At 32.1% G+C, this 72,089-nt stretch overlaps 2 protein-coding genes, 2 long non-coding RNA genes and 1 other non-coding gene across 12 annotated transcripts; 4 read left to right on the top strand and 1 right to left on the bottom strand.

Annotated features, from left to right (window-relative positions):
• Positions 1-5,838: 5,838 nt before the first annotated feature.
• On the bottom strand, positions 5,839-5,910 carry TRNAE-UUC (transfer RNA glutamic acid (anticodon UUC)). Its single transcript has one exon. It is a non-coding gene; the product is annotated as a tRNA-Glu (tRNA).
• Positions 5,883-10,275, top strand: LOC146900853 (uncharacterized). Of its 2 annotated transcripts, XR_015022266.1 has the most exons (3): positions 5,883-6,314; positions 9,019-9,217; positions 9,768-9,907. XR_015022266.1 is itself a non-coding variant. In XM_085734290.1 (2 exons), the coding sequence occupies exons 1-2, from the start codon at positions 6,205-6,207 to the stop codon at positions 9,964-9,966; spliced, it is 309 nt and encodes a 102-aa protein (XP_085590416.1). In that variant the 5' UTR covers positions 5,947-6,204; the 3' UTR covers positions 9,967-10,275. The 2 variants fall into 2 exon arrangements, 1 of the variants encoding a protein (XP_085590416.1); XM_085734290.1 differs by lacking the exon at positions 9,019-9,217 and having other exon boundaries at positions 5,947-6,314; positions 9,768-10,275.
• Positions 10,276-17,750: 7,475 nt separating this feature from the next.
• LOC146900852 (cholesterol 22-monohydroxylase CYP90B51-like) lies at positions 17,751-29,623 on the top strand. The gene is made up of 8 exons (XM_085735184.1): positions 17,751-18,079; positions 18,180-18,504; positions 18,603-18,755; positions 19,030-19,281; positions 19,423-19,515; positions 19,610-19,688; positions 20,139-20,245; positions 29,168-29,623. The coding sequence occupies exons 1-8, from the start codon at positions 17,877-17,879 to the stop codon at positions 29,405-29,407; spliced, it is 1,452 nt and encodes a 483-aa protein (XP_085591310.1). The 5' UTR covers positions 17,751-17,876; the 3' UTR covers positions 29,408-29,623.
• A 2,904-nt stretch (positions 29,624-32,527) lies between these two features.
• LOC146900851 (uncharacterized) lies at positions 32,528-35,689 on the top strand. Of its 2 annotated transcripts, XR_015023597.1 has the most exons (4): positions 32,528-32,651; positions 32,742-33,027; positions 33,207-33,251; positions 33,436-35,689. It is a non-coding gene; the product is annotated as an uncharacterized LOC146900851 (long non-coding RNA). The 2 variants fall into 2 exon arrangements; XR_015023596.1 differs by having other exon boundaries at positions 33,207-35,689.
• A 19,329-nt stretch (positions 35,690-55,018) lies between these two features.
• Positions 55,019-62,614, top strand: LOC146900850 (uncharacterized). Of its 6 annotated transcripts, XR_015023594.1 has the most exons (5): positions 55,019-55,350; positions 55,441-55,920; positions 56,114-58,421; positions 58,694-58,739; positions 60,962-62,614. It is a non-coding gene; the product is annotated as an uncharacterized LOC146900850 (long non-coding RNA). The 6 variants fall into 6 exon arrangements; XR_015023595.1 differs by having other exon boundaries at positions 56,114-57,792; positions 57,979-62,614; XR_015023593.1 differs by lacking the exon at positions 58,694-58,739.
• The last annotated feature ends 9,475 nt before the right edge of the window (positions 62,615-72,089 follow it).

The raw sequence follows: 72,089 nt of genomic DNA, 5'->3' as shown, positions 1-72,089 counted from the left end.
CAAGATAAGCGCATTTGAAGAGGAGTTGGTAATGTGGTTAGGGTTTTGTTGAAGAGGACAAAAGTTTAAATAAATATTAAGCTTATATTAAGTGAATTTTAAGTGAAGAGGAGTTGGTAATGTGGTTAGGGTTTTGTTTGCAAACTAAGTTTAAATACAATATAATGACAAAAGTTGTAATATATATTAAGTGAATTCTTTTGAATCTTATTGCAAACTAATTACAATATATGTGTTGTGTTTGTTGTGATTTGTTTCAAGATATAAAAGCTTACAATTAAAACAAACCAATCAAGTCGATTGTTGAGTGCATAACACTTTCTTAAAGATTGTTCAATCTAAAATTTTGAGATACTGTAATGGAGAATTTCATTAGACTATGTATAGTTTTACATCTTAAAAAGTTTAAATAAATTACAAATTACTTCGCTTACTCTAAATTGGTACATAGAATTTTAATTCTAGTTTTAAATAGTTGCATTTATTTTATCTTTATGTTTTGTTAACGTAATTAATTCAACCACAACACATTGCAGAGATAACATATGTGTATCTTCCCCAAAATCAAGATGTTATCACGCCGTGTGTAAGTCATTAAATTTTTACATTATAATTGTTTGAGGGTTGATATGTGTTAAAGTTGAATTTTAAACCTGTATAACATTTTCTATTGTAAAATTATGATATCTTTATTTATCAGGAAAAAAGCTTATAAATTTGTTATTTAATGTATTAACTATTTCACATTGTTAACAGATATTACCAAAGGAAAAAATGAACTTTGTCGGTGATTATTTGTGTTTTTTACGTTTTGTCTTGCAAACAAATTACTCACTCAAAAAAATTAGGATGAACACAACCAAAACAATTAGGTGATTGTTTGTATTTTTTTAATTTGATTTGTTTTTCTCTTCCATAAAAACAATGACAACATTTTCTTCACATTCATTTCTCACGTCTACAATTCATAAACAAATAGTTTTGAGGGTATTCTAACTGATACAAGCGCTTTATTTCAAAAAAAAACTAATACAAGCGCTTAATCGTTACTTGAATTCAAGTTTCACGCAATGGTGATGTTTTAACACACAATAGATTATATATCACATCTCATTACAAACAAAAAGGATTAAAAAGTGATATCTCAAGGTTATTAGTATTTTAAACACATGCACGACGAAAATTGTGTCGTGCTATTTAGTATTTTCCATAAATAAAAAAAATAAAATAAAGAACATAATTTATACCATATCGTTTTAAAGCTTGTCTCTTTAACATACTCCCAGTTGTAAAATCAGACATGCTAGTTCCATTAGTTAAGGTACTATTAAGTTACTATGATCACACGAAAAACCTTTTCGAAATCAACGGCCATAAGTTTGCTGTTACGTTGGCAGATATTTTATATATAACTAATTTGCCCATTTGGGGTAAACCAATTATGAACGCTCTCAAAGACAAGGCGGGAAAATGCCTGATAATATTAAGAGGCTGAAGGACCTGGCGGGAAATACAAATCTTGAAACTGATATTAGGATGAAGGCAGTTTAAATGGTGTTAATTGCTTGCTTTGTGATCCCTACTGGTGACGAGCACAATATAAAGGGAGATTTTGGTCACCTATTTGTCATTTTCATTTAAGTAAATAATCTTAGATGCTATGAGAAGAACAGTGATGACTTATTGATGATGAGGGACTGTGTAGATCGAACTTGCGTTTGAATTGTGAGGTGTTTGGATTGTGAATCGGAACCGATGATTTGTTTGAGTTTAGAAAGTTGAATCTGGAAAAATGATATTTGAATGTTCTTGAGTGTTCATGTTTTTTTTGATTTTTTTCTTGTGTTTGATCTGGAATTGTGAAATGAAATGGGGAATTAGGATTTGTGAGTCTGTAGCCGCAGCTGTCAGAATACAATCATTGGATCTCTGAACAGTGTAATTAATGCAGATATTTATACTGAAAAAGTAGGGTTTTCTCTGGCACTGACCAATGACAAAAACGCCCCTGAGACCTCTGATACATAAATGGACAGCAAGGCACAGTGGATTGGGGAGCAAGTTTAGACTTTGGACAAATATGTGATTGACATGTGGACAAAGTGGGACCCAAAAGGACTTAAGGACTTAATTAAATAAAAAAGAAAATAAAATGGTATGTTAAGAGAAAAAACGTGACACTTTTGAAGAAAAGGAATGACATTTAAAAATAAAAATAAAATAAGATAACAACAAATAAATAATAATAATAATAAAACTAATAATAATAATTAATAAAATAAATAATAATAATAAAAATAAAATTGTCCCTTTCGGTAAATGAGGTATTTTAAAATACCTCTCTGTCGAAATTTCGACTTAAACGGCTAAAAAAACGCGGTGTTTTTAAAATGCAAGATAAAAGGTTTTAAATGACTAAACAACCATTAAAAGACTTTAAACGGTTAAAGCGAATAAAAGGTTTTTTAAATGACTAAACAACGTTCAAAAGACTTTAAACGGTTAAAGCGAATAAAAGGTTTGAAATGACTAAACAACGATTAAAAGACTTTAAGCAGTTAAAGCGAATAAAAGAGAGCTCGAGCCCTTTTAAAATACGGCTAAAAGTTTTTAACTGGTCCAAATTTGGGGTATGACAACGTATTAAGCTCATATTAAGTGAATATTAAGTGAATTTTAAGTGAAGAGGAGTTGGTGATGTAGTTATGGTTTTGGTTTGCAAACTAAATTTAAATGCAATATAATGACAAAAATTGTAATATATTGAATCTTATTGCAAACTAATTACAATATATGTGTTATGTTTGTTGTGATTTGTTTCAAAATATAAAAGTTTACAATCGAAACAAACCAATCAAGTTGATTGTTGAGTGCATAACACTTTCTTAAAGATTGTTCAATCTAAAGTTTGTGAGATACTGTAATGGAAAATTTCATTAGATTATGTATAGTTTTACATTTTAAAAAGTTTAAATAAATTACAAATTACTTCGCTTATGTTGTTGAAATTTTGGTATGTGTTTAGGGAATTTTGGCAAGATTACTCTGAATTGGTACGTAGAATTTTAATTCTAGTATGAAATAGTTGTATTTAATTTCATCTTTATATTTTGTTAACGTAATTAATTAAACGCCGTGTGAAAGTCATCAGATTTTTACATTGTAATTGTTTGAGGGTTGATATGTGTTAAATTTGAATTTCAAACCTGTATAACATTTTCTATTGTAAAAATATGATATCTTTATTTATTAGGAAAAAAGCTTATAAATTTGTTATTTAATGTATTAACTATTTTACAGTGTTAATGGATATTACCAAAGGAAAAAATGAATTTTGTCGGTGATTATTTGTGTTTTTTATTTTTTGTCTTACAAACAAGTTACTAACTCAAAAAATTAGGATGAACACAACCAATACAATTAGGTGTTGTTTGTGTTTTTTTAATTTGATTTGTTTTTTTATTCCATAAAAACAATGACAACATTTTCTTCACATTCATTTCTCACGTCTTCAATTCATAAACCATTAGTTTTGAGAGTATTCTAACTGATACAAGCGCTTTATTTCAACCAAAAAAAAACTAATACAAGTGCTTAATCATTACTTGAATTCAAGTTTCACTAAATGGTGTTGCTTTCACACACAATAGGTTATATATCACATCTCATTACAAACAAATAGGATTAAAGTGTTATATCTTCAGGTTATTAGTATTTTAAACACATGCACGACGAAAATTGTGTCGTGCTGTTTAGTATTTTCTATAAATAAATAAAGAAAGAAATAAAAAAAATAGTTTATACCAATCGTTTTAAAGCTTGTCTCTTTGACATACTTCCAGTTGTAAAATTAGACATGCTAGTTCCATTAGTGAAGGTATTATTAAGTTACTATGATCACATGAAAAACCTTTTCGAAATCAACGGGCATAAGTTTGTTGTTGCGTTGGAAGATATTTAGGGCAAACCAATTATGAACGCTCCCAAAGACAAGAGGGCGTTCAAACGTGTCTTCGACATCGACGACAAAAAGCCTAGTAGTATTAAGAGGCTGAAGGACCTAGCGGGAAATACAAATTTTGAAACTGATACTAGGGTGAAGACAACATTAATGGTGTTAATTGCCTGCTTTGTGATCCCTACTGGTGACGAGCACAATATAAAGGGTGATTTTAGTCACCTATTTGTTATTTTCATTTAAGTAAAGAAAATATCTTTGTTATTTTTTTCCTTTCTAAATTTTCTACATATTGTTGTATTCGTTGCAGATTATGTAACAATGACTGGAATATATTCTTTGCATCTTAAAATTGTTATTATGTGTTTTTGTTTGGTTTGTAAAATTTTTTAACTTTATCAGAAGTCAACAAATATTCTTACCAAAAAAAAAGAAAAGAAGTCAACAAATATTTATGAAGTTACTGGAAATGCCAAGCAACATGTATGCCAATTATGTAACAATGTATACCGTTGATGACCATAATTTGAACTTTGAAGTGCAATATATAACATTCCTAGTCCTTAGGATAGGACTTTTCATTCTCATGTACAATGAAAATGATGCTTTAACATAATAACGAGTAAGATTTAACATTGACGTGGAATTAAAAACATTTTACAGTTAATTACAAACTGATCTACTCAATCTAAATACCATTTTATTATTTTAGATATACTTGCATAACTCAAAGTTAGTCATAAATTGCTAATTTCAAAACATTCAAATTTACTTATGATTTTATACACCTGTATTTCAAATCCATTAAAATCAATAAGTAAACAAACATTATGGTAATTCAGATATGACATGTACAACTGACCAATAACAACTATGCAACCACATTTGTGCGAGCTTCTAGCAAGTAACATTATTATTCATGCCAACAACTCTTGGAATTTTGTGTTAGTTCAATCTAGTTTTAACGTAGTAGCAATGCTTAATATTCCTAGTCTCTAATTAGTAACAAGACAACCACATTTGGAGTTACCAAGCTAATGGATTATATTATGTCAAAACTGCATATAAATTATGTGTAATGGAATTTGTACCTAATCAAAATCTCCATGTTCAAGCAAACTGTAGTAGTAGAAGCATATGAAAAGGGATAAACGAATTAAATGTGGAAAAGAAACCATTTGAGGCTTGCTCCACTGTTTTATCGAGCATTGGATTGCCTCCATCAATGGCGGATTCGTTGGTCGCGTAACAGTGTTATCTCAGCTGGGAGATTGTATAGCTCAACTGTTTGAGCTAAGGAATAAAAAGTTCTACTATGTTCAAACACGGGCAAAGGAAAAAAAAAACTAATCTAACAATTAATTACTAATTGTTGCTTTTAAAAAAAGTGTTGTCTCGCTTGCTAGCTGCCACGAAACGAGATGATTGAAACTGCTAACCGGATTCATCATAGCCACCGTTGAAGCGGGGATTTTAGTCATTGCAATAATGCAATTATAGCAGATTTTGGTTTTATTTTCTGTAAGTTTCTTTTTTGTTTAGATTAAGTCTCAAATTTAACAATTGTTCTTAATTTTTGTAAGTCTTTCTTTTTCGTTTGGATTAAGTTTTGACAAATTTAAAGATTGTTGCATTTAATCTATGACTTCAACTTTTTGGGTCACATATGACGAAAAAGACTAATTTTTAAATTTACAAGGACTTTATCCAAATAAAAGAAAGATGTATGCACTAAAATCAAATTCAAAAATAACAAAAAAAATTGTATTTTACAGAATTTTGAATGTTAAATTTTAAATAAAAAAACGAAGCTAATTTTTTTTTCATAGTGTCACCAAAAACATAATACAAAAGTATAAAAAAAAAAAATAAGAAAAAGATTCCATTGCCGGGAATCGAACCCGGGTCTCCTGGGTGAAAGCCAGATATCCTAACCGCTGGACGACAATGGAAGATGTTTAATCTTTTCAACATTATAATTAACACCTAAAACTAACACACAAACGAACCAAATCGTAAAAAAACTGGGTTTTGATTTTTAGGGGTTTCTTTCCTCTTCTTCATTCATTCATTAATCCGCCAAATCGTAAAAATACAGTCTCAGATTTGCAAAAACCGTGAAATGGTTGTGTTTATGTTGAACAGTAACAATAGCATATATATGATCTGAGACAAACACGGTTTGGTTTATTTGTGTTAACGAGTGAAGAAGTTGTTAGTTAGTTAAAAAGGGTTATTGATTTGAGATGATAACCCGTTCTAAACTTGTTGAACAGCTCAGAGATTACCAGATCCGATCTCAGCATAAATATTCTCCTCTCACTTTCTTCTCTCCCAAACCTCATATCATTACTTGGTAATTTCATATCCTCTCACTTTTTTTTTTTTTTACTGTTTGTTGTATTTTGTGTTTATCATGACTGTCAAATTTGAATAGCATTGTGTTTTGTGACTACTATTTGAATAAGTTGTTTTGCAAAATTTTATTGAAAGCTATGAAGCACTGACACAGACGCGGACACCGACACAAGTAGTTGTTTTAGATAATAGAAGTAATTGAATGTATTCACATGTGTGAGGGTGTTGGACACCAGATAGTTTGACACGCCTTTGATCTGAAGTGACTACTTCATATATGTATTTTTTTAAAAAACTTGGTATCTGGTTCAATGACTGACTAATCCGAGGGGGCCCATTTAAATCTAGAGAGCAAAGCTCTGTAAGGACTAGCCTATTGGCACTGGAGGAATCGGACCTGAAACATTGAAATGGGCATACTCCAAGGTCCCAAGCCAACACCACGACGGAGTTGAATTGAAACCGAGACTTTGTTTGGGACTTACTTCGTATATTGAAAGTGATGGATAACAAGAGATTGTTAGTGTTTCCCTGTTTTTCTTTTAAAAATAGGTGAATTGATTTGCTTTTCTTTCTAGAAGAATTGCTAATGAAATGCCACCTGCTAAGGATGAATCTTACCAGCTGAAAGAATGAGAGATGTCTTAAAGTGTTTCACCTAGTGGGAAAAGTTTTGTTTGTTTAAAAGGGTATCCCCATAGGCATAATTTGTGACTATGCAAGACTAACCTTGAGACTGGGTAGTGGTTAGGATTTGATTGAACTCTTCATATTCAGGTTAAAGTTCTCCTAAGATCACGATCTACTTCCACTGCAATTAACTAGTGTTGGGTTATTTTGAACGTATTAAGTGCATTTTGCAGTGTTGTTAAATAGCCACAACAGCAGCGATGTAGCACTATATTGTAGCGGAATCTGAACAAATTGTTGTTGTGCTGCAATATGTTATTTAGTACAAAATGTCCTCAAATTACGGCTTTAGTGGTGCCATAGCACTGCGGTGTAGCAGAACTTAAAAACTGCTATTTTTTGCGATCTGCGACTGACAACGTGACACTTGTTGTAGTTCTCATCTTCAGTGTGTGTGTGTGTGTAGAAAAGATTGATAGTTTTTCGATTGGGTTATGGGATCATGCAATATAGCTATTGTATGATAATTCAATATCCCAGCTAGTTTTCGATACCCCCCAGAATTTGATGGTGGACTCCTTCCTTGTCCATGTAAATTCTTGACATTGAGGGACATAGCATTGAGATAAAATGACAGGAATTGTGTGTATTCATTCACTTTCAAACCCGGGCATCTGAATGCCATACTATGTTGAGTTTTCTGCTGGCAAATGAATAAGCCATAAGCATAACACCTACCTACACTATTTCGAGGATGTAGTCGAAATTATGCTGGAAATTGCAATTCATATCCCCATTTTGACATATTATATATATGTTTTTAGGCCTCTTGTGCTTTAAGGTTATGGAGTTATTCAGGTTGCATATAAATATGGACACCTGCTGTTAAATCTCAGGAAAATAATAAGTAAATGAAGAAAAAATACATCTGTTGTGAGCTTTATAGGTTTTCGTTATCTAATAGGTAATAAATGAGGCTGGTGTGACAGCTGCATTTTTAGGTTAGAAAGGTACATAATGCCCCCAATCCTAAATATATGGAATTCAATTTGCCGTCCTAGTTCCAGACTTTCCCATTTACCCTTTTGATTTAAGCCTTTGCAGTTTAACCATATGAAATTTTAAGGCAAAAAAAAGAAAATGAAATATTAGCCCAAAGGTTTTGCTACTGGAAAGTCTTTTACACCGCTTTCAAATTTTCAATACTATAAATCGAAACCCCCAAAAGCTAAGGAAAATGGTTTGTCTTTGAAATAAAATGGTTTATGCCATTTTTTTAAAAAATATTTGGGGAGTGAACAACTTACTCTAACACTTATTATTGTCACATTTTGCTATTCTTGATCAATGCACTTTGCCTTTATTGGGATCACGGATCTCCATTTTTCTTGAACAATCAAACCCGGGGAACTCAAGTCTTAATTTTTCTCCCTTCTTCCCTGTTAAATTAAATACAATGACACTGTCTCCTCAAATATGCTAACTTATAGTGCTTTTAAAAAGAATACCGTGAATCTGTTCATGTAAACTGAACATTTTCTTCCACTGATGCTATCACTATATCTTAGTTTTTACATGTTTAAAGTACAAAACCATTGATTGGACCACAGCTTAAGAGCCCGGCAGTACTGGAGCTATAAAATTGGCTAAGGGACTGCTAGATTTGTAGAATTTAGAAATGCAACCATTAGATATCTTTTGCGTTGTGGCTAGTTTGTAAAGTTGATATGCAATCAGGTAGGGTGTTCTGTATTCTATTGGGATGTAAAAATTTATGACTCGGGCATACTATACTATGTTTTCTGCTATCATTTTTTTGATTTGATCTGTTAATGATATTATTGCTCTGTATAAAATCCAGATTATGATGTTTCTCACTTGAGAAAGATGTTCCATGTTAGTTGACCAAGGTTCATAACCCTGGCAGGCTGGCTCCCTTGTGCAAGATCTTATTGCACTTACCAATGAATTCATACAAATATATAAAAGGAATAAATTATCAACACTGATGTAATTAGATTTGCTGTTAAAATGCAAAACTGGATTTCTGATTCCAGGCAGGATTTATGTAGGTCATGTGGCAAAGCTTCGATAGCTTAGACATGGATGTTGGAGACCATGTCATACCACAAGTCACATGGTTTAAATTTCTTAGGTCCATTGTACGAAATGATGGTAGAATGAGTGAGGATGTAAACCATCATATTCAAGCGGGGTGGTTGAAAATTGAAATGGAGGAGGCTCTTGGGTGTATTTTGATATGATAAAAAGGTACTCTCAAACTAAAGGAATTTTTTTACCTTACAACACTAAAGCCGATGGTATTTTATAGGACAGATTGTTGGGTGGTAAAAACCAACGTATGAATAAAACTAGTGCAGTAAAGATGAGAATGTTGCACTGAATGTGTAGAAATACTGGACGGGATGAGATTAGGTATGATTGCATTAGAGGGAGAGTTACCTATTGTAGAAAAGACAGATAAATCTTGATTTAGATGGTTTGTGCGTATGTGGAGGTGACCTATATATTCTATAGTAAGGAAAGTAGATCAGACGAAGGATGGCTTTATCGCTAGAAGCACAAGGAGCCAAATAAATTATAGAAGAAACTTTAAGAGAGAAGTAAAGAATTTAACTAGAGATATGATTTTTGATCAAATACTATGGTGTTGTTGATCCATGTAGACCTAGTGGAATAAGGCATGGGTTCTGTTGTTGTTGTGGGATAATTTTATCAGATTAACGTATAAAATACATTGAAGATGGTTAGGACATGACATGATGCCATTATCCTTGACAATTTCCTTAATTTCTTGCAGGGTTGATGTTGCTGTGGCAATTGCTTTTGCTCTAGTGTTCTGCATGCTTGTCGCCATATCCTGCTTGACCCTTTATTTTAGGCGTTTTTGGATTTTTCTTCTTGTTGTAAGCTTCAGTATAATTCTTCTCATACGCCTAAGAGCTTCTAGGCAAACCTTGGCAAGGAAGAGGGAAAGAAGATTGCCATTGTCCATATGAGCATTCTTTGTGGTGATATCTCACAGGATGTACACTGGCAGACAAAGGATAGATATATCTTACATAATTAATTTGGTCTTCCATGAATATTTGAGTGCTGTCATTACTAGTGTAGGACAAAAAAAACTTTTTCCTACGTTTTTGAGTGTTGATGGTATTCATCTTTTCAACCCATATGCACAAGCTAAGTGAATTTGTCATACCCTTATTTTACTTGTAACACTCGTAAAATTGGTCCTACAGAGAAGCATGAAATTTCTGTTTTTCTATTGTAGATTTTTACAATGAGGAATTTCCTTTTTCCCAGGATCTTCTGCTGTGACATTTCTAGCATAGGCTCTTCAGCCAAAGTAGTATAGAGATGTGATTTACAAATGTAGATATTTGCACTTGATGAGCAAATATTTGTGAACATTTATAAATTTACTTATAAGTATCCAATTGATCAAGAAAATTAGGTATAATTCACATACGGGTACTACCGAAAAAACATGAAAACAAAGCAAATGTATCCTTGTTGGAAATAATTCTCTACATGAGAGTCCCCTTAATTGTCAGCTCTTCATTAGGCAGAAGAGAGAGGGAAAACAATGGAAAAATTGGTTTAACTGTGTATTTCTCCACTGAAAAAACATGAGGAAAAAAAACTAGAGACAATCATTTACCATCCTCGTTCGCCACTGTTTTTCACAGTTCGCATTCAATGGTAAACATTCGACACAATTGAAAGCTTCCAGGGTGATCTTTGATAGATTTGACTGGACTTGGCCTATCTTATAAAGACAATAGGTCACTTGATTTTTTTTTTCCAACCCCACACTTTTAAGAGGTCTTTGGTTTGTCCGGATTTTAAAATCCAAACATGTGAAAAATGATGGATTATGCACTTTTTTACATGTTCGAATTTTAAAATTTGGACAAATCACGAGTATGAAAAAATAAACGGTCATAGATCACAACTATTTTATAAAAAGGTATATTTAGATAGGACAACGAGTAGAATTAGGATGGATGATATAGTATTAGTTTTCATATCAGCAAAATATATTTAGTCTTCACATTACCATACTGATTTTTTTTCTATTCTATTCTTGAAAACAGTTTTCTAAAATAGGTTTATAAAATGTACTGGTTCTACTCAATTGGAATGGAAATGTAAATGAGATTTCATTGATTCACTCAAATAAACATTACAACTTGGTAATTACAATCTTTATTGATAGGACACGGTATGTAAATAAGAAAATGGAGTAACAATAGGAAGATGAAGAATAGAACAAAGGGACTAGAGTATCAGCGGGAGAGAGAAAGAGAAGTTACATCACACATTTCATGCCTTATTTCTTTGGCCTTTTCTTATTTATAAGAGTCCATATTCATATTTCCTATATTGTCTTTTTAAGCTCTTTGACTCGTTACATAAAACAAACATGCCGAAATGTTGGAAAATGCTAATATGGTTACATGAAACCAAAGGATCCTATGAGAAGTCTGGGATCCAAGTCCCGGAAAGTTGACAAAGCAAACCAAAACCAACTCTGATGGGGTTGCCAAGGTAGCTAGCATCAACATTGACAATGATGCTAATTTGGATTTATTTTTATATTGCGATAACAAGGGATAGCTACGTTGGAGAAGCAATAAGAGTTACGGTTGCGCCATGATCACCAAATACTTGCAAAAAAATGTGTTGGAGTTGATTGAGCTTAATCTTTGCTTGAATCAAATTTAATACCACTATTAATTTAACTTTTCTTAAGTTTTTTATTCAACGAAATTTATTTAGAACGAATTAAGAGTTTGTAATTATGCTTTGACAATTTAATGAGGTGTAACCAAAAAAAATGAGGCTAGGCAACATGCACTCCTATGAGGCCATTAATTTTCGTGGTACCCTAGTGAGACACTTTTAATACAGTGTTTCCCTCTTGTCTGAACAGAGAACCATGCATGCTAAATGAATAAGATAAGGAGGATGATAAAATCAAATCAAATTCATTTTCAAAAGCATACTACTCCATAAAATTGGATGCCCTAGATTTTAGACTCACACGTTGCACACTTGCACGTATATAATGAGTGGAAGTGGTCAAAGTCAAAGATTGTTGTTTGTTGCAACTTAGAAAGAAGTGCCATGGGCTAAAGTCAAGTCAATATGATTTGTAGCTGACAATACTTGTAGGCTTGCAGCTACTTGCATGGTGCGGCCCCGTTTTCAGCCAAACCCGATAAGATACTTGTAGGCGTGAGCAATGATTGAGGTCCCCCCCTCCCCTGGTTTGCTCCACTTAAAACATCCTTGCGTTTATTTTGATTACTTGTGTATGAGATCAAACACTCAATTTTTTTTTGGATAATTAAAATTTTATCGATAAAGGTTCGAACCCATTATCAAAACAAGCGAAATTCTACACACCTTCTATGAAGGGTTGTCGAGAGCTCACACAATCATGTGCTCGTAAGTTAGACAAAACACCATACAAAAGTTTTGATACACCAAAAGTGTCGGAGGCCAAAGGGCTACACTTAGCCAACAAGATAAATAACAAGATCAAACTCCCAGATAATCTGGAAAACTATGATAAACCAGAAGTATTGATTTAGTGCATGTTTATACTAGCTAGTATTGCGGTAGCTTAGACACAATTACTAGGATATTGTGATTTTATCAAATTCATGTGCTTTCAAACAAACATTTAAACTTTTATAAAATTCTCTTGTGTTGATAAAGTTTTACTTCGGTTTTAATTATAAACAAAAAATTACTTTTTAGATTCATTGAATAATTAATATATTTGATATATAATATATATTAAATATACATGTTACTCAATTAACTTAAAAAGTGAAACATTACTTATAATATAAACCGAAAAGAGTAAAACACAAGGATGGTTGTTCCAAGTTCAGTCAAGCATACACAATACAATTACTTTTGTTGAAGTTGATGGAAATTAAACATGTGAGAACAAGTCTCACACACCCAATACGGTAAATGAGAGGAGGTCAAAACTATATATATTAACTCAAGTTTTGAGAGAGGTTTAAGAAGGAAAATTCTAGCAACAAATTTGTTGTTGCGGTGAGTTTCTAATCTAGTGTTACTGTTCTTAATTAGTTTTGTGAAAGAGGAGTACGACAAGACGAGCTCTTGATGATGCTCTTCTTTGGTATAAGAATTTCAAAGCGTTCTCGGTGCTATTTATATGTCTTGAAAACTGTTTTTTCTTTTAAATTTAAGATGATATTCAAATAAGTTAAAAATTTAACTTGAATTTTTAAATAAAGTATTTTTTTGATAAAATATTAATCTACATTTGACAGGGGCATCTCTTTCAAAACTCTGAAATCTAACTATCGTCATATTAATTCAACAAAAAACTTGTTAGTCAACTACAATAGTTTGACAAGGCCTTTGACAAGAGCGACCTTCAGAAATTGACATGGCTTTTGACACGGGTGAGCCCCTCATAAATTTTACAAAAATTCATACCCTCGCAAAACATTTGCGATGACCTCATTTGCAAGACATTGTGCCTCTCACAAAACCCGAGACAAATGTTTGTTTTCCAGGGTTTCCCCTTTATCAAAGAACAATTTTTTTTTGTACAGTGGTGTGAGAAAAATATTAGTAAGCAAAGCAAAAAAGTGGATTCACAGTATAAAATATGGCTTCCAATGTTAAAATCTGTAGTAAAAAAAAACATCAACAGAATTAACTATATTTTTACGTGTATTTAATCATATATTGTGGTGTAGGAAAAAGTGGTTGTTCATTAAACATTTAAGAAAATATAGTGGCAATATCTAACATCTTTTAAAGATAAAAAAAGCTCATTATACCCAATTTTTCTACTAAGTTGATGCTTGATTTTGCGAAAAAAAATTGATTTTAATTGAATTGATGCTGCAAAATTGATTCTAATTAAATGTGAATTGTAGGTAAAATAATTTATGTTTAGATACACTCGTATAAATATGAGTTGAACTATAAATTTGTGTGTACGAATCAATTCTAAAATAACAAATTATAAATTCTAGTTTAAAGTAACATCAATCATGAAAGCAAAATTAGTTTCACTCAGAGAATCAAACACATCAGAGTCAAAAAATTGATTTTAATTGAATTGATGCTGCAAAATTGATTCTAATTAAATGTGAATTGTAGGTAAAATAATTTATGTTTAGATACACTCGTATAAATATGAGTTGAACTATAAATTTGTGTGTACGAATCAATTCTAAAATAACAAATTATAAATTCTAGTTTAAAGTAACATCAATCATGAAAGCAAAATTAGTTTCACTCAGAGAATCAAACACGTCAGAGTCAATTTTACACCTATAGAATCAATTGATCATTATCGGAGAAACCAAAATATACGCACATAAACTTCACCCATCTGCCGTTCTTGGAAGTTTGAAACCTTGAAGCTTAATTTGTTTGAACTTTGAAGTTTCAATTGAAAAAAATAGTGGTCTTCTGGAATTATAACTCAGTCCTTTCATGTGTCAGTACAAAACACCTCGTTCATGTCAAAGAAATAAAAGACCGGTAGTTGGTCCGGACTACATAGCTGCTGTGAGTGTACTTACGTTACGTTGTGTAGTGTGGACCAGAACATATTTATTATTGAAACTTATTAATTGAATGAAATTTGGCAGGTGCATGCCTTTCTATCCTTTGCTATACATACGATACACGGGACATATCCCCTAAAATCCCCGCAGTTTAAATGAAAAGTGCAGAGAATCTTTATCCATTTATTGTAAGTTTGTAACCTCTTAATATACTTTTTCGTCTTTCAAGTTGTACGCACGGGTCAATTTCGTCTCTCCGTCTATTCTCACTGTTAATGGTGATGATGTGTGACGTTAAATGATGACGTGGATTGCCAATTCATATGTTATGTATTAAGAGACGAAATTGATCCAAATTTTTGAATTTTTTATGACTTCTTTTTTAAATGAAAGTCATTACAAATTATCACATTATCAAACCGATCCATGAATTATTCATTAAAAATCAAGATAGTTCATTTCCTTAAAAAAAAATCAAGATAATTCTTGAATTACGTCACTCCCTATCAAATCGATCATTGAATTATTTGTCTTAACTATCAAACTGATCCCTCAAATAAATGCTAAAAACTAAGAGAATGTGTTTAACTGTTATTTTGTCATTTAATGTCATTTGCATGTTTGAAATGAAGTTTCATCCACGTTCATCGTAGCCTGGTCATCATGCAAAAGTGTTGAAAACCATCAAAATCTTTCCGTTTCTACATCCATAAGCATATGCAATTATATATGTAATTTTGCGTATGAAAAATTCTCTGTGCTACCAAATCACTAACCGCCCATCAACCACCACGACTGACTTCTTTAAAGCTTTCATATGCAATGATTCACTTGTTCTTGACATTTTTTTTACGCTAGGTTGTGTTCAACTCTGGTAAATTATAATTTTCTGCAATACATTATCAAGAAAGAGACTCGAAGCCTGATATAACAACTAATCAAAATTGAATTTACACTATAAAGCATGATAGCAAGTTTTGAACATCACATATCACTCAAACTTCTCCTTCAAAAAAAATAAAAATATCACTCAAACTTCTCTCCTCACCCTGTCCAAAAGCACTAGCATTTCCCAATTTGAGTTCATGACAATTTTTTCGTTGGGACGTTAGCTTGAAAGAGCCAGCAGAAAGCTGACTATCATGTAATTCACTCGTGTTTCTGATGTTAACCATGTATATTACAGCTACAATACTATTGGGACCCACAAGCTGTACAAGTGAGAAGGTCTCACCAAGATATAGAAACCTGAAATACCAAATCGAAAATGTGTATACAAATCCTAAAAAAGAAACATAAACATGTAATTTGACAGAAAGAAAACACAGTTAATTTGCGAGAGGAAATGCCTTCAAATCCACAATCAATCAATTCATAATCATTATCTTGTCAATCCGGACAATGCATATAGAGCAATGATGTTTTGAAATACATTCAAGCACAATAATTAAATATGCACGCAGTTATGGATCACTAAGGTCTTTATTCAGTGTTGTATTGCAGCCGCAGATAGGCTACGAACAATTATTGTTTTTTGGGTTCAAGATGCCCTAAAAACAAGAAAGCCATTACTTATATACAACTATTTACAAGTTGCATACTCTTCCCATTCTTTACCACTTTGCTTCTATTCTTTTTGGTGATAATCTTATGTTTGGCAACTTTTCTCTTTGAGATTTATTTTTCTTGAATTTTTCTTTTTCCTTTAATTTGTGTTGTCAAGCAAAACATTTAATTTTTTATTTTTTTTATATTTACAATCACCAATTTCTAATTACTTTCCCCAATTGGTTTGTTGGGATTAAATTTCATTAACTAATTATCATCTAAAGTCCTTCCTTGATTGATTATATACTCCTCATATTTCAATTATCAAAAATGCTAAAGTTCCCGAAAAGAAACTTCCCGACATAATCCCGACAATGTAAAGCAAGCATGTGGGCCATCTCTTCCATTTACCATCAACCCATGTATTGTTATAAATAACCTAATCCAACGGTGCCAAAGTTTCGGGAATCTCTCTGGATGAAAAATTTCGGGACAAATAGCATTGCTGTTCAATTATACATTCACTCATCGGTCTCTATACAACTTGTTGTCTCAATATAACAAGAGATCCATTCTATTCTCTAACCAATGTTTCACTCAATTAGCTACTAGAATGGAATTACACTACAGTTGTGTGTGTAATTGCAAAACTAGCATGATGTTTTGCAACTAGCATCTACAAATGCCTTTCTCCATGTACCTTACAAAGGAAGTCTATGTCTATCACTTTTTAAGTCAAAAGATCAATTTCAAATTGCACATCGAAAAATCATTAAGTGTAGAAATAGAGACACCAATATAACAAAATATGATTTATATATCACCAACTAGATCAAGTATCTACATTAGAGTCATAACAAACTACACTTAATCCCAACGATTCTTGTCCTTCTAGAACACTCTCTCCTTCTATCTCTTGTTTTAGAACTTTAGAAAGTGCTAAAAATACTAAAAAAATGTGATTTTGATATCTATTTATAGAGTTTTGTCATCCCTACTTTGCCCAACGAAAAACTTGATTACCCGACCATTTCAGTTAAACGCCTTTCATGACCTCCAGAGAATAGTCTGGCAAAGGATCTGCTTGCCCAACGATTTTGAGAGGATTTCTCATATTTACATGAAATGGGGGATTTTGTGTAAGATTTCATGCAAAATAAGTTAACAAGTGCCCTTAAATATATAGGTAAAATGATGTCCTTTTGGCCCTTATCAACCATCATTTGACACCATATAACAGAAATATTGTATCTTGAGTCGATACACCACTTGGATCCCACATGAACAATGGATATTGCGTTGAAAATACTTCGCCACATATAGCTTGGATTATGCCCAATAGATGACGCCAAAAAATTGTTACGGGGTTAGTATTTGGATTTGAAAATTCGAGAGACTATAACAAGAATTAAAACTTGATAGTTACTACATCACCAAATTTTTAATTTAAAAATATAATTCTTGTTTAACAAAAAATTTCAAAATATGATTGACGCATCTGTCAAATTTTAAAATAAAAAAATTAAAATAGGAGAATCAAAATCACAATTAAATATTTATCGTTAGTAGAGCATGTTTTTCTAAAGTGTAAAGCCAATTTCTTTTCTACTTTGCGCTGTTTCTTTTCTACTTAATGACAGAAGGGAAGCTTATAAAAGCACACCCTATTTCCTTCACACTTTCATTAGCTAGCCCTGCTTCCATTCAAACACTTGCAAAACTTTTTCTCATCTTTTAGCAAAAATTTATATAGCAAAAGTTTATTAGCTAGCTAGCTCAATATGTCTAACTCATACTTAACTTGCTGTTTTCTTTCTTCCATCTTGGTTCTTTCTTTGATTTTCATTTTCATCAAAAGAAAGAAAACAAGGTATAATCTTCCACCTGGAAAAATGGGATGGCCATTTATAGGAGAAACCATTGGTTATTTGAAGCCTTACACTGCCACCACAATGGGAGAATTTATGGAAAATCACATTGCAAGGTAATTAACTAAGTACTCCTATCAGCACCCCCCTTTTCTGTTTCATGAAAAAACAAAAAGAAGGACTAAACTTTAATTAAAACCTGTCCTATATGTGCAGGTATGGTACAATTTACAAGTCAAATTTGTTTGGAGGACCAGCTATTGTATCAGCAGATGCAGAACTGAATAGGTTCATATTACAAAATGATGGAAAATTGTTTGAGTGTAGCTATCCTAGAAGCATTGGTGGAATACTTGGAAAATGGTCAATGTTGGTCTTAGTAGGTGACATGCATAGGGACATGAGAAATATATCACTAAACTTTATGAGCTATGCTAGGCTTAAAACACATTTTTTGAAAGATATGGAGAAGCATACCCTTTTTGTTTTAAGCTCTTGGAAAGAAAATTGTACATTTTCAGCTCAAGATGAAGCAAAAAAGGTAAGTTTTTTAATTTGTTGTCAATTTTTATATTTATTTTTTCTAGTAAAAAATAGAAACCAACTATTTTTTTTTTATTCTCTTTTAAATGCATGAAGTTCACCTTCAACTTGATGGCCAAACAAATCATGAGTTTGGATCCATGGAATCTTGAGACAGAACAGTTGAAAAAAGAGTATGTCTGTTTCATGAAAGGTGTTGTTTCTGCTCCTTTGAATTTGCCAGGAACTGCATACAGAAAAGCATTAAAGGTAATAATAAATAAAAATGTAGATAGTATTAAATATTTGTTTGAATTGACGGTAAATTTGACATAATTACAGCCACACGTAATTTTGTTTGATTAATATAGTTTTAACTACGAACATTGATTTTCCGTAATTCTGTCAAACTTATCGTCAACAAAACATATTGTCAAGTCAACACTCAAAAGTTCTCATAATTTCCTTTTATCTAGAAAAATGTGTCTAATTAATAATAATTCTTACTATAATTTTTTTTTTTCTCATTATATTTTTTTTACAGTCTAGGAAAACCATATTGAAGTTCATAGAGGGGAAAATGGAAGAAAGGATGAAGAGAAACCAAGAGGGAAAAAAAGGGATAGAGGAAAATGATCTTCTAAATTGGGTTTTAAAGCATTCAAATCTTTCCACTGAGCAAATTCTTGACTTGATTCTGAGTTTACTTTTTGCTGGCCATGAAACTTCATCTGTGGCTATATCTCTAGCTATTTACTTTTTACCTGGCTGTCCTCAAGCTATACAACAATTAAGGGTAAGCTAGTGACACAATGATACGTGCAATATTTTCTAAGTAACATGTGTTAATATTTTACTGTTCAACTTCAAACACATGTATGAAAACTACGTGGAATACTATACTAATTATTGTTTTTTATTTTTTGGAAAATAATAGGAAGAACATAGAGAAATAGCTAGATCCAAGAAGAAAGCAGGGGAGGTTGAATTAACTTGGGATGATTATAAAAGAATGGAATTTACTCATTGTGTAAGTCACATGATAATTATTGTTTTATATTTAAAGTACTAGTATTGAAAAATACTATACTAATAAGCAACTTATTTTGTTTTGTTTTTAAAAGGTTGTGAATGAGACACTAAGGTTGGGAAATGTTGTGAGGTTCCTTCATAGGAAGGCTATCAAAGATGTTCATTACAAAGGTAAGTATTTGAGGACAATATTACTATTTTTTTAGAAGATAAGTTTTTTCATGGAGCACCTTGATATGTGGTTCACCCAAGACGATACTTAAAAATTGCTCAAAACAACAACGATCGTGTGCAAATGTAAAAACTCACGTGTCGTTTTCCTCAACATAAATGAAAGGTGGCCTAATCAATGTTGATTTTACAAAACAAAGGAAAACAGTTACAAGGATCATGAACTTCTATTTTCAAATTAACACTGATCATATCACTTTCTCATACCTAGGATCATAGAACTTTCCTATTTATAATTATATGATATTTTTGGTTGGAAGGTATATATAAACTATTCTATCTATAATGGAAAGAGGAAAAAGAAAGAGGAAAGGTTGGTTTAGGTGTTATAGTAAAAGGGAAATTAGAAGGTATTTTTGAGTATTAAAAATGTATGTTTGTGTTTGAAAGGTTATGAGATTCCATGTGGATGGAAAGTCCTTCCGGTGATTTCAGCGGTACATTTGGATCCTTCAAATTTTGACCAACCTCAACACTTCAATCCTTGGAGATGGCAGGTCATTTCTACTTATAACCATTCTTGCACTTTTCTTTTTCTAATTAATGCCATTGTTTAAAGAATTTGTTCTAGATAAAAAGGAAAAATATTAATTAGCACTAACTAATTAAAGAATTGAATTGGTGTTTGAGTAGGTGTAACCCTGTTTTGTAAACAAAAATTAGTTGAGTTGAGGGGTTGAAATTTTACCAGAAGTTCCCAAGGGTATTACTATTTCCTTATACTTGTAGGTTAGAACAAATAAAGAAGGTGTATAATACCTATTAACTAGAAGAGAAATGACATTGGAACACAAATTATATGAACACCGTATAACATTTGTTTCTCAAATCATCAAATTGTGTACACAAAAAACAAGATTGAGCTAAAAAATATTAAACAACACAAAACATATCTCAATCGCATAGAAATACGGTGTCACTCAAGAACATCGGGATGAGATGGCGCGAGTTTTTCTAAGGTATTAGGTTTGAATCCAACCTTACAATAGCATTATAACTCTTAGAAAGAATTTACCTCTTACTCAAGATATTAGTGTCAACAGTCACGCAACAAAAAAATGATGTCCGATATCAACATTCATTTCTCTAGTAGAATATTCATTATGATTTCATTTTAAAAGAGATCATGTTACCATTTATTCATTGTCATAGTAATATATAGTACATGAGCACCTTGTTTATAAACAAACCTGTGGGTCTTGGTAAGTTGGGTGCTTGAGAATTAGACCCCTACCTGGGGTAGACACGCCGTACTGCTTTGACAAAGCTGAAAAGAAATGCTTGATCCTCTCCATCATTATTTTCTTGACTTAGTCAGATTTCATAAAGTATACAATATACATGCATATGTTTTTTGCTACAATAATGAACATGCATTGCATTATATACTCATATATATACTTTCCACTTTCCAGTACGAAAATAATAATTTATTAATTGAAAAGCTCTTCATAAAGAGTGACTGCTTCTGTAATGATTAATTATAATGCAAGACTGTTAATTTTTTTGGAGTATAAATTTTCGTGAACTTATTATTAGTGATATTGTTTATATTTGTTGACAAGCTTGCGTAAATATATTAAGAGGTGCAAATTTCTTTCTTTCAAAAAAAAAAAAAAGAGGTGCAAATTAACCACTTACTATGTGTTATGAAACTAGAAAAATAGAATCTTGTTATTACATTAATCAGAGAGTACAGGAGTATTTATAGTAAAATGCAGTTGCACCACAACATACAATGGTGCTGCAGTAGCTTATAATGCAAGATACTAAGCTAAACTAACTTGCTTGGATCCTAAGGTATCCTTATTATTATTATTATTATTATTATGTAATAGCCCCCCACAAGTTAGAGGTTGGTACAAATCTAACAACCCTAACTTGGATAATAGAAGAGTAAAAGGCTGAGGCAATAAGGACTTGGTGAAGAAATCAGCAAGTTGATTTTGAGAGGAAACTGGCAGAAGTTTCATGATCCCAGATTGAAGCTTCTCTCTAACAAGGTGGCAATCAATCTCCAAGTGTTTGGTGCGCTCATGAAAAACTGGATTGGCAGCAATATGGAGGGCACTCTGATTGTCACAGAACAACACAGGAAGCTTGGAGCATTGAATATGAAGATCCTTGAGAAGATAAAGAAGCCATTGAAGCTCACAGGTAGCTGATGCTAAAGCACGATACTCAGCTTCAGAAGAGGATCTGGAGACAATGGTTTGTTTCTTGGTTCTCCATGAAATCAAGGAGGAACCTATGAAGAAACATTGGCCAGAAATGGAACGTCTGCTATCCACGCAACCAGCCCAGTCAGCATCTGAAAAACCCTGAAGGTGAAGAGAAGAGTTCCTGGGAAAAAATAAACCTTTGCCTGGGCATCCCTTAAGGTATTTGAGAACTCTCAGAGCTGCATGATGATAAGATTGTGTAGGTTTAGATAGAAACTGGCTTAATTGCTGAGTTATGAAGGTAATGTCTGGCCTGGTGGAATTGAGATAGAGAAGTCTCCCAACTAATCTTCTATAGGATGGAATGTCTTCATATGGTGGAGAAGAATCATTATGAAGCTTCAATGAGGCATCAGAAGGTGTGGAGATTGGTTTGGAGCTGATTGTGTTTGAATCAGACAACAAATCTAAGCAATATTTCCTTTGACATAGTGAAATGCCTTGCTTAGAGTGAGCAACTTCAAGACCAAGAAAGTACTTCAGTTGTCCCAAATCTTTGATCTTGAAGGTAGAATGCAGAATGGACTTTATATGTTGAAACTCAACAAGAGAGTTGCCAGCCAATATGATATCATCTACATAAACTAATAAAACTGTGAAAGAAGAATCAGTCTTCTTGATAAACAATGAATGATCTGCAGATGCTTGAGTATAGTTTTGTTGAAGTAGTGGAGGTCAACTTTTCATACCACTTTCTACTGGCTTGCTTTAATCCATATAAGGATTTGAGCAATTTGCAAACTTGATTGGGCTTGGAAGATGTGACACCATGAGGAAGCATCATGTAAACATCCTCTTGTAACTCTCCATGAAGAAAAGCATTGTTAACATCTAATTGATGAAGATGCCAATTGTGTATGGAGGCCAGAACAATTACAAGCCTGATAGTGGTCATTTTGGCAACTGGAGAATAAGTATCAAAATAATCAAGGCCTTCAATTTGAGTTTAACCCTTTGCTACCAATCTAGCCTTGTATCTTTCAACTGAACCATCAGCATGATACTTAATTTTGTAAATCCATCTGCAACCAATAGGTTTGATGTGATCTGGTAAATCAACAATCTGCCATGTACCAGTTTGCTCAAGAGCTGACAGTTCAACTTGCATAGCTTTATTCCAACATTCATGCTTGCTTGCCTCAGCATAGGTTTTAGGTTCAGTGTGTGAATGTAAAGACATAACAAAATGAGAATGAGAGTTAGATAAATTTGCATGAGACAAATAGTTGGAAATAGGATATGGAGAAATATGCAAATGGTTACAGACATAATCTTGAAGATAGACAGGTGCATTTCTGGTTCTATTTGAGTGTCTGGGTGAAGGAGGAGGATCAGGAGAAACAACATTTGGAGAAGGTAGGTTAGGGGATGCATCAGGTGAAAAATGAGAAGGTGAAATAGGAGGAGATGATGAAGAATAATCATCATCATCAATAATGGGAGTTGGTGATGTATTTTCCACAGATTCAGAAGTGGGAATGGGAGATGCAGAAGTAGAAAAATACTCCCATTGAGTAGTGATGGAGTCTTTATTGGATGGATAAGGTAGATAATGTTCATGAAAAACAACATGTCTTGAGACAAAGACTTCCCTAGTATGAATATCAAGAAGAAGGAAGCCTTTATAACCTGACTTGTAACCCAAGAAAACTGTTTTCCTGGCTCTAGCTTGAAGTTTAGTTCTATGGGATTGAAGGGAAGATGCATGACAGAGACAACCAAAAACTTTAAAGGTATTGATATCAGGTAGTTTATGATAAAGCCTATAATATGGAGACTGACCTTGAAGTAGAGGTGTGGACACTCTATTGATAAGAAACACAGCATGCAATAAGGCATATGACCAATAAGAAGCAGGAAGTTTTGACTGATATAAAAGGGCTCTTCCTACATTCAAAATGTGCTGGTGTTTTCTCTCTACCCTACCATTCTGTTGAGGAGTCTCCACACAAGATCTTTGGTGTAGAATACCATGAGATTCATAGAATAAAGGAATAGAGAATTCTGGACCATTGTCAGATCTAATACATTTGGGGGTGATATTAAACTGATTCTGGACCATTGTAATGAATGATTTAACATGATGAGACACTTCAGATTTATTTTTGAGTAAGATTATCCACAAAAATCTACTATGATCATCAACAATAGTGAGAAAATATTTGTGACCATGTATGGATGAAACTGATAAGGGACCCCAAATGTCTAAGTGTAACAGTTCAAAATTAAAGGAAGCATTAGAAGTACTCAATGAAAAAGGTAAATGCTTTTGCTTAGCAAATTGACAAATATCACACACAGAGTTTTTATTATCTGAAACAATATCTGAATACAAAGAAGACATCATATTCAATCTTTGATGAGAAAGATGTCCAAGTCTAAAATGCCAAATGGCTTTATTAGGAATGATAGTACTAGGAGTACAAGAAACAGATAAAGCTAAACTAGCTTGCACTTTATTTGCAGAAACAGATGAGGCATGGAACTTGTATAATCCATCCTGCTGACTAGCCAAACCAATCATCTTCAGGGATTTGGAGTCCTGTATGATGCATTGGTCAGGTGAAAACTTAAAGAAACAAGACAATGATTCACACACTTTGGCTACAGACATGAGATTGAGTTTAAATGAAGAAGAATATAGAACATTATTAAGATAAAATTGAGGACTGAATTGAATATTGCCAGAGTGAGTGACAGTGACAACAGATCCATTAGGCAAAGTAACATTTGCAGGAGAAATAGCATGATATGAGCTAAACAAATTCAAATTACAACATATGTGCTCATTAGCACCAGAGTCAATTAACCAATATGATTCAGACAAAAAAGGAGAAGTGGCATTGATTATACCTGCAGAAGTACTTGAGGAAGGAACAACATAGCTGGAAGAGACTTGAGGAGAGGCACTGATATTGTTGGCAGTGCTAGAAGTGGAAGGTGAAGCTGAGGGAAGCAAGTTTGCCTGCTGCAATAAAGCTAGAAGTTGATCCACCTTATCTTGAGACAAACCAGATACACCAGCAGAAATATTGACTTCAGATACATCACCAGAAGAGGCATTGACCTGTGAATTTTGCTTATTCACATTGGGAAATCCATGCTTCTGATAACAATAATCAACAGTGTGATTAGTTTTGTTGCAGAAAGTACAATGTCTAGTAGGCTTATTGTATCCACCTTTACCACGCCCCTGAGACTTTCTGGCATCAAAAGCATTAATAGAGACACTGCTATCATCAAGAGTCACCATAGTAGGAGCAGAAGCATTATTGCTCTCTTCTTGAATAACCAAGGAAAACACTTTGTTCAGTGTAGGAAGAGGATCAAGCAAAAGAACTTGAGTCTTAACCACTGAAAATTGTTCATTGAGACCAGTGAGAAATTGAATAATCTGGTCTTCAACCCTATAGGTCTTAGGTAACTTCACAGCGTCACACTTGCAAGCATAAGGACAATGACATGCAGGAAGGGGCCTATGTGAGTGCAATTCTTCCCACAAAGCCTTCATCTCTGTGAAATAATCCAATACAGACTTGTTACCTTGCTTCAATGTGTGAAGTGAAGTTCTCAATTGAGCAATGCGAATTCTATCAACTTTGGAGAAACGTTCTTTCAAATCTTCCCAAACCTCAAAAGCATTATCATGAAAGACAAGTGTTTGTGCAATTGAATCTGAAACCGAATTGATAAGCCATGAATGAACGAGATGATTACAACGTTCCCACGCATTACGGTTCAGATCATCATGATCTGGTTCAGGTAAGGTTCCATTGATGAAAGGAAGCTTGTTTTTAGCTCCTAAAGCACGTTGCATAGAACGACTCCATGAAAGATAGTTTGATCCATTGAACTTTGGAGAAACAACTACAGAATTTGGTCCTTCACTTGGATGAACGAAATACGCAGATTCAGAATCAGACTGTGATTGTTGTTGATTGTTATTGCGCACCATAGCGAAAACAGAGTATAAGCAATTGAAAGAATGAGGAAGAAGGTGCAGTAATGGCGAAGATTAAAAAACGATAACAGAAACTCAAATTGAGTAAAATCAACTCAATAACGAAGAAGAACACAAAGCTTCTTCACAAAAACAACGAGAAATCAACGAGAATCGCTGCAAATGAAGCAACGTCAATGGCGGAAATCGAAGGAAGAAGATGAAGATTCAACAAACTTCATCCACAAGGCACAACGAAAAACGGTTACAGGATCGTAACAAACTTTCCCTTGAGGGAAAATCTGATACCATGTTATGAAACTAGAAAAATAGAATCTTGTTATTACATTAATCAGAGAGTACAGGAGTATTTATAGTAAAATGCAGTTGCACCACAACATACAATGGTGCTGCAGTAGCTTATAATGCAAGATACTAAGCTAAACTAACTTGCTTGGATCCTAAGGTATCCTTATTATTATTATTATGTAATACTATGTTTGTTTTTTATTCATCAATCATCATGTATTATCTTCATCAAAGATCCCTGATTGGATTGGTAGTAAAGCCATTCACGTGTGCAATTTTACTGAAACAATTTCTTATATGCAATCATATATCCAAAATCTCATTATGACAAAGTTGAAGTTTTTATTTTGTTGACATGATTGACCAACTTGAAGTTTAGATTAAATATTATTTTGGTATAAAGTTTAGTTTATACTTACAGTATATTTGAGACTTGAGATCGAAGAAGTATTTGTTTAGAAAAAATCCCTAGTACGCTAGATCGGATTATAGTATAGATTATAAGTCAAATCTCAATTTTTTTTACTTATTATTATGGTATTGATATGAAGTTTTCACCTCCTATTACAAGTGATTCATCTTCTTCGGATAACTTGTGGGATACATAAAATGGGTTCTCACCTTCCAACCAGGTTTATTCCATACGCATAAGTAAGAAATCAGATATTTGATCACATGTTTAAGGAGCTCAAGTCCCTTATCATTTAGATCAATTTATTGTTGGTGATTATAAGTTAAATCTACAATTTGTAGAGAAGATTAATATTTCACCATTCATAAGGTTATTTTACATTGGATGAATAAATTCTACATTTAAGTTAAATAAAATATTGTAAAATTTATTAATCTTGAACTTACTTAGGTTGGTCTGGTGGTATTGATTTGGACCTTGAAGTGTGGTTCTCTTTAAAGTGTTAGACTCGATTCTCTCTTATGTTATTTAAGGTGGATTAGTTTAGCTTCTTTAAAAACAAATTATTTATCCGAAGGTAGAAAATTGATTTGCTGTCAAAAAAACAAAGGTGGAAAATTGTTAAAAACAAATTATTGATCCTAAGGTAGAAAATTGATTTGCTGTCAAAAAAACAAAGGTGGAAAATTAATTTATGTATGGTACAAGAGTAATTTTATTGTGCATATTATATAAAACCTTTTTTTTTTTTCTTTAAGATATTATAAAACCTATATATCTATTTATACAACCTACATATATTATCGAGAAAAAATATATAGAAAAGCTTAGGGGTGAAGTGTCCTAATCGGCCTAGAGGGATATCGGAAAGAGTGGGTCCCACTTGATGCGATGATGATGCAAATGACCCATTTTTGTGCACGTGTGGGCAGGCCCCTTCGATTCCAGTACAAATAAATGTTGTCTAAATGTGGGCCTCTTAGTTGCACGTGCATTTGTGCCTGTCCTTTTCCTTTTCTCAGGTTTATTTAATTAATAATTTTATCAAAAGAAATGTGAAAAACTTTTGGAATTACTCCTATAATATTATAAAATACACAGATGCAAAAGTGAACGTAAATATTAAGCAAAATTTATTGATAGATAAATATTCTAAATCAGGATCTTGAAATTATATTATAGGATGTACTTTTTTTTGGTATCATATACTCCCTCCGTCCCAGAATATCTGGCCCAATTTGGTTTTTCACACAGATTAAGAAAAATGTATAAATAAAGTGGAAAGTGCAATATATTGTATTGAGAATGATGAAAGTAGTATTAATTAGAGTTATATTGTATTGGGAATGATGAAAGTTGTATTGAAAATTGAAATTGGTCAGTTATTTTGGGACACTTTTTTTTAGAAAATGGGTTAGATATTCCGGGACGGAGGTAGTACTATCTTTTAGGATGTACTTTATTCGATTATCATTCTCTATTCAAGAGTTACTTATTAAAATTATTGTCAGTGTAGATTCTTAGTTAAAAAAATATCTAGGTAGATAAATATTAAAGTTGAATCTTGTACCCAAAATAAATGAAAGAGTTAAATCTATGGATTTTACTTGGTGAATTCATTTAAGACAATGAAATAACTTACAATTTGTATAAAAAATTAAATATTTTCTACTATTTTGTATATTATTCAAAGATGCAAGGACATCAACTTTATTATGATATTGATTATTATTTACTGTTCAATTTATCAAATATAAACTTTTTCAATTCAATTGGTTTCACATATCCAAGTAAAACAAAATATTTTAGTGTAGTTTAGTTTACATGAGTTTAGTATTTGACTCCAGCCTCTTCAGAGCAAAGAGAATTTCTTGTAATTCAAGGTCATCCCATACTAAGGAATTGTTTTTCCTAGATGCAAACTATAATTTGAATGTAGATATCTAAAAAATGTACTTTTAGAAACATAGATTTTTCAGAAGTGAAACGGAGAAAAGTTGCAACCCATATTAATGAGGAAATTGCTCTTCTATTTTGTTTTTGTTCATTCACGTGCCTGCTTGAGTTAACTCATGTTGAAAAATATTCAACGTGAGTTTGAGTTAACTCACCTTAAAAAAGTCGAACGTGAGTTAACTCAAGTACAATATAATTAAGGGAATGAACAATTTTAGAAGGGAAAATAGCAATTTTCTACTAATTAATGACTTCTTTCTGGCCCAAAATATACCATTGCTCCTTTAGCCCATTATTGTTATCCAATTTATAATGCTATCAACCTTAAATGAAATTATTTTTTGACTCCGTTTTCCACCTTATTGATTTCTTGCGCACTCTATTTTGCTCGTATTATATAATCTGAATTGTATAAACACTCCATAAAAATCTTCAAAACACGTTAAAACATTTTAGATTCTATAAGGCGCGCTAGAACTCATGATGGAAAAAGTTATGACCTTTTTTCTTTGAATAATGCTATCAACACCTTTTCTAGTTCCTTTTGATATTTGGATTGATATTGATGTTGTACGTGCAGGGTAGTAGTAAAAGTGGAAATTGCACAAACATGAGCAATAACAACTTCATGCCATTTGGAGGAGGACCAAGGCTATGTGCAGGATTAGAATTAGCCAAACTTGAAATGGCTGTTTTCATCCACCATATCATCCTCAACTACAACTGGGAATTGGTTGATATTGATCAACCTACTGTATACCCTTTTGTTGATTTTCCCAAAGGTCTACCAATTAGAGTCCAAAGCCAAGCCACTCTTTAATATCAACAAAATCCATCTGAACCCCTCTTAGTACCAAAAATAATAAGAGTCCTTATCTTATAGTAGTAATTTTTTTTTATTTACATATCGAAGTAGATTTATTTATTTGAACAATTCTATGCTACTTTGATTTTATCTTCCTAAGCCATCCTTTAGTTTTATGGCAGCATAACATTGCTTTTTCAACGCTCACTGCGATTTACCTTTTGTAAATAATCCAATAATCTTTAGTGCATTATCTATTAAATTGTATCCTTCATAATTTTCAAGCATGGTGATTTTGGATTTTATTTTATTTTACACCAGCGCTATGGTTCAGTTTAGGATAAAAACATAACCGAACCTAGTTGGTATGAAGGTTCAGGGCGTCAGTCATGGTGGTTCTAAACTAAAACGAAACTACCTTCAAAGAAAATCATATAATACTTTTTCGAAGAGAGATGATTAGTGACAATTTCAGTATTGGTAAATGGCAGTCCGACAAAAAAAATTGGGATGGGTCGTGGCTTGAGACAGGGGATCTTTTGTCGCCATTTCTTTTCCTAATAGTTGTTGTTGGAACATTGGTGTGAAGTTGGAAGGAATTTGAAAGATTAAACACCAACTAATAAGATTTTGAACCAGTGTCAAGTGAATTGAAAAAATAGAGAGCAAAGATCCCACATAAAATTACAAAAAAACGGTTAATAATTTTCAAACGTTAGCGCAATAAAAAAAGAGCAGAAAGACGGGCTCGGGAGTGTCCGTCCTTTCACTAGTATAAATAGATGACTCTACTCAATTTAAAAATCACTCCAAAGAGTTCCATTAAGTTGTAGATAACTCTCTCTCTATCCAGTTTACTCAATCTCGAAATCTATTGGTTCCTTAACAAATTGTTTTTCTGTTGACTGCAATACTACTAGTGATGGTGAATCCACTACACATGTAAATGCTTCTAATTTACTTAAAACACAATAATTCATTTGTAAAATTATACTTCATGTCTTGAAAAAACATAGAATAAAAATCATTTGTAAATTTTATACTTTCAAACCTCCCATAAAAATTGAAACTAAACAGGTAAATGGTTCCACGTTGAATCAAAACATATATGTAACTAATTGGTTCAGATTTTAATACTATGAACATTTCTTCATTTCACAGCATCAAGTCTAGTACATAACCCATTGTTTTCCACTTTTTAAATAAAAAACTTCATGTATATAAACTTGAAAAAACTTATCAGATAACGATTTATCAAACTTATTAGCAAAGGAGGGCTGAAAATCAAATTTGCCAGTAAGTAGTGTAAAAAACACAAAACAAAAAATAAAAATATAGCACAAAAAATAAACACACACACAACAAGAAAACCATAAAAACAAACTCACAATAATCCAATAATAGTTGAATCAAATAGAAACCGAATTGGAAATTAAAGCACAAAATTACAACATGTAGAACAGATCTGAGGACCAAATCAATTTTCTCTCTAGCTCATTCAAGCAACAACGATATAATCCTTCCCTCAATCATGGCTTGCCTATCAACATAAGCTTTATGTGCCATAATCATCAAAATGTAAGAAGCCTTCTCTTGACATTCAGATGAATTTGAGAATGAAGATTTATCTGAGCAGTTCAACGAGATGAGAAATTGTTTCAACTATTGCAAACGAGCCTCTTCGCTTCGGAGATAGAAGAAGAAGAAGAAGAAGAAGAAGAAGAAGAAGGGATGATTCGAGCAATGAACAATGAGCGATAAAGGAGGTAAATGAATTACTTTCTCAAATTTTGGGTTTTATGATGGTGAGAGGAAGAAGAAAAAGAATAGAGAATATGGGCATGTAATTAAATAATGAAGGTGAAGAAGAGATAGAATAAGAAGAATCAAGCGATGAAGAGAGAGAGGATGAAAATGATTTTGCACTAAGAGATTTTGGGAAAATACTTCAGTGCCATAACAATGGTGCCATAGAACCAATCCTGGCCGTTGATGTGTATGGATGTGTGTGGGGATGTGTGTGTGATGTGTGTGTGTGGTGGAGATGCAATGGTATGGTGCCATTGGTGCCATTAATGGCACCAAAGTGGAGTCCGAGATTTTGGTGTTATATGGGAGGCACAAAAGTAATATCCACTGATACACTTAAAAAAAAAAATTTGTGTGAGACCATTGAACAATTTTTAATTTTATAAAACTTGTTATTGAAGGCCATTTTGAAGGGATCATGAGTGGACTTTTAAAATTAATGATCATGTTATAAACTTCTCAACTTTTGACCAAGTAAAATATTGATATTGTAACTTTCTATGTACATCATAACAAACATTGAATTTCTTAAGGGCCTGTTTGGTTTGGCTTCTGAGAAGCAATTCTAGCCCAAAATCAATTATTTACAGTGCCAAAAGCAATTCTAGCCAAAAACAACGTGTTTAGTTCAGCTTTTCAGAATTGCTTTTGTCCTCCAAAAGCAATTCTCCATGAAGCTACAAATTCTAGCTTCTAGCTTTTCTAGAATCAATTCTCCTTGAACAACGTGTATAGGTTTGTATATTTTATTATTACAACACGTTATTTTACTTTATTGCCCTTTATCAATTCTCATTCTTTATCAATTCTCCTTTGGCTATGTCTATTTTAGTAATTATACATTCAAAAGCAATTCTACATAATTGTATCCAAACATAAATCATTTTGTTTAATCAATTCTACATAATTGTATCCAAACATAAATCAATTCTCTCAGAATCAATTCTGTCAGAATCAATTCTATCAGAATCAATTCTCTCAGAATCAATTATATTCAAAGCTGAACCAAACGGGCACTAAGAAAAACAATGAATTTGTTATAGTATTAACTTTTAATTTTCTTATTTTATATTTTACTCATTTTAGTCAAAAGATTCCTAAGAACATTTATTCCATTCCCACATACATATGGTAAAAGCCAACAGGTAACAATCTGTACTTACCCATAACTAAGAGCAAATACAGCCACAATTTTATTTTATTTTTCCTTCCTTTTTTGCCAAAAAAAGGATAAGTACCACCGCCACATCATCAACGCGCCCATAGAAGGATCTAAACTCAACGTAACAACCTCTATATATAGCGTAAAACAAATGCTGAATTTTCACAACAACTTCATTTCTTTTATTCTTACCAATATCTACTTCTTCATCAATCTTGTTGTAGTCTTCTACAAACTCTTCCACATGGATCAGTTCATGATAAACACACCAATGGTTAATTTTCCATGGTATGATTAATCTTACCTTTGTTGATTATTTTTCTTTAATCACCTTCGTGATTGTTCTAATTTCATTTTCATATGCATCCTTTTTTGTAGGTCTGAAATTCGATTTCCCAGATCTATCATTTCAAGGAGCCGTGATCTTCTTATTTATATTGCTTTTGGAGTTTCTTCATGTTCATCAATCTAGTTGAAGTGTTCTCATTGCAGGTACAATTGGATCGTTGTGATGATCGTGAGTTTCGTCATGGATTGAAATTGAAGAGAAGATTATTGTAACAGAAGCGTTGCTATAAATTTAGTTACATGATGATGACTTGATGATGAAAATTTTGTGATTGTGAACCGAACCTTTGTCATGACAGACGCACTTGCATGGCAGGTAAAAAAAAATGAATAAAAATATATTTTCTTTTTTGAGGAAGATCGCACAGGAATTGCTCGGGATCTTCCTCTGGTGTGGTGGTGTGTGTGCGATCTTCTTCTTCTACTTCTCGTTATGCTTTCGATTATCTTTATTGATATACCGCTCATCAAAACAAATTATAACACTTATCACAGGATTTATCACTATCACTGGATTTTCTACGTTGCTGACTGAATAAGGTATCATTTATTACTTTACATTCGAAGCTTAATTAAGACAAGCTATGCGGAAATTGAGGAACTGTGATTGTTTCGATTAATTAATTTCGTGCTCATGTAAAATCAGGCTCTAGATTCAATTTATGTGATTTAGATTTACTCAATTAAATTAAGTTTTTATTTTGATGATATTCTTTATTGGCAGAGAGTGTGCTTAATGGAGTTCTTCGATAATTTAAGGTAATTGGTGTTTTGCTATTTACGCTAAAATTCAATTATCTTGAATAAGATTGTTGAGGAGATTGGATCTTCGATTAAATTCAGCTATGAGCCAATAAATTAACACTTCATTTGCATTTATATATTCTTTCTTTAATGTCTCCGACATGATTACAACAAATTAACACTTCAATTGCAGTTATATATTCTTTCAATTGCAGCTATATTACTACTCAATTCCTGATCATAAGCAAATTTAACAAATTTAGCAAATCTATTTCTTTAATGTCTTAGGCATGATTACCACAAATTAACACTTCAATTGGCATTATATATTCTTTCTTTAAACGAGTACGGTCCCAAAACGAGTACTTCAAGAGGGATTCTAGACAGCTTACATTAACTAGATTGTCTGGACAAGCATTGAATTGCCTCTCATAGGGTGTAATATTAATATTCACTTTTATACCAACCCAATCCATAAACAACAATGCAGCCATCTCACCTCCAGCGCTAAGGAATGCACCAATCAGTGCTTCAACAAAATCAGCAACAACTTTCCGTTTCAATTTTCTATTTCCGCGGAAAAAATATTTACTCGCGGAAATTGGAAATTGAAAAGGAAATTTGTTGCTGATGTTGTTGAAGCACTTATTTGTGCATTCCTTAGCGTTGGTGGTGAGATGGCTGCATTGTTGTTTATGGATTGGGTTGGTATATCAAAGTGAATATTAATATTACACACCCTATGAGAGGCAATTCAATGTTTATCCAGACAATATACCGTTCTCTGTTAGTAGAAGCTATGAGCCTATGACACACGGTTCCTACATGCTGCCTGACGTTCCTAGATGCTATTAGGTACTTACTGTTGGTATTATTTCTTCTTACATGTGTTGATGGTAAGAAGAAAGAAAATGCAAGGAATATTCATTTATGGCAAGTCATAAAAATATTGAAGAGATTAATGCATTGTATGTAAAGGAAGGTAACATTTTGAGTTATGAACTTATAATCATATGCTTAAATAGGTAAAAGAGTGGTACCAAGTTCAGAACATGTACAACCAAATAAGTGATACCTACATCATTAGTGCAATGATATAACATTTGTTTTGGTATTTATAGGTTGCAAATCGATAATAAAATTTGGAATAGAATTTGTATGTGTATATTGTCAAAAAACAGGAACAAGATTTTATCACCGTTTTATCACCAGCTTCATGACATTTTACTATTGATGTATTTATGCCCATGGGAAGTATGTGATGTTAGAAATTTGTCTCTTAACGTCAACTTTATTATTTTTAAAAAATGGTAGACAATCTCATATCATTTGTTAAGCATTCTAGATCACACCATGCTTGTTGAACACCCATTTTGTACGGGGGGATATATCTATTCAAATCAATATGCCTGAAAATTATCCATCATACTCAATATTGAATTTTCGCATCACACACAATGAATTATGCTTTTATTGAAAATTGGAGATTGAATGGCTTGCATGGGCAGTTTGGTTGATAATTTTGATAATTCTAACATTGTAATTTTGATGTTCATTATAATTATTTTGATGTTTCTTGGATATATCATAATCCATATATTCTCTGGTTGTTCTAATATTTGTGTATGTTGACAATGCTACAACTCATTGGAGTGAACTCAAATGTCGACACTTCAACAAAAGCAATTCTTTTTGCATGTCCAACCTTCAAGAAGCCAACTTAATATGTCAAGGAGAAAAAGAAGTTTTTATGTTTTCTTCAAGAAACCAACTTGGTCTAATATGATTAATTATTCATGGAGCAGTAGTATGAAAAGTGATTTATATGAAAGGAAGGAATGAAAAAGACAAAGAAACAATATAAGAGATCACACTAACCTCAATTACATCAAAGTGAAGTTGGTGGGAGATCACAATGGTGTCCAAGACCATCCAACTCAAGGAGCCTCAATTACATTAAATCTTTGTCATTGATGCAGTGAAGGGACAAAGATTACAATGAAGTATGGGAAAGTTCCACAACTGCTCATGGAATGCAGGGACAAACCTACATGGAAGTGTGTGTGCATGCTTGAGCCCTCACTATGTTTTGACACTTTTTTTTTTTCTTTCAATACAATATATAAACATAGAAAGTTTGAGATATTGTTTTCAATATTTTTTTTTGAAGAGGCTAAAATGTTTTCAACTTTGTTGAATAGCGTTATAAAATATATTGGTTGATCGGTCAAGAATATTATCAAGGATTGGACGGAAAATCACATAAGAGATTAATGGTTAAATGATTGTTTAATTACTTATATAGAAAAAAATGTCTTTATTGACTTTGGAAAATAAAGAAAAGAAAATTATTAATTTTAAAAATATAAAAAATCACATAGAATAACTATGATGTTAATATATACTTTAAAAAATGGAATGTTATATATGTGTGTGTAGAGTCTCTACCACCCAAAATTTATGGATTCGTTCTTATCTAGATGTTATCGATTAAATTACGAGAACCATCCATATTAAGCTTCAAAGAGAGGACATGAGAAAGAGTACTGCTGTAACGCCCTCCTTTTTATTTAATTATTTTTATTAAGTTTTTTTTTGAAAGGAATTATTTTTATTAAGTTAGACTCTATTTATGTGATTTATTTATATATATGAGGTGTTAGTATTTTATTATGTGGCATTATTTTATTATTTATTAGAATACGAGAATTATTAGTGTAAGTAGAATTGGAGGTTAGAATAGAAATAAGAATAAGTTATTGGGCCTAAATAGATTTAGGAAGAGTGATTAATATTATAAATAAGGAAGCTCAGGTTAGAAAGAGTTTTTTCGTTAAACCGCTTTTTGGAGAAAGAGGAGAAAGAGGAGAACTCAGAGAGAGAACCCTAGGAACGAAAAACGCTGCTTTTGATTTCAGAAAAACAATCTAAGGTAAGGGTGAGACTATCTTTCACTAATATTAGGTCTGTGAATCATTAGATTGCATCTAACATGCTTTAGGATGAGTTTTTAAGGGGGGTGTTTTATTCATCGGTAAGGGTTGCATGATCATATGGATAGTGAAGGGTTAATTTTCGTTGTTATCTAATTCTTTTGATGAATCTATGATTAAATTTCTGTTCTTTTATGTCACTGTAATTATATGTTTGATTTTCTTTTCTAAATTGTGATGTTTCGTGTTAAATTCATGATTGATATTTGGTATTACTATTATGAATTATTTTGAGTCATCTCCTTCATGATTTGGATCGGCAGGTTTTGTATGATTGTCTTTAGGAATATAAATTTGTGATACTTGAAAAAGAACCTCAATGATGTCTCTGCCAAGCGGATCATATCCTAGGGCTGTTTAAAATATCATGGTTGTTACTAGTAATGCCTCAAAGTGTTTTTCTTTTCCCTTATCCACCACTTGAATCACTCGCAGAAGCTTGTTTAATCCCGTTTGTGAGTTTTCAAAGCCTTCATCAATTTTTCTCATTGTTCTCCTCTCTCGCGACTAACAGATTTGTTTCGTCCCTCTTGATCATCATTTATGTCCTTTATTTGATAAAATTATAAGACCAAATAGGCACCTCTGTATTTAGTTCCTTTTTATTTGTTGAATCTCGATAGCCATGTACACTTAGTGATAGAATGGCCATTGACTAGATGACAACATGCCCTAAGAATTATAGTTATTTAGCATGTTTTCTAAAAGACCAGAGATAGATTTTCTCATAATTGTTCATGAGATTAGTTAATATGAAATTCCTTACCTGATAACATACGACCTATTATTCGAAATTTATTTAGGCAAATTATTAAATTATCCTTATTCAAAAGTAGAATTTAGATGAGGCTCAATTCCTATTTAGCTTCATAGCCCATGGTCTAATTTCACCAAAGTTGCAAAGACGTTGAAATATCTGCCACCTACTATTAGTTTAAACTACCCTTATAAGCTTATTATATGTAGCATAAGCTTACTTGGATATGTTCAGTCGAGACTTGTCACTATCAGCTCAAAATTATATATATTATTTTTAAGTTACTTTATTGAGGTAATTGTTATAATGAAAATTATTCCTACTATTATTTAAATGTGTTTGAAATAATAAGTTTTAATGATGAATTTTTGACGATGTGTATTGATCTGTTATTTGAAGATGTGTGATTTAAATATGTGCTATATGAAGATGAGAATATTTAAAGATGTGTTATTTGAAGATGTATGATTTAATGATAATGTGAAAAAGATGTGTTATATAATGAAGTGCTATTTGGAAGATGTGTGATTTAAACATGTGTTATTTATGATGTTTATTTTGATGCGATGTTTAAGATGTTGATGTTTATCATTTGATACTGTTAAGTTATGATGCTGATATGATGTGACTTTATAAGTGTTGCATATACTGTTGAGTCTTATTTAAGATGTAAGTGTCGGTCTAAGTCAAAGAGTTATAAGATGTTCATGAAGTTCTAAGACGTAAGATGTTGAGTCCATGCATACTCATTTATAGATGAGGGCTCATGCCCTGGAGCTTTTGCTCAACCACGACGATGGAGCTTTTGCTCAACCACGACGATGAGAGCTTATGCTCAACCACGACGATGAGAGCTTATGCTCAACCACGACGATGAGAGCTTATGCTCAACCACGACGATGAGGGCTTATGCCCTAAAATGGTACCACATGCATTTGCATTTCATGATGATTCGAGATGGTTTAAGACGTTAAGAGTTGCATAGTCGAGTCTAGATGCATTGTCAAGTCAAGTCGTTAAGTTGTGATGTTTTAACGAATTACCTTGTGATGTCTTTTAGTATGATGATATGTGACGATGACTGTGACTGCTATATGATGATATTTTGCTAAGATGAGTGATGATGTTTATGTATTTAATTATAATTGTTAAATTATAAGATGTTTATGTTGTTAAATGTAATTTATGATTTATAAGCTTAATATTATTGTTTGAGAAATCTCACCCCTTCTGCGTATATGTTGCCTCGACCGTGGGTAATGTGCAGGTAATAAAGATTAGCTGTGTTCGTGAGTAGACTCCTCACATCGTGTCTAGGATGCTCTGATACGTAACGGGATGGGGATTTTAATACTATTTTCTGTTCCTTTACGTATTGCTTTTGAAGTTTAAGAATTATTTTTGAACTAAGATTTATGAAACTTTTATGATGAGGTTGAAGTTTAAGAATTATTTTTGAACTAAGATTTATGAGACTTTTATGATGAGGCCTGCGTGCCAAAGACTTTTATGTTGTTGAACTAATTCCGCTGCGAAGTTTTAAAGATTAAGTTGAATAATTTTGAAGGATAAATATTTATTTATTCAATTTATGATTTTTATGAAATGTGACATTCCGTTTACGATGAATACTCTGATTTATTTACGAAATTTTCACGTTGGGAAAACGGGGTGTTACAATTGGTATCAGAGCAGGTCGGTCCGTCCGGCCAAGTAGATGAGTCGTTTCGTCATGTTTTCTAGTTAATAGTTATGTTTTATTATGTGATCGTGTTTAACTGACTAACTTTGATGTGGTTTTTTGTGTTTTGTTGAAGAAGCAATAACTAAATTTATTTTCTCTTGTGCTTTGAATTTCGAGGACGAAATTCTTTTAAGTTGGGGAGAGTTGTAACGCCCTCCTTTTTATTTAATTATTTTTATTAAGTTTTTTTTTGAAAGGAATTATTTTTATTAAGTTAGACTCTATTTATGTGATTTATTTATATATATGAGGTGTTAGTATTTTATTATGTGGCATTATTTTATTATTTATTAGAATACGAGAATTATTAGTGTAAGTAGAATTGGAGGTTAGAATAGAAATAAGAATAAGTTATTGGGCCTAAATAGATTTAGGAAGAGTGATTAATATTATAAATAAGGAAGCTTAGGTTAGAAAGAGTTTTTTCGTTAAACCGCTTTTTGGAGAAAGAGGAGAAAGAGGAGAACTCAGAGAGAGAACCCTAGGAACGAAAAACGCTGCTTTTGATTTCAGAAAAACAATCTAAGGTAAGGGTGAGACTATCTTTCACTAATATTAGGTCTGTGAATCATTAGATTGCATCTAACATGCTTTAGGATGAGTTTTTAAGGGGGGTGTTTTATTCATCGGTAAGGGTTGCATGATCATATGGATAGTGAAGGGTTAATTTTCGTTGTTATCTAATTCTTTTGATGAATCTATGATTAAATTTCTGTTCTTTTATGTCACTGTAATTATATGTTTGATTTTCTTTTCTAAATTGTGATGTTTCGTGTTAAATTCATGATTGATATTTGGTATTACTATTATGAATTATTTTGAGTCATCTCCTTCATGATTTGGATCGGCAGGTTTTGTATGATTGTCTTTAGGAATATAAATTTGTGATACTTGAAAAAGAACCTCAATGATGTCTCTGCCAAGCGGATCATATCCTAGGGCTGTTTAAAATATCATGGTTGTTACTAGTAATGCCTCAAAGTGTTTTTCTTTTCCCTTATCCACCACTTGAATCACTCGCAGAAGCTTGTTTAATCCCGTTTGTGAGTTTTCAAAGCCTTCATCAATTTTTCTCATTGTTCTCCTCTCTCGCGACTAACAGATTTGTTTCGTCCCTCTTGATCATCATTTATGTCCTTTATTTGATAAAATTATAAGACCAAATAGGCACCTCTGTATTTAGTTCCTTTTTATTTGTTGAATCTCGATAGCCATGTACACTTAGTGATAGAATGGCCATTGACTAGATGACAACATGCCCTAAGAATTATAGTTATTTAGCATGTTTTCTAAAAGACCAGAGATAGATTTTCTCATAATTGTTCATGAGATTAGTTAATATGAAATTCCTTACCTGATAACATACGACCTATTATTCGAAATTTATTTAGGCAAATTATTAAATTATCCTTATTCAAAAGTAGAATTTAGATGAGGCTCAATTCCTATTTAGCTTCATAGCCCATGGTCTAATTTCACCAAAGTTGCAAAGACGTTGAAATATCTGCCACCTACTATTAGTTTAAACTACCCTTATAAGCTTATTATATGTAGCATAAGCTTACTTGGATATGTTCAGTCGAGACTTGTCACTATCAGCTCAAAATTATATATATTATTTTTAAGTTACTTTATTGAGGTAATTGTTATAATGAAAATTATTCCTACTATTATTTAAATGTGTTTGAAATAATAAGTTTTAATGATGAATTTTTGACGATGTGTATTGATCTGTTATTTGAAGATGTGTGATTTAAATATGTGCTATATGAAGATGAGAATATTTAAAGATGTGTTATTTGAAGATGTATGATTTAATGATAATGTGAAAAAGATGTGTTATATAATGAAGTGCTATTTGGAAGATGTGTGATTTAAACATGTGTTATTTATGATGTTTATGTTGATGCGATGTTTAAGATGTTGATGTTTATCATTTGATACTGTTAAGTTATGATGCTGATATGATGTGACTTTATAAGTGTTGCATATACTGTTGAGTCTTATTTAAGATGTAAGTGTCGGTCTAAGTCAAAGAGTTATAAGATGTTCATGAAGTTCTAAGACGTAAGATGTTGAGTCCATGCATACTCATTTATAGATGAGGGCTCATGCCCTGGAGCTTTTGCTCAACCACGACGATGGAGCTTTTGCTCAACCACGACGATGAGAGCTTATGCTCAACCACGACGATGAGAGCTTATGCTCAACCACGACGATGAGAGCTTATGCTCAACCACGACGATGAGGGCTTATGCCCTAAAATGGTACCACATGCATTTGCATTTCATGATGATTCGAGATGGTTTAAGACGTTAAGAGTTGCATAGTCGAGTCTAGATGCATTGTCAAGTCAAGTCGTTAAGTTGTGATGTTTTAACGAATTACCTTGTGATGTCTTTTAGTATGATGATATGTGACGATGACTGTGACTGCTATATGATGATATTTTGCTAAGATGAGTGATGATGTTTATGTATTTAATTATAATTGTTAAATTATAAGATGTTTATGTTGTTAAATGTAATTTATGATTTATAAGCTTAATATTATTGTTTGAGAAATCTCACCCCTTCTGCGTATATGTTGCCTCGACCGTGGGTAATGTGCAGGTAATAAAGATTAGCTGTGTTCGTGAGTAGACTCCTCACATCGTGTCTAGGATGCTCTGATACGTAACGGGATGGGGATTTTAATACTATTTTCTGTTCCTTTACGTATTGCTTTTGAAGTTTAAGAATTATTTTTGAACTAAGATTTATGAAACTTTTATGATGAGGTTGAAGTTTAAGAATTATTTTTGAACTAAGATTTATGAGACTTTTATGATGAGGCCTGCGTGCCAAAGACTTTTATGTTGTTGAACTAATTCCGCTGCGAAGTTTTAAAGATTAAGTTGAATAATTTTGAAGGATAAATATTTATTTATTCAATTTATGATTTTTATTCCGTTTACGATGAATACTCTGATTTATTTACGAAATTTTCACGTTGGGAAAACGGGGTGTTACAATTGGTATCAGAGCAGGTCGGTCCGTCCGGCCAAGTAGATGAGTCGTTTCGTCATGTTTTCTAGTTAATAGTTATGTTTTATTATGTGATCGTGTTTAACTGACTAACTTTGATGTGGTTTTTTGTGTTTTGTTGAAGAAGCAATAACTAAATTTATTTTCTCTTGTGCTTTGAATTTCGAGGACGAAATTCTTTTAAGTTGGGGAGAGTTGTAACGCCCTCCTTTTTATTTAATTATTTTTATTAAGTTTTTTTTTTGAAAGGAATTATTTTTATTAAGTTAGACTCTATTTATGTGATTTATTTATATATATGAGGTGTTAGTATTTTATTATGTGGCATTATTTTATTATTTATTAGAATACGAGAATTATTAGTGTAAGTAGAATTGGAGGTTAGAATAGAAATAAGAATAAGTTATTGGGCCTAAATAGATTTAGGAAGAGTGATTAATATTATAAATAAGGAAGCTTAGGTTAGAAAGAGTTTTTTCGTTAAACCGCTTTTTGGAGAAAGAGGAGAAAGAGGAGAACTCAGAGAGAGAACCCTAGGAACGAAAAACGCTGCTTTTGATTTCAGAAAAACAATCTAAGGTAAGGGTGAGACTATCTTTCACTAATATTAGGTCTGTGAATCATTAGATTGCATCTAACATGCTTTAGGATGAGTTTTTAAGGGGGGTGTTTTATTCATCGGTAAGGGTTGCATGATCATATGGATAGTGAAGGGTTAATTTTCGTTGTTATCTAATTCTTTTGATGAATCTATGATTAAATTTCTGTTCTTTTATGTCACTGTAATTATATGTTTGATTTTCTTTTCTAAATTGTGATGTTTCGTGTTAAATTCATGATTGATATTTGGTATTACTATTATGAATTATTTTGAGTCATCTCCTTCATGATTTGGATCGGCAGGTTTTGTATGATTGTCTTTAGGAATATAAATTTGTGATACTTGAAAAAGAACCTCAATGATGTCTCTGCCAAGCGGATCATATCCTAGGGCTGTTTAAAATATCATGGTTGTTACTAGTAATGCCTCAAAGTGTTTTTCTTTTCCCTTATCCACCACTTGAATCACTCGCAGAAGCTTGTTTAATCCCGTTTGTGAGTTTTCAAAGCCTTCATCAATTTTTCTCATTGTTCTCCTCTCTCGCGACTAACAGATTTGTTTCGTCCCTCTTGATCATCATTTATGTCCTTTATTTGATAAAATTATAAGACCAAATAGGCACCTCTGTATTTAGTTCCTTTTTATTTGTTGAATCTCGATAGCCATGTACACTTAGTGATAGAATGGCCATTGACTAGATGACAACATGCCCTAAGAATTATAGTTATTTAGCATGTTTTCTAAAAGACCAGAGATAGATTTTCTCATAATTGTTCATGAGATTAGTTAATATGAAATTCCTTACCTGATAACATACGACCTATTATTCGAAATTTATTTAGGCAAATTATTAAATTATCCTTATTCAAAAGTAGAATTTAGATGAGGCTCAATTCCTATTTAGCTTCATAGCCCATGGTCTAATTTCACCAAAGTTGCAAAGACGTTGAAATATCTGCCACCTACTATTAGTTTAAACTACCCTTATAAGCTTATTATATGTAGCATAAGCTTACTTGGATATGTTCAGTCGAGACTTGTCACTATCAGCTCAAAATTATATATATTATTTTTAAGTTACTTTATTGAGGTAATTGTTATAATGAAAATTATTCCTACTATTATTTAAATGTGTTTGAAATAATAAGTTTTAATGATGAATTTTTGACGATGTGTATTGATCTGTTATTTGAAGATGTGTGATTTAAATATGTGCTATATGAAGATGAGAATATTTAAAGATGTGTTATTTGAAGATGTATGATTTAATGATAATGTGAAAAAGATGTGTTATATAATGAAGTGCTATTTGGAAGATGTGTGATTTAAACATGTGTTATTTATGATGTTTATGTTGATGCGATGTTTAAGATGTTGATGTTTATCATTTGATACTGTTAAGTTATGATGCTGATATGATGTGACTTTATAAGTGTTGCATATACTGTTGAGTCTTATTTAAGATGTAAGTGTCGGTCTAAGTCAAAGAGTTATAAGATGTTCATGAAGTTCTAAGACGTAAGATGTTGAGTCCATGCATACTCATTTATAGATGAGGGCTCATGCCCTGGAGCTTTTGCTCAACCACGACGATGGAGCTTTTGCTCAACCACGACGATGAGAGCTTATGCTCAACCACGACGATGAGAGCTTATGCTCAACCACGACGATGAGAGCTTATGCCCTAAAATGGTACCACATGCATTTGCATTTCATGATGATTCGAGATGGTTTAAGACGTTAAGAGTTGCATAGTCGAGTCTAGATGCATTGTCAAGTCAAGTCGTTAAGTTGTGATGTTTTAACGAATTACCTTGTGATGTCTTTTAGTATGATGATATGTGACGATGACTGTGACTGCTATATGATGATATTTTGCTAAGATGAGTGATGATGTTTATGTATTTAATTATAATTGTTAAATTATAAGATGTTTATGTTGTTAAATGTAATTTATGATTTATAAGCTTAATATTATTGTTTGAGAAATCTCACCCCTTCTACGTATATGTTGCCTCGACCGTGGGTAATGTGCAGGTAATAAAGATTAGCTGTGTTCGTGAGTAGACTCCTCACATCGTGTCTAGGATGCTCTGATACGTAACGGGATGGGGATTTTAATACTATTTTCTGTTCCTTTACGTATTGCTTTTGAAGTTTAAGAATTATTTTTGAACTAAGATTTATGAAACTTTTATGATGAGGTTGAAGTTTAAGAATTATTTTTGAACTAAGATTTATGAGACTTTTATGATGAGGCCTGCGTGCCAAAGACTTTTATGTTGTTGAACTAATTCCGCTGCGAAGTTTTAAAGATTAAGTTGAATAATTTTGAAGGATAAATATTTATTTATTCAATTTATGATTTTTATGAAATGTGACATTCCGTTTACGATGAATACTCTGATTTATTTACGAAATTTTCACGTTGGGAAAACGGGGTGTTACAATTGGTATCAGAGCAGGTCGGTCCGTCCGGCCAAGTAGATGAGTCGTTTCGTCATGTTTTCTAGTTAATAGTTATGTTTTATTATGTGATCGTGTTTAACTGACTAACTTTGATGTGGTTTTTTGTGTTTTGTTGAAGAAGCAATAACTAAATTTATTTTCTCTTGTGCTTTGAATTTCGAGGACGAAATTCTTTTAAGTTGGGGAGAGTTGTAACGCCCTCCTTTTTATTTAATTATTTTTATTAAGTTTTTTTTTGAAAGGAATTATTTTTATTAAGTTAGACTCTATTTATGTGATTTATTTATATATATGAGGTGTTAGTATTTTATTATGTGGCATTATTTTATTATTTATTAGAATACGAGAATTATTAGTGTAAGTAGAATTGGAGGTTAGAATAGAAATAAGAATAAGTTATTGGGCCTAAATAGATTTAGGAAGAGTGATTAATATTATAAATAAGGAAGCTTAGGTTAGAAAGAGTTTTTTCGTTAAACCGCTTTTTGGAGAAAGAGGAGAAAGAGGAGAACTCAGAGAGAGAACCCTAGGAACGAAAAACGCTGCTTTTGATTTCAGAAAAACAATCTAAGGTAAGGGTGAGACTATCTTTCACTAATATTAGGTCTGTGAATCATTAGATTGCATCTAACATGCTTTAGGATGAGTTTTTAAGGGGGGTGTTTTATTCATCGGTAAGGGTTGCATGATCATATGGATAGTGAAGGGTTAATTTTCGTTGTTATCTAATTCTTTTGATGAATCTATGATTAAATTTCTGTTCTTTTATGTCACTGTAATTATATGTTTGATTTTCTTTTCTAAATTGTGATGTTTCGTGTTAAATTCATGATTGATATTTGGTATTACTATTATGAATTATTTTGAGTCATCTCCTTCATGATTTGGATCGGCAGGTTTTGTATGATTGTCTTTAGGAATATAAATTTGTGATACTTGAAAAAGAACCTCAATGATGTCTCTGCCAAGCGGATCATATCCTAGGGCTGTTTAAAATATCATGGTTGTTACTAGTAATGCCTCAAAGTGTTTTTCTTTTCCCTTATCCACCACTTGAATCACTCGCAGAAGCTTGTTTAATCCCGTTTGTGAGTTTTCAAAGCCTTCATCAATTTTTCTCATTGTTCTCCTCTCTCGCGACTAACAGATTTGTTTCGTCCCTCTTGATCATCATTTATGTCCTTTATTTGATAAAATTATAAGACCAAATAGGCACCTCTGTATTTAGTTCCTTTTTATTTGTTGAATCTCGATAGCCATGTACACTTAGTGATAGAATGGCCATTGACTAGATGACAACATGCCCTAAGAATTATAGTTATTTAGCATGTTTTCTAAAAGACCAGAGATAGATTTTCTCATAATTGTTCATGAGATTAGTTAATATGAAATTCCTTACCTGATAACATACGACCTATTATTCGAAATTTATTTAGGCAAATTATTAAATTATCCTTATTCAAAAGTAGAATTTAGATGAGGCTCAATTCCTATTTAGCTTCATAGCCCATGGTCTAATTTCACCAAAGTTGCAAAGACGTTGAAATATCTGCCACCTACTATTAGTTTAAACTACCCTTATAAGCTTATTATATGTAGCATAAGCTTACTTGGATATGTTCAGTCGAGACTTGTCACTATCAGCTCAAAATTATATATATTATTTTTAAGTTACTTTATTGAGGTAATTGTTATAATGAAAATTATTCCTACTATTATTTAAATGTGTTTGAAATAATAAGTTTTAATGATGAATTTTTGACGATGTGTATTGATCTGTTATTTGAAGATGTGTGATTTAAATATGTGCTATATGAAGATGAGAATATTTAAAGATGTGTTATTTGAAGATGTATGATTTAATGATAATGTGAAAAAGATGTGTTATATAATGAAGTGCTATTTGGAAGATGTGTGATTTAAACATGTGTTATTTATGATGTTTATGTTGATGCGATGTTTAAGATGTTGATGTTTATCATTTGATACTGTTAAGTTATGATGCTGATATGATGTGACTTTATAAGTGTTGCATATACTGTTGAGTCTTATTTAAGATGTAAGTGTCGGTCTAAGTCAAAGAGTTATAAGATGTTCATGAAGTTCTAAGACGTAAGATGTTGAGTCCATGCATACTCATTTATAGATGAGGGCTCATGCCCTGGAGCTTTTGCTCAACCACGACGATGGAGCTTTTGCTCAACCACGACGATGAGAGCTTATGCTCAACCACGACGATGAGAGCTTATGCTCAACCACGACGATGAGAGCTTATGCTCAACCACGACGATGAGGGCTTATGCCCTAAAATGGTACCACATGCATTTGCATTTCATGATGATTCGAGATGGTTTAAGACGTTAAGAGTTGCATAGTCGAGTCTAGATGCATTGTCAAGTCAAGTCGTTAAGTTGTGATGTTTTAACGAATTACCTTGTGATGTCTTTTAGTATGATGATATGTGACGATGACTGTGACTGCTATATGATGATATTTTGCTAAGATGAGTGATGATGTTTATGTATTTAATTATAATTGTTAAATTATAAGATGTTTATGTTGTTAAATGTAATTTATGATTTATAAGCTTAATATTATTGTTTGAGAAATCTCACCCCTTCTGCGTATATGTTGCCTCGACCGTGGGTAATGTGCAGGTAATAAAGATTAGCTGTGTTCGTGAGTAGACTCCTCACATCGTGTCTAGGATGCTCTGATACGTAACGGGATGGGGATTTTAATACTATTTTCTGTTCCTTTACGTATTGCTTTTGAAGTTTAAGAATTATTTTTGAACTAAGATTTATGAAACTTTTATGATGAGGTTGAAGTTTAAGAATTATTTTTGAACTAAGATTTATGAGACTTTTATGATGAGGCCTGCGTGCCAAAGACTTTTATGTTGTTGAACTAATTCCGCTGCGAAGTTTTAAAGATTAAGTTGAATAATTTTGAAGGATAAATATTTATTTATTCAATTTATGATTTTTATGAAATGTGACATTCCGTTTACGATGAATACTCTGATTTATTTACGAAATTTTCACGTTGGGAAAACGGGGTGTTACAACTGCCATCTCATTATGTCTTGTTATACCCTAATTTTGGACCTAAAAATACTAACTCAATTCTTCTTTTCTTGCATTTTAAGTCATTTGATATGTCTCTGATCAATTACATCTTTCTCTGCATTTTATTTCAATGTTATTTGCAAAATTCACATAGAAGGGTATTTTAGTCATTTCCTATGTCAAAATTTTTCTCAGTCTTTTAAAACTTGTTTGAGTCTTTTCATTTGGTTTGAATAAGTCTCTGTTCCATTCTATGTCAAAAACCATTTTAAAATCGCATTTGAAGTCATTTTGAGTCAATTTTGCCCCTAGGGGCATTTTGGTCTTTTCATGTGTTAAAACCCTGTTTAAATTCTAAAAATTGTCTCTGAGTCTTTTAATTCGCTTGGATAAACTCTTTCTTTAATCCCTTGTAAAAAAAATCATTTTAAAATTGCATTTGAGTCGTTTCGAGTCATTTTAGTCCCTAGGGGGCATTTTGGTCATTTCACATAAAATCTCTGATTCATTTTAATCTGCTTTGTTGTTTTTAATCGTCTCGCTCTACGTTAATTTTCAATTTACTTTTTTCAATTCAATTTTAGTTTTAATTTTCATTTTAGTCCTCGTACTCTTGTTATTTACATTTTAATCCTTTTTAAGTGTGTTAAGTCCAAGTGTCATGTGTCCAAGTGCTATTGGTCCTTAAGAGTTTGTTACAAGTCTAGTGCCACATGTCCCATTCCAATTGGTCCAAGCATTTCCACATCACCTAAATAGGTCAAAGTTGTTCAAGGTTCATTCAACTAATCATTTTTCACACAAAAATTCCCAAAAATTCCAAAAAAAATCATTTTTCTAATCATTTTTCTCTCCCACTTTCTCTCTCTTCTAACTAACTTTCTCCACTTCCATCACCACCCTAACAACTTTCTCTCTCATCCCTAACCACCAAAAACCACCACTCAAACTACCTCCAACCACCACAACCTTCTCCAAACCGCCATCATCATCATCAACCTTCACTACCAAAATTCACCACCAAAATTCACCAATATTTCCACCAATTCCACCGCCATCACCGTCACAAAGAAACCTCACAAATTCACTGGCATAATTCGCAAAATTCTCTATTGATTCTCGCCAATTCGATTCACAATAGTCAAGCCATTCAAAATCGCAAATCCTGGTGATAACCGTGACAAATTCGTATTCTGCAGTTGATTTCACAGAAATTGAAAGGAAGAAGTGGAGCGGATTAAGCCAAAACGTGGAAGAAAGCTCGAATTCAACGTTAACACAGCTCAGACCTTGAAGTGTTCATCGTGTTTGCTCTGTTTCTCCGATTCAAACAAAGGTATGATTGGCGTTTGGTTTTATTGCTTCACTTTATACCAGAATTTCCGAATCCATGACTGTAGATCTAGGCTTCGCGTTTGATCGTTTTCGAAAAAGGTTAGAAGAAATGCAAAGAAGAGAAGGAGAGGAAGCCATCGGTGTAATTTGTTTAGAAAAAGAGTAAGGTTACAGCTCCGACACGGCGGCGACACGGTGGACCACCGCGCCGGAGCAGTTCCACCACCGGCTACTTCTTCTTCTCCAGGTGACTTGGTCCTAGAGTGAGAAAAGAGAAAGAAGAGTGTTGCTGTGTTTAGGAAGGAGAAGTATGCGTTAGTCCTCTTTCTCAACAATAACTTGTTCTTTTAACTAACCCATACCCACCAACCCATGGATCAAGCCTGATCCAGCTCATACCCAAGCCCAACTATTTGTTCTCTGTTTCATATTTTGATGTGTTACTGGCATACCCCCCCTTTTCCTTGCATGTTTTGTTAATTCTGCTGTTCATACCCCCCTGTTGTGCAGATTTTCTCGATAAAAGCTCCTAATAATTTTTTACGTGTTCTTTAAATTTTCCTTAGTATTTTTTGTGGCTTCTTGCATGTTAAAAGATTGTGAAAAGTATGTGAAAAATATTTTACAATGTGATCTAATACTTTTGTTTAATTTTTGTGCGAATTTTGTTGTAAAGACTTTTAAGCTTTTGTGAATCTTTAGTAGCAATTTTAGCATTTTAAAACCCATCTTTTGGGATGTGATTCCATGCTGAAATTCACTTCAAGATTATGTGCAACTTTCTTGTGCTTTTGGCTCGCTTTTTCTTGTAAAACTTTGTGCAATTTTGAAGTGATTTTGGCTCTTGAATTTAGCACATAATAGTGACTTTGAATATGCATTTTTTTGAGTAAGTTGGCCTCTTGATTTTGTATATACTTGCTGTTTGATTTGGTTTCTTATCATGAATTTTGTACTTTGTAAATTATGTGTGTTTCTTGTGTCAAATAAAGTGCGAATAGGCTTGAAAATACTATGATTGTATTGCATGCTAATGTCCCTTAATTTCTCACATCATGATGGATTTAAAACCTTTGGAATTTTACCATTAGTGTGAGGGTTATAGGCCTTGGTTTTGCCTTAGAATTTTAGTAGTCTTCAAGTACAATTTCATCATGTTTTTGGTTAGGTTTTTGCCTATTTCCTTGTTAAATCCTAGCTATTTTACTATGCTCTTTTGCTTACTTCCATTTTATTTTACATCTTGTGCCACTAACCGTTTTGTTTCATGTTTCATACGTCATAAGCATTCCATACTTCATCTCCTCCATTCTTTTATTTCTTGCAATTTAGTTTCATGCAAAAATTAGAATGTAACACTTAGGAATTCTTGTAATATTTTACTTTCATGTCATTTTAATTCTTGCAAGACCATAGAATGTAATTAGGGCATGATGTAATGAGGACAATGGACTCTAATAATGTACACCGACACAAGCACCGACACATGCACACACTTCACTTTAGATATATATAGCTAGAATATGCATGTTTAGATGTATGTTTAGGATTGTATGTTTAGATGAATGTTTAGGCTTTATACTTAGAAAAATCAATTTCCAAAAAAATGTGAACAAACATCATTCAAACCATTTTCTAAATACACCTTGGGATCAAAATCCCATTGTAATTTTCCCTTTTATTTTCTTAATCAAAATTCAATGAAAAATAATCATATTTGACTTCTTTTGCAAATGACTAATCCAACCCCACTTTTTACAAACTCATGCCCTTGAGGCCTCTTTCTATTCTTCAAAATCCCATTTTCAAACTTAAAATCAACCAACAAAAACAAAAACATTTTTGGAAGAGAACTACGGTGGATTTGATCCCTTAAACGGGTACGTAGGCAAGGAACAAAATTCCTTCAATTCAAATAAAATAAAAATCCAAAAACATTCTTCTCCCTCCAATTCTTCACTTAGAAACTCTTAGGTGTAAATATCATTTTCAAAATAGCATTTAAAAATAAAGCGCGCGCGTAGAAATTAAAGACGGTTCCTATAGGATACTATAGTCGTTATGGGTGCCTAACACCTTCCCGTAGCGAAAACAACTCCCGGACCTCGATTCTCAAGGGTTTTGCTTACTTTTTCCCTTCCCAAGAAAAAATAAGATATCATCGGTTTGAAAGGTTCAAACGTAATCAATGTTTGACACCCGAAAACCAAGATAAAACATGTCTTAGTAAAAAAAAAAAAAACTCATTGTGAGAGTTCCCGTTGTAAGAAAGAGTATTCTAAACCATACCTTTGGGAGATAATAAGGTTGACAACGCTAGTAACAAAGCCTTGCAAATTTTAAAGGTTCTTAGTGGGTCTCCAACACGTCACTTTGAAATAACTCATTCAAATTTTATTTTAATGTTAGTGGCTCTCATCCAACACGTCACTTTGAAATAACTCATTTTGAAATAACTCATTCAAATTTTATTTTAATGGTGAACTCTACTAAAACCAAAAATATGTCCCACAAAAGCAATAACCTTTTTCTTGCATCAAAATGAAAAAGTAATTTGCTTCCTAGTTTTTCCCCAGCAATTGTTACTTCAGAGAGGACCTAAAATACAATTGACCGACTCCATTCATAAGAATGTGAAATATTGAGTTCGTACCTTGAAAAACTCATTGAAAAACCTCCCATAAGGCCTATCATATAACACTTTATAAATTACCTTCGCGGCATTTAATAATAGGTCTCGTCTAACATACACAAGTAAAATAGTTTTATACTATATATAAGTTTATTTTTCAAAGTATCTTCATATTTCATTTAACTTAATAAAAAATTTATTAATCCAATAATAAAAATGAATGCATGTTTTTCTTGTGCAACATAGAATGACCTTAATAGTGCATGCATGTTTTCTGTTTTTATATTTTCTTGTTAAAGCATCACATGGCATCTCATCTCATCACATGTCACATTTATCTTATTAATTAAAGTGGAACACGACATGACATTATAATATTATCTATACTATATATAAAGAAAACTACCACTTTTAGCACGGAAAATACTTGAATGACATAATGTCACCGTGACATTAAATCTGGGCCACACAAATGTGTTGTGTTGTGTGGCCCAGATGTGTTGTATGTGTTGTGTGGCCCAGATGTTGTGTGGCCCAGATTTAATGTCACGGTGACATTAGGTCACCCAAGTGCTTCCCCTTTTAGCACACTTTTGGGTTGAACTTTTCTTTCTAAAATTACCCTTAATTTTTAATTTTAATTTTAAATACAAATGACACATGTAACAGATAGATAATAATAAATTTAATTTAAAGAGAAAACATACACACAATTCCTTATGAACTGTTCTTACTGTTAACCAATTATAAAATAACACGTGGATTACTAATCCATGCCACTAATTGTCCTCGTTAACCCTCTTTTACCTCCGTTAATCCAGATCAAACTAACAAAAAACTAGCACAAAACAAAAACTCATGTTACTTTTTTATCAGCCGATTTTATGTTGTACATCTATGTTGTTCCCCTCAATAGAACCGACAAAGATTGTCAAGTATTTTCATATCTCTTCCACAAAAATTAGTATTTTCATATTATTTTAAGTTACTCTTCCTTATCCTTTGATCAATTGTAACAAACGTGAGCAAAAAATAATGTTAAAGATTGGACTTTAAATCCTCTAAAAAAAAGATTAGTAACAAACGTGAGCAAAAAATATTGTTAAAGATTGGACTTTAAATCCTCTAAAAAAAAGATTAGTAACAAACGTGACCAAAAAATATTGTTAAAGATTGGACTTAAATCCTAAAAAAAAAAGATTAGTAACAAACGAGAGCAAAAAATAATGTCAAAGATTGGACTTTAAATCCTCTAAAAAAATATTAGTAACAAACATGAGAAAAAAATAATAATGTTAAAGATTGGACTTTAAATCCTCTAAAAAAAAGATTAGTAACAAACGTGAGCAAAAAACAATGTTAAAGATTGAACTTTAAATCCTCTAAAAAAAGATTAGGACTAAAAATATTTTAGAAAAAGATTTGTTATGACTATATTAAATATTAGGGAAATGATAACTTGTGCCCTCAAGGCACAAGTTAATGATTCAAATATGAAAATAATTCATTGGAATGTGTGCAATGCATTTAATCTTTAACTTTTTAATCAATTAAATGCACAAAATTTTATAGAATATTTCTTCTTTTGGATTTCTTAACATGTGCCCTAAGGGCACAAGTTAACACTACCCTAAATATTAATTATCAATCAGTTTCCAGGAGAAGAACATAATTTATTGTCATTTGACCAGGTTGAAGGGGATACTCATAACTTATATCAACAGGAATTCCTAAACTCAATTGCTCAAGGAAGTATCCCACCACATATTTTAAAGGTAAAAAAACGTGCATCTTTGATGTTGTTGCGAAACATCTACCCTGGATATGGCATGTGTAATGGGACATGATTGTTATGTCGTGGTTTATTTAAGAATATGTTGGATATGAAAATCCTAACATGAAGCAATGCTGGAAAAAGAACATTCTTGCCCAGAATTAAATTAAAAATAAATGTAAGTTCATGACTTTCCTTTGTGCTTAGTAGAAAACAGTTTCCCATAAATAAGTCACAAGGGCAGACCATTCCCAATGTAGGAATCTATCTTCCACGGCATGTTTTCAGCCATGGTCAATTATATGTAGCTTTATCTAAAAATTTAACAAAAGTTCTCATTAAAGAAGGGTAAATAGAAGGAGAAGATGGAAACTTTATGAAAAATATAGTTTTTAAAGATATTCTTTTATCGTAATCATATCAATGTTTCTTTTACATAACATGTCATTTATACATTTATGTTATGATGTTACTAATTACTATTAGAATAAACAATAAATAATCATTATTTTATCTTAATTTTATATGCAGGCAAACTAAAATATGTTGAGTTCAAAAATAATTTTGTTATATGTCTTGACAATATTTTGTTTATAAATTAATATATCAATAATTTCCATTAATATTTAAAAATTTTAATCAAAATTATACAAACAAACATAATAAAATAATCATATGCGTTAGCGCAGTAGAAAGAGCTGACAGACGGGCACGATAGTGCCCATCTTTCCGCTACTTAGCATAAAGACGGCACCAACATATTTGTCTTGTCGTTTTTATTGACAATGAATAATAAAATGGTAAAAAGTAATTAGGTGAAGGTAAAATTGGAAAAAATGATACAACACAACAATTCTTTTTTGTATAAAATCAAAATAAGATTTTTTACAATGGTCGATATTGTTTCTATTGTCATGGACTGTTTCTCCAGGTCTTCTATTGCTCTTCTTTGCATCATCATCTATTAAAAATATTGATATTGTAACTTTTTTATGTACATCATAACAAACATTGAATCTGTTAAAAAAAAAAAACAATAAATTTGTTACAATATAAACTTTTGATTTTCTTATTTTATATTTTACTCATTTTAGTGGATAGTTTCCAAACATTTATTCCATTCCCACCTACATATGGTAAAAGCCAACATGTAACAATCTGTACTTACCCACAACTAAGAGCAAATACAGCCACAATTTTTATTTTATTTTTCCTTCCTTTTTTGTCTAAAAAAAGGATAAGAACCACCACTGTCTTCCTTCAAAAAAAAAAAAAAACCACCACTGTCTCGTCATCAACGCGCCCATAGAAGGATCCTAACTCAACGTAACAACCTCTATATATAGCGTAAAACAAACGCTAAATTTTCACAACAACTTCATTTCTTTTATTCTTACCAATATCTACTTCTTCATCAATCTCGTTGTAGCGTGCTGCAAATTCTTCCACATAAATCAGTTCACAATCTACACACCGATGGTTAATTTTACATGGTATGATTAATCTTAACTTTGTTGATTATTTTTCTTTAATCACCTTCGTGATTGTTCTAATTTCATTTTCATCTGCATCATTTTTTGTAGGCCTGAAGTTCGATTTCCCATATCTATCATTGTGAGGAGGCACGATTTTCTTAATGTTCATCAACCTAGTTGAAATGTTCTCGTTGCAGGTACAATTGGATCGCTGTGATGATCGCGAGTTTCGCATGGATTGAAATTGAAGAGAAGATTATTGTAACAGAAGCGTTGTTATGAATTTAGTGACATGATGAAAATTATGTGATTGTGAACCGACCTATGCCATGACAGGTGCGCTTGCATGGCAGGTCAAAAAAATGAATAAAAAAATATTTCGTTGTTTCTGAGGAAGATCGCACGGGAATTGTCCGGGATCTTCCTCAGGTGTTGTGGGGTGTGTGTGTGTGTGATCTTCTTCTTCTTCTCGTTATGCATTCTTTTATCTTTATTGATATACCACGCATCACAAAGAAACAAATCATAACACTGATCGTAAAGGATTTATCACTATCACTGGATTTTCTCCATTGCTGACTGAATAAGGTACTATCATTTCTTAGTTTACATTCAAAGTTTAATTTAAACAAGTTATGCAGAATTTGAGAAACTATAATTGTTTCGGTTAATTAATTTCGTGCTCATGTAAAACCAGGCTCTAGATACGATTTATGTGATTTAGATTTACTCAACTAAATTAAGTTCTAATTGAAATTTTTGACGATTTTTTTATTGGCAGAGTGCTTAATGGAGTTCTTCGATAATTATGTTATCAGTTAAGGTACTTGGTCTTTTGATATTTACGCTAAAATTCGATTCTCTTGAATAATATTGTTGAGGAGATTGGATCTTCGATTAAATTCAGCTATGAGCCGATAAATTAACACCTCATTTGCATTTATATATTCTTTCTTTAATGTCTCCAACATGATTACAACAAATTAACACTTCAATTGCAGTTGTATTACTACTTAGTTCCTTATCATAATCAAATTTAACAAGAGAATTGCTACTTTCAGCGAATTTATTTTTCCCGAAAACATCACGATGCTTGTTTGGTTACTAATCTCTCCTCCACCTTTTACTTTGTAACCCCCCATGTATTCCATCAATTGCCAATCCATCGGTTCAAGGCTATTCGGGAAGTGCTCGGGATAAATTCTTTCCCTTGAAATAGCATAACTCATTTAACAAATCTATTTCTTTAATGTGCAGGCATGATTACCACAAATTAACACTTCAATTAGTGTTATATATTCTTTCGTTAATGTCTCGTACATAATTATCACTTCAATTGCAGTTATATATTCTTTCAATTGTAGCTATATTACTTCCTTCTTTATTACATGGAAATTTAACCAGCTATTTCTTTAACGTCTCCCACATGATTAGGGTTTACGGTTTAGTGTTTAACACTTCAATTGCAGTTATAGTATATTATTTCTTTAATGTCTTTGACACACGATTATTTATGAATAATTGGCAAGCTAGTTTATGATTTCCTATAGAATTTGTATTATTTGATGTAAGAGTACTATGTTCACATGAACTACATGTACTTTGATTTTATATTTGCTAAGGCTATTATTGCTTAACATGATGCACATACTCTGATAAGAATCCAATATGGTTGATACATGATGTATCGAACAGGAGAAACATGTCAGAAGAAAATTATTTATGGTGAGCATAGAGAATATTGATGGATACATGGAATTTGTTTATGAAGGGTGGATGACAAAACTGAGTCTAGATAAGGGTGGATATGCAGATGATATTTTTATATTTTGTATACTTTGGGAAGTGAGATCTCTCATTAGAAGAAAGATGAAAACTTTCTCTCTTAATTTCTCTTGGGATTTCATTGTAGGCTGGGTGACTTGATAAATGGGTAGAAATTCGGGATAGTTCTTTGAAAGATCTTGGATTTAATTTCTTGTAACCTCCTTGTATCACTCATTCCATAGTGGATTGGAGAGCTGATCTCTCCCCCAGATGTAGGTCATATTGGGCCGAACTGGGTTAACAGGCATTGGTGTGTCGTCCCTTTTTTTTATTCTTTGATTATGTTTGTATATATGTGTTACACTTACATGTTATTTGTTGTTGTTGTTGTTTGAGGATAGTTATTGATTGTCACATTTAATTTTATTGGTATGGTTTGAGTTCAAAGTCACAAACAATAGGATTTAATAAATATATAAAATTAGTATTATTTTTTTGTGAATTAATAATGTTATAGTCATTTTTGGAAGACTCTAGCCCAACTCAACGTAAAATCTCTTCATCAGTTTTCTCATCACTTTCATCATCCCATAACTTCAGAGTCTCCTTCCAGTTTGTTTTCGTTTGGTATCATTAATGTCATTCTTTATTATTTCTAAAGCATCCTTATAAATAGAAGAGTCCTAATTTATGGTAATTGAAACGGCAGTCTCTATAGTATATGAACTTGTTTTGTTGATGGTATTGTCCTTTTGTCATGACTAATGGATGCAAAGTAGTAATCTATCAATTATTGTACAATAAAAAATTGAAGCATGATCTCTGTATTTGTCTTGCTTTAGGATTATCTTCGTGTTCATTGAGGTATCCTCTTTGCAGGTACAATTAAATCATTGCTATGATCGCGATTTTTGTATTGTTGATGCTTCCTTCAACATCATGCATTGAATGGAGAATTATTGTAAGAGAAGTGGTTTTGCATCCTTAAAATATCAAAGCTCGAGTTGTGCTGTGAATTTAGCTACATGAGGATGAAACTTTTGTGATTGTGGTTTGATGATGAAGTGGATCTGAATAATATCTTTGTGAACATGACATTTGCCATGATAGGTGAGCTTGCATGGAAGGTCAAAAAGTGAGTAGAATATATTGTTGCTTTTGAGGGAGATCACACTGGAGTTTCCATGGATCTCTCTAGTATGGTGTGTGTGATCTTCTCTTGTTATGCTTTCGTTTTTGTATATTCCTCTACCACAAATTACAACACTAATCACAAAGGATTTATTACCAAACTGGATTTTCTCCTTCACTGACAGAATAAGGTACCATTTATTACTTTATATTTGACTTCTATAATTAATAGGTTAACACACTTAATTAATCCAAGTGATGCATAATTTGGGAAACTGTGTTTGTTTCGATTACTTAATTTCGTGTTCATGGTGGCTTTAGATAGATTTCAATTGCTTTAGATTTACTCAACTAATTAAGTTTTGATTCCAAATGGCTTTAGATAAATTTCAACTGCTTTATATTTTATTCAATTAAAATTAAGTTTTGATTTAAAATGTTTGATGATGATCTTTATTGGAAGAGAGATTGCTTAATGGAGTTCTCCAATGACTATGTTATCAGTTAAGGTAATTGGTAATTCAACTTGCTTGTATAAGATTTTCTTTTAGGAAAATTATAGCTTTGATTGACTTCAGTTATGAGTTGATACATCTAACACTTCATTGCAATTATATATCATTTCTTTAATGTTTTAAACATTATTGTTTATGAATAATCATCTAAGTGACTATTGGAGGATAGTTTGATATTAATGAAATCATTTGGAGTGTCATACTTAGGATCTATGAAATTAATCAATCAGTTATCTAGTTGCTAGTCGACACAAAAACATAGACTGAAGTATTAATCCTTAATGATGCTTTTTGTTACAATCATTTTTTACAAGACTCAAACTAAACTGAATTTATGAACTTGTTTTGTTGAAGGAATTCGTCTTTCTATCAAAATTTACGGATGCCAAGTAACAATCTATCAATTATGTTACATATAATATTGAAGCTAGCAAAATTGAAAAACAAACATCAAATAGCAGAAAATGGTACATTTGCCGGACAAAGAATATGTTAAATGAGTTTGCATCTATCGAGTTGTGTACTTATTAACTTAACCAAATTTATTGGTATCAAAGTTAAATTAAAGTAAGATTCATATCTATTATAGGCACACACAGATCAAGACATCAATTCAATATAATGAAAATTATGAAGTGTGGGCGCATGTGATTGTTGTGATTGATATTAAGTTTTGAATGTATATGTATATCTAGTTATCAAATAATAAATTATAAGTTTGTAATTGTGTCAAAAAAAAAATTATAAGTTTGTAACAATAAAAAGTGAGTAGTTGAGTGAAATGTGACGTAATCATTTTTTGTGATGAATAAGTGTGACTGTAAGTGGTAATAATTGTATTGCTTCATAATATCAACACGTTTTATTTCTTTGCAAGATATAAATTGTAAACGAGTTCTAGTGTTATACTTTGTGCTGGATATCATTAACTCATTAGTTTGTTTACATTAAAAATTGGCTAAAATATGGTATTGGTCCCTGCAAAATAGATCAGTTTTGGTTTTAGTCCCTGCAAATTTTTTTTATAGTTTTTGGTTCCTGCAAAAATAGGTCAGTTTTGGTTTTAGTCCCTGCAATTTTTTTTACAGTTTTTGGTCCCTGCAAAAAATTTTGTTTTTGGAAATAGTCCCTGACCCCAGTTATGTGATGATTTGTCACTTTTATAAATTAAAAAATAATTATTGTATCTGTTTTATTATTATTTTTTAATTAAAAAATAATTATTGTTATATAAATTATAAAAAATAATATTCTTTTTATTAAGTAAACACATATGCCACATATGCACAAAAGTGACAAATCATCACATAATTGGGGTCAGGGACTATTTCCAAAAACAAAATTTTTTGCAGGGACCAAAAACTATAACAAAAAAATTTGCAGGGACTAAAACCAAAACTGACCTATTTTTGCAGGGACCAAAAACTATAAAAAAATTTTGCAGGGACTAAAACCAAAACTGGCCTATTTTTGCAGGGACCAAAAACTATAAAAAAAAATTTGCAGAGACTAAAACCAAAACTGGCCCATTTTGCAGGGACCAATACCATATTTTAGCCTTAAAAATTTGGCATATCATTTACACTTTTTTTTTTCTTCACATATATATGAACCCATTCATTACTTCAAATATTTTTCCTACTTACTATGGATAAATTTTTTTTTATATATTTTCTTGCTATTAACCAAGACATTGTTATCACTCACCTAAAAAAACAACAAGAAGAAGAATACTTTGTTATCATTATTTCATGCTAAGTGAAGAGTGTTCCGTTAACATGAAACACTATTCAAAGTCATTGTTGATGGTAAGAAGAAAGAAAATGCAAGGAATATTCATTTATGGCAAGTCATAAAAATATTGAAGAGTTTAATGCTTAAATAGGTGAAAGAGTGGTACCAACTTCAGAATATGTACAACCAAATAAGTGATATATTTACATCACTAGTGCAATGATATAAAATTTGTTTTGGTATTTATAGGTTAACGTTGCAATTTGATAATAAATCTCTGAATAGTTTTGTATGTGTATTGTCAAAAAAACAGTAACAAGATTTTCAATTTGATAATATATCTCTGAATAGTTTTGCATGTGTATTGTCAAAAAAACAGTAACAATATTTTTATTTATTCATAAAAAATGATATAAATGATATTATTTAATATTTTAACCCCTTACCAGATCTAATGTTAAAGCATACATACCTTTTTGCAGACGAGTCACCTACTAAGAGTCGCATCCTCAAAACCTTTTTCAGATCAACAAGGAAGACAGCCTTCTGTAATTCTGACTTCAATAAACGATTGAAAGACTAAGAGTCGCATCCTCAAAACCTTTTTCAGATCAACAAGGAAGACAGCCTTCTGTAATTCTGACTTCAATAAACGATTGAAAGATATGATTGATATATTAAATTAGACATTATAAATTATACTACCTTTTTCTAATAGCTTTGAGTATTATTTATGATTGAGTCCTTCCCCTCTACCTAATTCCCTAAGAGAAAGTAATCTCTGAAAGTTGGACTTGAGTGCCATGATTCCGTATAAGCCACTCGTTTGACTAAGGTTTTTCCCTACTATTTAACTCCTCGTCCTTTTATATACCTTCCAACCCTTAGAGTGGTAGATGGAAGCATGATCGTTCGTTTACTTCCCTAATAGTAGCACTAGACGGAGGTAAGACTTTTCCTTGAGCCTTGATATTAACCACCATATTTATTTTGGTGGTAAGGGACTTGAGTAGTATGTATGAGGTCTTAGACGAAGGTTTATTGTTTCTATTGTACAACCAAAAGATTCAATAAATAAAATTTGAAAACGTAAAATCAATTATTCATTTAAAAAATAAACATGAGATCAACAAGAGAAGTATGTATCTACACTTTTGAAATTTCTGTGTTCAGTGAAGGTAATTGGATGTTTGGTGTTTATATTTAGGCATTGAAAATTTATTTGCTTGTATGAGACTCTTGAGAGAAAAATGAATCTTTCAATTGACTTTGTTCATTAGTTGACATGATACATGGACACTTTGTTAATTAGATATTGTCTCCAATGTAAGGTATTAATTCATTTTTAATGCCACTAACATGATTATGGATATCATTTAATTTGAAGTTAACACTGCAACATAACTTAATGTTTGTGCTACCTAAAAAAAACTTAATGCTTGTGCTCTACTTGTGTAATAGTTACTATTACTATTACCATTACCATTACCATTTTATCACCAGCTTCATGATATTTTACTATTAATATATTTATGGCCATGAGAAGTATGTGATGTTAGAAACGTCAACTTTATTATTTTTTAAAAATGGTAGACAATTTCAAATCATTTGTTAAGCATTCTAGATCACACCATGTTTGTTGAACACCCATTTTGTACGGGGGGATATCTCAGATTAAGTTTAAGTAAAATAGATGTGATAAATCTATGGAAATTCAATATGTAAATGCCTGAAAAAGAATCGGGATTGAATGGCTTGCCTGGGCAGTTGGTTGATAATTTTGATAATTCTAACATTTTAATTTTGATGTTCATTATAATTATTTTGATGTTTCTTGGATATATCATAATCCATATATTCTCTTGGTGTACTAATATTTGTGTATGTTGACAATGGAATGAACTCAAAGGTCGACACTTCAACAAAGGCAATTCTTTTTGCATGTCCAACCTTCAAGAAGCAAACTCGATAAGCCAAGAAGAAAAATGTGTTTTTATGTTTTCTTCAAGAAATAAACTTGATTTAATAGGATTAATTATTGGTTGATCGGTCATGAATATTATCAAGAATTGGATGGAAAATCACATTAGAAATTAATGATTAAATGATTGTTTAATCATTTATATTAAAAAAAATGTCTTTATTGACTTTGGAAAAAAATAAAATAAATTATTAATGTTTTCAAAATAAAAAAAAAAAAATCACATAGAATAACTATGATGTTAATTTATACTTTAAAAAATGGAATGTTATATATGTGTTTGTAGAGTCTCCACGACCTAAAATTTATGGATTCGTTCTTATCCGGATGTTATCGATTAAATTACGAGAACCATCAATATTAAACTTTAAAGAGGGGACATGAGAAAGAGCCTAGGTATTACTGTCTCCTATTTTCCTTAGTGATCTCAACTTAAAAGTTGTTAGTGAGTCTCATCGAGACACGTCACTTTGAAACAACTCATTCAAATTTTACTTGGTGAACTCTACTAGAACCAAAAACATGTCCCACAAAAGCAATAACTTTTTTCTTGTATCAAAATGAAAAAGTCATTTGCTTCCTAGTTTTTCCGAGCAATTGTTACTTCAGAGAGAACCTAAAATACAGCTGGCAGACTCCATTCATGAGAATGTGAAATATTGAGTTCGTCCCTTGAAAAACTCATTAAAAACCTCCCACTTGAGGTGCTCTAAAGGGCCATCATATAACACTTTATAAAATTACCTTCGCGGCGTTTAATAATAGATTTCATCTAACGTACAAGTAAAATAATCTTACACTATATATACGTTTATTTTCCAAAAATCTCTTCATATTTCATTTTAATTTAATAAGAAAATTTACTAATCTAATAATAAAAATGAATGCATGTTTTTCTTGTGCAACATAGAATGACCTCAATAATGCATGCATGTTTTTTGTTTTTATATTTGGATTTTTTCTTGTTAAAGCATCACATGGCATCTCATCACATCACATGGAACATTTATCTTATTAATGAAAGTGGAACACGCCATAACATTATAATATTATTAGCATAAAGACAACACCAACATACCTGTCTTGTCTCTTTCTATTGACAATGAATAATAAAATGATAAAAAGTAATTAAATGTAGGGGAAAATTGAAAAAAAAAATGTTACAACAAAACAATTCTTTTTTGTATAAGATCAAAATAAGATTTTTTATAGTGTCTGATATTATTTCTATTGTCATAGATTGTTTCTCGAAGGTCCTCGTGAGTTTAACTCAGTTGATATGGATAATGCATAGTATATGTAAGATTCGGAGTTCAAACCCCGACCATCACCAAAAAAAGATTGTTTCTCGAAGTGTCGTTGATTGAATCTTATATTAATAGGATTTAACTAATTTTTTAATTTATAATTTAAATAATATTATAAAAAATGATAAAGTAGATTAAATGAATGGGTAAATTGAAAAGAAAAAATTCAGTCCAAATGAATGCATCCCCTTCATATATTTTTTATAGATATAGATTATGATTGAGTTTTTAATATATATATATATATATATATATATATATATATATATATATATATATAATGCAAATTTATATCCATCTAAAATATGAAGGTGTTCCCTCGAAAAAAAATTGTTATAAGCGTACACCTTAATTTTGTAAGTTACATTTTTTCATAAAAGAATTGAAAAAAAATGTTTCTTAATTTCCCCAAAAATATCCTATAAAAAAATTTCTTTAAAAATATTTTTTTTTTGAAGTAGCTAAGTAGCTAGAAATTCACGGGTGTTTCAGGCTGTAAAAAAAAATCTATTTTTTTTTTGTCAAGTAACTTAGTGGTTATAAATCAGGATGTCCAGCTCTATAAAAAAAATCTTTTTTTTTTAATCAAGTAGCCCAGAAATTCACGAGATATCCGGTATTTGAACCTCAACATTATTCTACCAACTGAGTTAAACTCACATGACCCTAAAAACATCTATCATCAATGTTAGTTCGTTTTTTAAATTAAAGTCAATATGAGCCTCTAAATTATTATTTTTCTTGATGATAAGGCTAATGAAACTTTTCATTTTTTTCATTTTTACCCAGAAACTTTCAACTTAAAAAAAAACCATTAAACTTTTTTTCAATCGGGTGAAGCATTTTTTTTTCTTCTAAAGCCCGAGGAGCGTTCACGTAAACAAACACTATTTTAAAGCTGGGTAAAAAAATTCATTTCCTAAAAATAAATAGTTGAAACAATAATGTGAGACCACAACCCCTAAAAAAATGTGAGACCACAAAACATTAGAAAGTTAGTTGCTCTCAAATAGAAAACGACACTTAAATTTGTTTTTTTTTTATTACATGAGTAAAAATAAGCAAAAAAAAAAAACTGAAAATAAAGACCAAGCACAAGAGTATGAAACTCTCATGACATCCGCAAGAATGACTAATTGAAGCTCAATCGAAGGATGGTTGAGAATCATCAAGTTACTAGAAGCTCTAACTCCAAGTTTATCGAGAACGTCTACACTCATATTATCTTCTCGAAAAGTATGTTGAAGTCGCACGGTCCCATCCTTTGCCAAAAATTGACAAATTATCTCAATCTCGTTCCTATAATGGTTATATCTAACATCCACCGTTTGGATCAACAAATGGTTTTAAGGGAATCTGAATAACATATAATGTCTATGAACTTGCTTCCCACCAAAGATGAATGTCGTGAAACAAAGCCATGATCTTTGCATGAAGAATGTTAGAGTAACTGATGCTACCATAATAACCCTTGATGAATTTGTCATTATGATCCCTTATTAACCCGGGTGTGAATTAGTGAGGTGGATGCAAATTAACAAACATTCACCGATCAAGTTTGCAAAACTAACCGTTAATTTATTAATTTTAAATAATAAACATCAATGGTTTTTTGTGTCCAATCAACTTCTCTTCCCTCGACCCAAGAGCGCTTAGATGAGATGGAACGGGTCTCTTCTAGCTTAACCAAGGTCCTGGGTTCGAATCCAGCCTTGGGCATGCAGCAACGTTAAAACTCTTAGGGAGAGCCTGCCGCCCATTTGGGTCCCACAATGCTCGAGGGATTAGTCTCTGCAGTTGCGCACGGAGGATACCCGGTTTACACCCAAAAAAAAAAACTTCTCTTCCATCGGTCGTCATTCAACTTGAGAGCATTGATTACTTGTATTTACTGTGACGCCACAAATACATAAATCTATTCTAAATCGATCTACTCACATCTCTTTCCTCCAATCTATTCTATTTCTCGTCCCTGAATGTCTTCAACTTTAAGAACATTGATTACTTGTATTTACAGTGACGTTAGAAATACACAGATTTATTCTAAATCTACCTATATTTCTTTCCTCCAATCTATTTTATTTCTCTTCCCCCGCCAGTCTTTCAATTTCAAGAACATTGATTACTTGTATTTATGGTGACACTACAAATATGTAGATATGCTTGCTAATAAGAGTTATCATAATCCCTAGTTTGCCTTCTTAGTTTGTTTTTGTTTCATGGTGTTAGAGGTAGGGGTGGCAAATGGATGGTTTGGATGGATATGGATCTGGATGAAAATGGATGGATAAATAAAAATCCATTAACCATTTACAATCCACTAAATTTTTTTAAAACAGTCCAATCCAATCCAATCCATTAAAAATAAAATCCATCCAATCCATCCATTTTCAGTTTTTTAATGGATGGATGTCCAATCCATCCATATTTTTTTTATTTCAAAAAATAAAATACCAAAACGAATATTTTTTTATGCACTTTTACAAAACAACTTATTTTATGCAAAACAACTTATTACGATCTCTTTTTAAAAAAATAGTTTATTCAAAACAATTTATCTTATACAAAATAACTTATTACGATCTATTTTTTATAAAACTTATACAAAACAGCTTATTTTATGCAAAACAACTTATTACAATATCTTTTTAAAAAACAACTTATACAAAACAGCTTATTTCATGCAAATATCCACATTATACAGAATGTGTTGAACTCTTGAACTATATAAGTCAAACGGTACATTGTTATCATTCCACAAATATCCACATGCAAAATAGAAGCAACGACAGACGGATCATATCAAAATTACTCTTGCAATAAGTGTCCACAAAGTTTTAAGTAAGAGTATGTGACATGAATCAATGATGCATCATGTAGACAGGGAGGCATAGTTTTTTAATCTGTAGCGTACGTAATAAGTGTTTTTTAATCAATGATGCATCAATGAACATCTTTACACGAAATAACTATTACTGGACAATACACCAAGAAGTTACAGAATGCCACCATTGTTGACAAATCCATTATCAGTAACATAGCAAATGTTTGTGAAGCCTACGACACTTAACTTCCGTATGATCAAGGCAACTCAGTATAATATAACGTGCAGACAACATACATTTAATAAGCGATTTTTGAGGCATTTCGGAAACACTGAAACAACAACAAATCTCACCTTTGCAAAATCGGAGAATTCGAATCGGTGACGACTGATGAGTGAAGAATCGGTGACGACTGATGAGTGAAGAATAGGAGGAAGAGAGTGATTTTCTACTGATTCATGGTGTCATTCTGAGTTTCTGATTGGAAGAGGTGTTTGGGGGAAAACAGCTTATTACGATTATAATTGGGGGAAAATAAACTATTCAGATTTTAATTTTTTATTTTATTTGTTTTTTTATTTTAATTTGTTATTTTTTTTAATAAAAGTGGTTTTATTCATTGGATAAAAAATAATCTATTTGATCAAGTTGGATGGATCGGATCCATCCATATTTTTTAATGGATGGATTGAGTCTAATCCATTAAAAATAAATTGTTTGATGGATGGATCAGATGGATTTTATAGTGGATGGATCGGATGGATATGGATTTGATGGATCCAATTGCCACCCCTAGTTAGAGGTGTTTGTACCTATGAGTTTGTTCATTGATTGTTTCACGTATAAGGAAAAAGTCAATAAAAAAACTTGAGCCCACGTGCTTTTCTATTTCGCCGGCAACTCATAAAGAATTACTCCCTCCGTCCCATATTACTTGACCTAGTTGACTCTGTCACGTATGCCAATGCACAATTTTAAACTTAAATTTCTTTAATAATCTACTAGAAAAAATTACGAAAATTTGATATTTTGAAAATCTTAATCGAGACGAATCTAACAACATCTTATATGCTATATTTTGTTTTTATATATTAGTAGAAAAATAGAGTCAAAGCATGTTACATGAATAGTTCAAATATTCTAAATAGGTCAAGTAATATGGGACGGAGGGAGTAGGTTGAATTATCTAGTAGGTTATATTGGAGAAATTCTCCCCCCACCCCATGCGTCACGTCCACCTAAAAATCCAAAAATAACCCTTGATTTTCAAATTTTAGAATCCAAAACATGTAAAGGGATGAAAAAAATGAAATTGTATTTTGTTACAAGAGGGAATCAAAAGATGTAAAGGTGTAAAAATGACTATTTATTAAATTAAAAAAATTTGAAGGTGTAAAAAATACTCTTTTTTACAAGGGTGATTCTAAGGTGTAAAACATGTATTTTGTTATAAGAGGGATTCAAAACATGTAGATGTGTTCACATTCAAATATAACAAGGTGTAAAAATGACTTTTTTTTTCTTTGTTTTGTTTGGATTCTAGAACTCATATATGTAAAAAAACAATCTTGAAAAAGTAGCTAGCCACGGTTCAATCGTGGCTAAATTGACCATGAGTAATTTTTCCTTTCCAAAGGATGGGAATTTTTTTTTTTTTTTTTTTTTTTATGAAATTTCACTTTGTCACAATAAGGGTCCGAACCATGTAAACGGGGCTCAAATTCCAAATTGACGATGTTTAAAATGATTTTTTTGTTGTTGTTTGGATTCTACAATTCAAATGTGTAAAATTGTGAAAAAGCAATTTACCACGATTCAAGTGTGGTTAAATTGATCGTGACTACTTGTTTCCTTCGTAACCGTTACGAATTTTTCGGGGACGTGAGAGAGGCATGGGAGGTGGAAAAAGAATTTCACATTATATTGACCAAATTTGTCCCATTAATATTTGGCTACAAGATATTTATCCTACTGTACTCGAATTTGGTTCTCCCTATGGATGTAGTGTCATAGATGAGGGAATAATATATCTCGTCTTTCTTTTATAATTTAAAGAAAAAATAAATGCTTTTCAAAATAATTAAGTGGTTATTGAAATATTATATGATCATCTATCATTTTTTTTTGACAAATATGATCATCTACTATGTTATTATTTTATGGGTCTTGTTAACGAGTGCCCCCGGGGCACTCTTTAAGCATGCTAAATAAAGTAATTATTCTTTCAAAATTTAAAAGTTTTCAATTTTCAATGCACTGATTACTCATAATTTTATAAAAAAGTTACTATTTTAAGTCTTTAACCAGTGCCCCGGGGGCACTAGTTAACATTTCCCTTATTTTATTTTAAAAAAGTCTCAAATATGTTGAGATATAAATAAATGATATTTTCAACCTTTTATATGGACGTTTATTTCTAAATCTTTTTAATAGTTTTTCTAGGTTTTCATCAAGTTTAGATATGTTACATTTAGGCAATGCTCCATTTAGTACATTTAGGTCATTGATGCACGACAGGTGGCAAAATAATATTCAAGGGCTGAGATTTAAACTTAAAAAACAATTATGTGTTTAATAGAATAATAATAGTAATAAATCATAGTCTTTTCCTCGCATCATAGTCCGTTGCCGTCAACCTCCACATGTTGCTTACAGTGTCACCCCTATAGTCCAAACCTCATATCGTCGCTGCCAATACAAACTAATTCAACATTGCTCTTCTCATCTTCCGTACCCGTCGAAATTAGAACGAAACGTTGATCGGATTTGAGAAGAAAAAGCAAACAACATGTTTGCATTAATCCTAATTCTTTAATCCCATTCATTGCTCAATTTTACAACTACATCATTATTATTTTTCACCAATCTTAATTTCCCCCAAAATTTGATTCAAATTCTAGTATTTTAAATGGGTTTGGCCGTTAAGTTGGAACAAATTGAGTTGGAAAGGGATAATTGGAATGAGAATAATAATGGGTGGTGAACTGAAGATAAAATTTGATTTCTGATTGCTGCAAGACCATACTGGATTGTTTAACCTTTATGGACTAAATGGAGCATATTTGAAGTCATCTTCGTTGCCTCTAGTGATCTAACTATCATCCACCTGGTCTACTCTTCTTACTACGAAATCGACATGTATTTTGTCTACATTCCCATATCATCTAAGCATATTTTTTTACAATATTTTCTACTATAGGTGCCACCCCAACGCCCCCCCCCCCCCCCCCCCCCCCCCTCTCTCTCTCTCTCTCTCTCTCTATATATATATATATATATAAGTTATTTTTCGAAAAAATGAGATAGATTAAGTTTATAACAAGTAGTGAATAACTGATAAACTATCTTATATCAGATGAGTTTATAACAGATAATTGATAAGTTAACTCATACTTGATAGCGGATAAACAACCTAATTAAATTTATAACGTTTAGTAAAATTAATGGTTAAATATGAAATAACATAAAAGAAATATTTAATTAATAATTAAAATTTTCAATCAATATTACATGGATAAAATTGAGATAAATAAAAACTATAAGTTTTAAGCTATAAACTACTTAAATTAAATTATAAAAAAAACGTTGTAATTACAAATAAAACTTGATCTCGTGAGAAATGACAGCTACCAAACATATTTTGTTTTTAATTAAATGAACTTATAAGAATAAACTATTAGAGATTGTGTGAATTGTCCATGAACTTAACTTAGTAAGGATATTGCACAATATATTTAAGGACGATGTTCGAACCCCGAACACTTCACTTATATTCAAGGTGAATTTCTAATCAATAAACTACTTGACTAGTTTGGTGGCCGATTCTCCATAAATCCGTCTTGTCTTCTCTTCATGTCTACGCCCTTTCTTTCTTCAAAGCTCCCTCAGATATAATCTCCTTTCTTGAGTCTATTTTAATTAACTTTTTTTGGGGCGGGAGTGAGGACCATAGGAAAATTGCCTAGGTTGACTGGAATTCTATTTGTACTAGTAAGGTGTTTGGAGGCTTGGGGGTGAGGCGGTTGAAAGAATTCAATCTTGCTCTTTTGGGTAAATGGTGTTGGAGGTGTCTGGTGGATATGGAGGGTTTGTGGTTTAAGGTGTTGGTTTCTCTTTATAGTGAGGTGAGGGGGCGAGTGCAAGAAGGGGGGAGGGGTGGGGTCGGCTTGGTGGAGGGAGATTGTGAAAAGTTGTGAGGGGGTGGGTACCGAGGGAGGGAGTTGGTTTGATGAGAACATTCATATGAAGATTGGAAATGGGGTTACAACCTTTTTTTGGTCGGATTGTTGGGTGGGGGCGGTTCCTCTTAGGAGAGGTTTATGAGGCTATTTGATTTATCTATTTTTAAGGATCTGACGGTGGCAGAAATGTACTCCTTAGGTTAGGGTGAAGGAGGTGATGCTTGGGGCGGGAGGCGGCGTCTGTTAGCTTGGGAGGAGGATCTAGTGAGGGAGTGTAGGTCTCTGCTTTCTAATGTTAACTTGCAGGATTTTGTTACAGATGCTTGGCAGTGGCGCCCTAATGTTGGTGATAGTTAAACTGTACGTGGTGTGTATCAACTTCCCATGACGCAGGAGATGCATATCTACGACGCTGTTTCAGATGCTGTTTGGTATAAACATGTTCCTTTAAATGCCTCAATTTGCATGTGGCGCCTCCTCCGCAACCGGTAGCCTACAAAGGACAACTTGATGTGTCGTGGCGTTATTTCAATTGATTCTCAATTATGTGTGTTAGGATGGGGTGATAATGAATCAGTATATCATCTTTTAATTCATTGTCCTACTTTCAGTTCTCTTTGGCAACATTTAAAGACTTGGATTGGTGTGTACTTTGTGGATCCCCAACACATTTTGCATCATTTTACACAATTTGCTTATTCTTCAGGTGGTTTTAAACCGCGACGTTCTTTTTTGCAATTTATTCTGGCTTTGCACTGTTTGGGTGGTTTGGAATGAAAGGAACCACATGCTCTTCCCTAATAAAGTTAAATCGATTATGCAACTAGTGGAAAAAGTTAAATTTTGTTCCTTAGGTTGGCTAAAAGCTAACAATGTCTGTTTTCCTTTTGGTTATCATATGTGGTGGCAACAACCCCTTACATGCTTGGGTATAGGTTGACTGTCGTTTTTTTTGTTTCCTCTAGATACTATGATGTAACTTTGATTTGCTCTCCTATGCACACTTGTGCTAGATAGTAGTTTTTTTTTTCACTTGTGGTGATATATCTCATTTTAACTAAAAAAGTAAAACAAAAAAAAACTACTTGACTAAAAAAAGAGACCATGTGAACTTTCTTGCTGGACATAGAAAATTTGTTTTGCTAGACTTACACAATATCATAGAGATCGTAAGAGCATCCACAATGGAGACACTCATTTTTGGGTACTTAAATGGGTCCCACACGTACACATCACTCTTTTATCGTTTTTTAATAGTAGTTCCTAATAAGCACTCAATCCCTCCAACCCAGATCTCACACAAAGTTCTTAAATGG

Source organism: Medicago sativa, chromosome 8 (assembly GCF_051527215.1).
Source record: "Medicago sativa cultivar Bolivia chromosome 8, Bolivia_mono, whole genome shotgun sequence".
Lineage (NCBI taxonomy): Eukaryota > Viridiplantae > Streptophyta > Magnoliopsida > Fabales > Fabaceae > Medicago > Medicago sativa.
Note: the sequence above shows the minus strand (reverse complement) of the source record. Positions and strands in the feature narration are given on the sequence as shown.

Coding starts and splice junctions, on each gene's coding strand:
- LOC146900853 (XM_085734290.1), top strand. CDS start 6,205: ATGATAACCCGTTCTAAACTTGTTGAACAGCTCAGAGATTACCAGATC. Junction 6,315..9,767: donor AAACCTCATATCATTACTTG/GTAATTTCATAT, acceptor AATTTCTTGCAG/GGTTGATGTTGCTGTGGCAA.
- LOC146900852 (XM_085735184.1), top strand. CDS start 17,877: ATGTCTAACTCATACTTAACTTGCTGTTTTCTTTCTTCCATCTTGGTT. Junction 18,756..19,029: donor CATACAGAAAAGCATTAAAG/GTAATAATAAAT, acceptor TTTTTTTTACAG/TCTAGGAAAACCATATTGAA. Junction 19,516..19,609: donor GAATGGAATTTACTCATTGT/GTAAGTCACATG, acceptor TGTTTTTAAAAG/GTTGTGAATGAGACACTAAG.